Genomic DNA, 62,804 nt, shown 5'->3' with positions numbered 1-62,804 from the left:
ATACAAAATTATTAAAAATAAAAAACAACAAAAACCAGAAAACAAACCAACATATAAAGCGCCAATAGCGCTGAGTAGGGGAACTCACCCCCTGCCCAGAGGAGGCAACTACCCATCCCGAAGGTGTTTGAGATGGTTAGATGCCTATTTATAGGCATCTAACCATCTCAAACACCTTCACTTCTCCCAGCTAGAGCCAAGCACAAGCTAAAAAGAATAAACACCCCATAGAATATCAATATGAATTTAAAAAACATTCTTTTATTAAAAAAAGGGAATAAATACCCCACCCATCCTTTGGTATGTCCTAATTTAGAAATTTAAAATGTACATCTTAACCACCGCCAGACATAGTTTGAACCAAATTATTATCAATAGAGGTAAAAAAAGGGAAAAACAAAGCTCCAACTGGATTTCCTCCATTTCTTTTACAGAATGATAAACGCATACCCAAGCAACAATATTTATACATACTACAATTATTTAACTTAGATTAGTTTGTCCACAAAGTCTCTTGCCTTCTCCGATGTGTCAAAGAGATGCATGGATCCATCTAAGGTGATCCGAAGCACTGCCGGATATCTCAGGGAGTACTGAATCCCAAGCTCCTTCAATCTTCTCTTGACACCATCATACGATTTTAGTTTCTGGATCGCCGCCGCTGAAAAGTCCTGAAAAAACATGATCTTAGACCCCTCGTAAGTTAGGGCCTTTGGATCCTTCCCCTGGAGTCTGGAAGCCTCCATGACTCTCTCCTTATCCCGGTAATGATGGAACCGCACCAGGAAAGGATGAGGGCGTTGACCCAGACCCGATCTCCGTGCTGCGACCCAGTGAGCCCTCTCTATCTTCAATCCTCTCATGCCAGTCTCCAAGTCAAGGAATTTCGGAAGCCAATCTTCAATAAATTCAGCAGGCCGCTCACCTTCCTTACCCTCAGGCAGACCGATGATCCGAATGTTTTTTCTCCTGCCCCTGTTTTCAAGATCATCCACTTGGTCATGCAAATTATGAACCTGGGTCTTCAGGGCTTGGATCTCTTCCTTGAATGAACTGGCATCAGCTTCCACCGCGGTGACCCCGTACTCCACCTCATCCATCCTCTTCTCCAGGTCTCCCAGCTGCTGCTCATGCTTCTGCAGCATGAGAGAGACTGGAGCCAGCTTATCTTCAATCTGTTTCCCCAACATCTCGTGAGATTTCGAGAGCTGGTTCACCAGGTCCTGGTGAGTAATCTGCTCTGAGGCTGCTGCAGGCTGAGCTGCAGGCCTGGCCTCAGATGCTCCTCCTCCCTTTTTAGGCATTTCTGGACAGCTGAAAATACAGATGTCAATTTTTAAATGTTTCTTGGGGTTCCACAATCTTTCCAACACCCCAAAAAATCCTGATGACCTGGGTTGGGTGGGTTAAAGGACTGTCCTGCTCCTGCTGCGATGCGAAGCTCTGCAGTGTGATCTTCTCAGATCACCGCCATCTTAGATCCCCCTCAGTGTGTTTATCGATGGAGTTCTGGTTAGAATGCCATGTCTCTAAGAATTCTTCTCTGTGTCTTTGTTTTGCCTGTTCTAGGATGTGTGTGTTGTCCAAATCAAAGTCTTTGTCTATATGTATGGAAACTAGCGATAGTGGGTCATGTCTTTTGGTGGCCAGTTGGTGTTCATGTATCCTGGTGGCACGTTTCCTGTTAGTTTGTCTGATGTAGGTGTTTGCATGGTATCTTGTAAATGACGTTAGTTTTGCTGATGGTATGTATTGGATCCTTTAGGTTCATTAGTCGCTGCTTAAGTGTGTTGGTAGGTTTTTTTTAGATTAGATTACATTACAGTGTGGAAACAGGCCCTTCGGCCCAACAAGTCCACACCGACCCGCCGAAGCGAAACCCACCCATACCCCTACATTTACCCCTTACCTAACACTATGGGCAATTTAGTATGGCCAATTCACCTGACCCTGCACATCTTTGGATTGTGGGAGGAAACTGGAGCACCCAGAGGAAACCCACGCAGACACGGGGAGAACGTGCAAACTCCACACAGTCAGTCGCCTGAGGTGGGAATTGAACCCGGGTCTCTGGCGCTGCGAGGCAACAGTGCTAACCACTGTGCCACCGTGCCGCCCATGGTTTCTAGGCTACCATGATACCAGGGGGTCTGAGTAGTCTGGAAGTCATTTCTGATCTGCCTTTGTTGTAAGATCATGTGGCTATAGCTTTTGGTTGTGTTGTGTCTGCTTTTTCCAAGTTTGTTTCTGCAGAATTGGCAGATTGTTTATTAGGTACCAGTTTTTCTTGAAAACGTTGTATAGATATTTTTCTTCTGCTTTTTGTAGTTCTTGGGTGCTGCAGTGTGATGTAACTCATTGAAATGATGCAGCTGCATCAAGACATAGAGAGGTGGGACATACCACCAGCACATCACCAGAGACTCTCACTGATGATGTTACCTAGTACGGTGACAAAACATCTGAAAACAAACCTTCAAGCTCAGCAAGCTAACTTACATACCTGAACTGAGAGGATTAGCAATTAAGTTGAAAAGTAGGATTGCACAGGGAGACAAGGTAGCTCAAGTGACGATCCACAAAATTTAGAACCTGAAATTGGGGTATCACATTTAGAGTCATCTAAATACAGATAGAAATTAAAGATCTTGAGTTGGAATAGAAACAGAAAATGAGGGACAGGGAATGAAGAAAATTTGAAATGGAAAGGGAGAAAAAAAATAGAGGGAGATGGACTTTTTAAAAAAACTTGGCTCCAAAAGGCATAAGGAAATGAGGGAACATGAATTGGCCGTGGACCAGCTTACAGCAAAGGAAGAAAGAAAGAATCAGTAGCTCAGGAGGATATTTCTTTTTCTGATAAGGGATTTGATTTAATCAAAAATCTATGCTTCATGCCTAAATTTAATGAGGATGGAGTCAAATGGTATTTTATCTCCTTTGAGAATCCAATTGGATAGATGAAGAGGCCTAGAGATTGTTGAACCTTAATGGAAGAATGTTTTAATAGGTACAACTATGATTGTTATTTTATCAAACTGGGAAACACAATCTATGATTGTTATGAAACTGTCAAACCAGCAAACATCATTGCCTGTGAGCTCGTGCCTGAAGCTTATCAATAAAAATTTACAATGACAAAAAAGAAATTTAATTAATGTTGCAAGGGAAAAAAATTGATGGGATAAGTGGTTTAGATCACATAAATTAGAGGAAATCTTTTGAGTGTGTAGGAAAATTGTGACAATTGAAGAATTCAGAAATAGCACTGAACCCACTTCCCAGCAACATCAGTAATTTGCCCTCAATTCCATAGGCTTCCACCTTAGTTAACAGTCTCTTATGTGGGACTTTTATCAAATGCTTTCTGGAAGTCAATGTAAACGACATCAATAGGCTAACTTAGCCACCTCTTCAAAAACTTAAATGAGGTTTATCAGGCACGCCCAAATCTTCATGAATCCATGTTGGCTTTCCCTGATTAACTGAAAACTTTCAAGGTGTTCAGTTACCCCATGCTTGATTATAGGCTCCAATAATTTCCCATTATTAGGATAACTGGTCTGTAACTCCCTAGTTTTCTTCTTTTGTGAAGAAGAATGTTGTGAGCACATTTCTTCCAGGAGCATGCTTTACTCTCATCACCACTGAAAGAAACTCCATAGAGTCTGGTATCCCGTCACTGAGTCTCCATTTACTTACATGTGGAGAGTCCTTGACGTTGATCTAGCTTCCTCAGTGCCAACTCTGAGTGAGCAAAACCTCACCGGGACTATCTCAGACACCTCCTCGGATGCTGTCTGACCTGGAGCTTTCCCCGCACCACACTCAACTCTGATCTGCAGTCCTCGCTTTCTCCATAAGAAATAGGCCAGTCAGCCCATCGAGTCTGCTCATTCAATGAGACCACAGCTGATTTGATAATCCTCAATCCCACTTTCCTGCCTTTTCCCTATAACTCTATTCCCTTACAAATTTATCTTGAATATACTTAACAACCCAGCCTCAACAGCCATCTACAGTAAAGAATTCCACAGATTCACCAATTTCTGAGAGAAGAAATTCTTTCTCAAGTGTCTTAAATGTGTGGCCCTTTATTCTGAGATAGAATCGTAGAATCCCTAGTGTGGCAATAGGCCATTTGGCCCTAGTCTATACTGACCCGCTAAAGAGTAACTCACCCATACTCATTCCCCTATCCTACTGCTCTACATTTCCCCAGACTAATACACAAAACTACACATCCCTGAAACACTATGGGCAATTTAGCATGGCCAATTCATCTAAGCTGCACATCTTTGGAATGTGGGAGGAAACCCACACAGACACTGAGAGAACATGCAAACTTCACACAGACAGTAACTCAAGGCTGAATCAAACCCAGGTCCCTGGCGCGGAGAGACAACAGTGCCAACCACTGAGCCAAGGTGCTGCCTACAGAAAGATCATACCTTCTGGTCCTAGACTCTCTCACAAAGGGATGGGGGAGTAATTTTCCTGCATCTACCCTGTCAGGTTTCTGAACAATCCTGAATGCCTCAATTAATGTCACCTCTCATTCTAATGAATACAAACACCACCTCTCCTCATAAGACAGTCCCTCCATAATTGGTATCTGCCTAATGAACCTTCTCTGGAGTACCTCAGATACTAATCCTTCCCTCGATAAGGGGACCAAAACGGTGCACAGTATTCTAATTGGAATCCAACTAGTGCCTTGTAGTTTTAGCAAAACCTACCAACATATACATTCCATTCCGTTTGAAATTAAGGCTGACATTCCAGTTGCCTTCCCTGTTACCCACTGAACATGGATACTAGCTTTCTGAGATTCTTGCGTTCAAACACAAAAGACTAGACTGCAGGCTTTCTTTCCAAAAGAATGTCAGTGGATTTTTATATCTATGTATTAGCCTCATGCTCACCATTACTGATATTATCTTTTTATTCCAAATTATTCAATTAGCTGAAATCAATTCTCAAACCATGGCACAATATAGATTCGAGTCACAGACTGATAAACTACTTAACCACTATGCTACCAGAAGCTAGTGACTGAAGTACACTAGAGGACTGCCTTAGGACCATTTACTTTCGTGTATGCATCACAAACAAGATTTCCTAGGCAGTAGATAGTAAAATTGGAGTTGCTCAAATTCAGAAGTTGTCTCTAATGAAATTAGGCCAGTTAACAAGGTGATGCATTGAGAAATGGAACTTTGGTTTCAGTAGTTTGTGCATTACAGGATAAACACCTGGAAACTCCATAGTCTTCTGAAGGTACAGCGTACATTTTGAGGAAAGGGTTGGACTTGATAAGACAGAAGATGGCTCAAAATAAACTAAACTTGTGAAAGCAAGAGACTGATAAAGTTGGTCTAGAGAAATTCTCCACATGGAAAAAAAAATACAACCACAAAGAACATAACAAATAGAAGATTGAGGCTGCGCTAATTCAAAGAAAAACATATTAAATTGCTGCAAAAGATGGTTGAAGTAAACAGAAGATGGGTTCAAAGATGGCCAGATTGTGTTTTTCCAGAAAATGCATGAACACAGCTTTGGTGACTGTTCAACCCCAAATGTGTTCAGAAACTCAAATTACAAGCAGTAAGGCCAAAAATATTATTTTATGTATATTTTATTTTGTAATATGATTGACAAGTGTCAACTTTCTAACATCATTTTTTGAACTTGGTCATCCTAAAAGTAAAAAGTACAATATTCAAAAATGTTTTAAACAAAAATATATACTTATAAGTAAAACAAAAACAAGTATTGAATAAAGAATGTTAACAAAAAAGAACATTCCAGCAAGACTGCTTCTTGTAAATCCAACACTGGCCCACCAAGGACTGCAATTTGAATCCACTATCTCCGAGATATCTTCCTGATTTCACTGGTATAAACATCAATCTTAAAATACAGTACTTCAAAGCAGTTTCAAACAACTGCTATAATTAAGTCCACTCGAGCTTCTTTTCTTTAGGTACCAAAGAAGATTGCAGTGAGAAATGGAGGTTTGTTTGTCTTCTTATAGCAGCTTTTCAAATGCAAACACCAAGTAAATACCTGAGAAGAAAGCATGCAACAAAAATGGATTATTGTGACTCTAATGTCAACACATTTTCAGATTCAAATGAAACAGAAGGAAAATGGATGTCTATATTTTGAAAAATAGGTTACTCTATTACTGTTACACCATAATGGGACTATGAAACACGAATCCAAACATTGGAGGCAGGTTGGGATTGAGCATAAAAAGGAAAGCATTTGCATTTACATTGTACTTTTCACGTGTGGACTTCTCAAACTTTACAGCCAAGTAGGTGCTTATGAAGAAGAGTCATTGTTACAGTAGTTAAAAAGATGGCATAGTGGTAACGTCACAAAAACAGAAATTGTTGGAAAAGCTTAGCAGGTCTCGCAGCAACTGTGGACAGAAATCAGAGTTAACGTTTTGGATGAAGTGACCCTTTCTCAGAACGCCAATACCCCAGACAGACACTAGTTGGTGGAATTTAAATTCAAATTAATAAACAAATCTGGAATAATAAAGCGGTCTCAGTGTTGTCAATAAAAAAACTCCATCTCATTCACTAATAACCTTCCAGGAAGGAAATCTATCAACACATGATGCCAGAAGTAGGGCAATATAGTTAACACTTTAATATCTTCTAAAATGGCCAAGCAAGCCACTCCGTTCAACAAATGTCAGAGATGCCCACATCCTACCAAAGACTATTTAAAAAATTAAGATGTCAGATTAAGGAATAAGACATCGATGGTTATCGCTACCAAAAACATTTTATTCAACTACCTATTGATTTTCAACAAAAGAAAACCTACTGCCATTCACAGCCTCTCACTACTCAAACTTTTTTAAAGCCAATGAAGTACCCTATTAAGAATAGTCACTGTTGTGAGAAATATTTGAGCTAATTTGTACAAATCAACAAGCCACAAAAACCAACACGGTAATGATCATATGTTTTTCTTTGTGATGTTGGTAAAGGAATAAATATGGCCAGGACATCAGAGAAGTCCCATGCTCTTCTTGAAAACAAAATGTGCTATCCACCTTGGTGTAATATCTCACTCAAAAGATGACACTTCCTACACAGAAAACTCCCTCATAACAGTACTGCATCAGAATACCAAATTGATATTGGTGCTCATGTCTCTGAAGTGGGTTTTAAACACACACAGCCACAGCCAGCTGATGAACAACTTGTCACTTTCCTTAAAATACGTCAATGTAAAAATGAAAACAAAAAGTGAAGGAAACACAATTGGAATGAGCTGGTCAGTCAGATATCAAACTGGTCAAAGTGCACTTGTCAAATGTCTTCATAGAATCACAGAATAATTATGGTAGTCAAGGAGGGCATTCAGCCCATCACGTTCATTCGGGGTCTCTTTGACCTAATCACACTTCTTTCCAAAAGCCCTACAAATTTCTCTACTCTTCAGATAAATAATAAACTCCATTTCAAAAGCTAAGATATTATCTGCTTCCAATACACTCAGGCAGTGCATTCCAAATCCTAACATCCTGAGTGAGTTTCTTTCATGTCACCGTTGCTTCGCTTGCTAATTATCCTGCTGGTTTTCTGTCCTTTACCCAATAGAAACCAGTGGCTAGACACCTCAATTTTAAGCACATCTATTTTATCTCCTTTCAATTGTTTGTTCCCCAACAAGAATACCCCAGACAATCTAACCATGTACCTAAAGTCTCTCAGGCCTTGGATCATTTTAATAGATTTCCAGTTGAGGCTGACCTTTTATAAAGGTTCAGCATAGCTTCTTTGCTTTGGCACTCTGCCTCCACCTATTAAACCTAGGATTTCCTAAACCTTATTAACCACATTCTCAATCTGCCCTGCCACTTCTAACATTTATGCACACTTACCCACAAATCAAACAGCTCCTGCATTCTCGCAAGATTTGTATCCTTTACTTTATGTTGTGTTTTCACAATGTTAACAGCAAAACATCCTTCAACAGGACTGGGAGGAGAGTGCAGCAGGTCAGTATCACTGTGTAACAGACTGGGAGGGGTGTGCAGCAGGTCAGTGTCACTGTGTAACAGACTGGGAGGGGTGTGCAGCAGGTCAGTGTCACTGTGTAACAGACTGGGAGGGGTGTGCAGCAGGTCAGTGTCACTGTGTAACAGACTGGGAGGGGTGTGCAGCAGGTCAGTGTCACTGTGTAACAGACTGGGAGGGGTGTGCAGCAGGTGAGTGTCACTGTGAAGTGGTCTTCGGGAGCAGACCTGGTGAGGGGCCCAGGACATAAAGGATAAAGATTTATTTTCTTGTCTACGGACTCCTAACTTGACAAGAAGCCAGGTGGAGCAGCAGTACAGCAAATATGGGAATGAATAGCGACTGCAGTTTCCCACTAAAAGCCTGAGGGACATGGTCCAGATCGAGTTCAGTCAGGTCAGCAGCTACACCCCTAAAGTGACCCTGCCAGGATTTGGAAAGACTGACAACAGTGACATCAGCACAAAGCAGCGAACTGATTGGCAATTAGTGAGGAAGTTGTTTTCATCCACTTTAAGGAAAAGAGTTCAAGCTTCTTTCCAAAACAATTTTCTACTTGGCTTAAATTTAGGAAAGGAGTTTGTTTTAAACTGAAGGGGAGTTCAGTCCCATGTACTACACACCCTGCAGTATGTGGAAAATCTTAGATATTCCAGGTAGACTGGATGACGACATCACGCCACTGGTTTGATCGGCATGATCACTGGGTTTTGGAGCTGGAGGCACAGCAGTGCATCCATGAGGCTGAGAGTTACATGGATAGCATCTTAAGATGTAGTCACCCTTGCAGCTCAAGGGGGTGTAGTCAGGTTTGGAACAGATTCCCAATAGTCAGAATAGGCAGACAGTCAGGAAAGGCCTACACTGCAGCTCTAGTTTTACTCTGTCAGAAAATGGAGTGGGAGACAGTTCCTCTGAGTCAGAACCCAACTGCACAAAGGGTAAAGGAAGGAAAGATTGGGGCAAAGGAAGGACCGAAGTAGTAAATTGTGGGCGGTGACAGAAGATGTAGCTGATTTTAAGTAAATATTTCAATTCTGTATTCAAAATAGAGAAGAATGATGGAAGTCAGTAAAGTGTACTGTGATATTTCTAAACAAATTACAATTGACAGGGTAGTAGTAATAGTAGACTTAAAACTGGATAAGTCCCAGGCCGAGATGAGATGGATCACAGGTGCTTATGGAGGCAAAGGAGAAGATTAGTAGGATTAGACGATCTAATACCAGTGGTAGGGAAACTATTGAAAACAAAATTGATTGAGAGAATTAATCAATCTATATAGAAAGGCAAGGATTAATCAAGGATATTCAGAATTGCTCCGTCAGGGAGTTCATGTCGGATAGGTTTGAATGGCTTTTGAGAAGATGACTACAGGTGTTGATAAAAGCACAGTTGAGATAGGTCGGCTGGACTTCAGCAAGGCTTTTTGTTAGGTCTTGTATGAGAGACTGGTCAAGTAGATAAGAATGCACAGGACCCAGGGCAGTTTGGCAAACTGGATACAAAATTAGCTGACTGGCAGTGACAGAGATTGTTGTTGTTGTTGTGACTGGAAGTCGGTTTTCAGTGGTATGCCATAGGGTCTCGTGCTAAGTCCCTTGCTGTTAGTACTGTACATTATAATCTAGACATGAATCTAGGTGGATTGATCAGCAAGTTCACAAGTGACAAAAACTGGCAAAATACATAGTGAGGAGGAAAACCTTAGATTACAGGACAATGTAGAAGAGCTGGTCAGACAGGCAGAAGAAAGACAAATGGAACATAATCCTGAAAAAGTGAGAAGTGATGCATATTAGAAGGATAAACAAAGCAAGGGAGTACACATTGAACATTAGGACCTTAGGAAGTACAGGGTCAGAGGCATCTTAGTGTACATGTCTACAAATCTTTGAAGGCCATAAGGCAGCAGATGAGATATTTGCCTTTATTAGTCAAGGCATTGAATACTACAGCAAGGAGGTTATGACAGATCAGCACAAAATATCAGTGAGGTCACAGCTGGAGTACTGTGTACAACTTTTGGTCGCCACATTGTCAGGAGGATGTGATTATACTCAATAGTGTAAAGGAAATTCACCAGGATTCTGCCTGTTTTCAGCTGAGAGAGAGGGTTGTTTTCCTTAGAAATGAGAAGGCTAAGAGGGGGGAAAACTAATTGGGGTGCTCAAAAGTAATAAATTCATAAATAGAACAGACATTGAGGAACTTTTCCAGTGGAGGGATCACTAGCCAGAGGATCAAGATTTAAGGAAAAGAGCAGGAAGTGTACAAGGGATTTATGAAAGATTGTTTTCACCCAGAGGGAGTGGGTATCTGGAACTCGCTGTCTGAGAGGATGATTTCACTTCTGTAACTGGAAAACACAGCCTGTTCTGAAATAATGCTAAAAATCACAACACCAGGTTATAGCCCAGGTTTATTGGGAAGCACTAGCTTTTGGAGCTTTCCAAATAAACCTGTTGGACTATAACCTGGTGCTGTGTGACTTCTAACTTTGTACATCCCAATCCAAAACCGACGTCTCCAAATCATGACAGATATAATATTATTGTTCAATTCCAGTGCAATCCTGCATTATAAGAAAATCGCATAATAGCAGCACCATTTAAACTAATGGGTCTGGAATCACGTTATAGCCAATACTAGTAAGGAAGGTTCTCTTTCTACAAATGACGGTCTAAATTCTTCAATAATGCTATAGCCAATTCACATTGAAGAAACATGCATTATAGCAGAACTAACTATACGTGGGAAGAAAAATGGAGGAAAGACTAATTGAGTACATTTTATAAACAAAACTTTCAGAATATACTGAAAAGTCATGAGACCATATCATAGAATATAGGGAAATGCAAATGTGTTTCTTGTACAAGGCGCAGCTGTTTTCTAATTGTTTAAATGTATTATATGCACACCACCTATTGACATCAATACAATACTACAAGTGCTTTATTTCACATTCATTCACACTTGCAGATCAAATGCATGGAACTACAACAGCACACGGGGCTCCTAAAGTTAACAAATTGGTCCAGCTAGCGTTCACTTTTTTTGTGTTGCGGGTCTGGGAGGGATGCTCTTCGGATGGTCGGTGTGGACTTGATGGGCCGAATGGTCTGCTTCCACATTGAAGGGATTCTATGAAAAGTCTTCAACACAGATTAGCAACAATATTACTAGACCCTTCTCCTTGATGATTATTTGTTGGAGGAATTGATATCAATATTAATCACAGCTCATTTAACTCCATCATTCAAAGAAACACTTACAATTTGGGAATTCAAGTACCAAAATTCATAGCAGAAATTTTCTACAATAAGATGGAAGCCATGGTTTACAGGCCCCAATCCAAATTCCATTCCCTCTTTACTAATTCCATCCCTTTCCCTAGCAAATGTCCGAGACTAAACCAAACTGCTTACAACCTTAGTGTCACACTGGCCCCAAGATAAACCTCTGGCTACATATTCACATAATCACTAACACTGTCTGTTTAGATGTTTAAAAGGTGCTATTTAAATACAAGTTGCCACCTTATATTGATAACAGAAGAGGAGCATTCAACATGAGGACCCTGTAGCAGGCAAGTAGAGACAGAACTAGATTCATTACAGCAGATTGGAATTGGTTCTTGCGCTGCTCCAGAGAAAGGAGCAAGTGCTTGGTGAGTCATTTGGAAGTGATTAAAGTCATTTGTAATTTTAATAGAAGATACAAAATAGTGTTAAAGTTAATAAAATATTTCAAAGCCAATACAAGTGAATAATAATGAATTAAAACTCAAAGGCTAGTGGGATGTTATCCTTTTTTGAAGGGAATTGGACATTAAGGATTTCATTCTTCAGTTATACAGGGCATTGGAGAGACCATATCTAGAACACTGTACAGCTTTGTCTTATTTAAGGGAGGATGTTAAAGCACAGAGATAATGTACTAGATCAATACTTTGAACGAGTGGGTTGGCTTGTGAGGGTTGGTGGACAGGTTTCCATTGGTGTTTAAAAGAGTGACAGGTGACATGATTGAAGTGTACGACATCTGAAATGGTCTTGACAAGGTTGACATGGAAAGAATGATGCCTCCTGCAGGTCAGTTTAGAGCTAGTGGATACCTATTTTTTTAGAACAGAAATTGAGAGTTCTTTTTGTGAGGGTTGAGATACTTGGAACTCTGCATCTGAAGGCTGTGAAAGCAGGATTATTAAATATTGTTTCGGCAAAGCTACATAGATTTTTGTTAAACAATGGAATAGAGTGTTTCTGCGGGTAGAGGGGAATGTAGAATTCAAAACAAATGCAGCCACGATCTTACTAAACTGGCAGCACAGTCTACTTCGGCTCCTACTTACTTGTAGCCTCCCATTCAGATTTGCTTAACGTTCCCTGTAAAATAAAATGGAGATACTTTTGTCATGACCTGTGTGAAAAGATTCACAAAACAGCTTAATAAATCTTAAACCATTGTTCAACATTACAATATTCATTTGCACATTTTCAAAGAACACTACCTGTGTCCCCATGATTAAATTTCAAAGTGTCTTTCTTTGCAGATAATTTCAAAAACAATTTTCAAGACAAATTCCGATTTCTTTGGAGCAGAGAAGATTGAGACAGGAATCTGATAGTGAGGCACAAGATTTATGAGGGCCATGGACAGGGTGAACAGAAAACAGGTGTTCCCCTTAGTCAAACAGTCAAGAACAAGGGAATACACTTTTTAATGAAAAGCTGGCATTTTTGAGGGGTTTTGAGGCAAAACATGTTTTATCCAGAGGGTAGTCGAAGCTGGCAACCTCACAACCTTTAAAAAGGACAAGCACTTGTAGTGTCATAACATTCAAGGCCATGGGTCTAATGCAGGAATGTGGGAATAGTATTGGGTAGCAGTGTGTTTCTCAGCAGTGGCTGAAAGGTCTGTTCTATACTGTAAGATTCACCAATTCTAGAGCAACACACACAAAAACCACAGATGCAGCCAGATCAACATGGTTTCTCCAACAAATTTCATTTTTTGTTTCAGATTTCCACCATCTTTGCTTCATAACTAACTGGATTCATTTTGACTATTATGAACCACACAAGGCGAATAAACTTCAAAGTACTACCATCTCTCTTTAATACAGACAGCAGGCCACGTGATGTGCTGCAGAATTGGAAGCTACTGAACACCAATGTGATCCAGAGCAAACACATCTTACTAAGTGTTTTCGGCTTGAGGCACTTACAGATCCAAGTTCAGGAGCTGTTGCCAGAGCTGAAACATTGTGCCATATCATTGAACTGGCAAGTTACCTGGATATTTTGCCCCACCCCTCAAACTAGGTAATTTAAATTTGATCTATCAGGGACGGGAGGGTGTGATGACAGGTGAGGCAGATATAGGGACTCAAGGGATTTTATCTGAAAAGCTTCAATAGTTGCTCAAGAGCTCAGGGGTACTTGGATGTTGCACAGACTGGGATAGCAGTGGGATGAGAAAATTGACCATGGTACTGGAAGTCACTCAAGATGGGAGGAGGAGGCCTGGTGTAAGAAGGTTCACAAGGATGATCCCAGTATGCAGGGATTGTCTTGTGAGCAAAGAAACAGGTTAGGGCTCTACTCATTCAAGTTTAGAAGAATGAAATGTATAGGATTTTAAGGTGCATGTCAGGGTAAATGTCGAGAGGATGCTTCCTCAAATCAGAGAGTCTGGGACCAGATGGCATAGTGGCAGAATGAAGGACTGCCAATTTAAGTATTTTCTTCTCTCAGGATGTTGAAATATCTTTGGAACTCCTTGCCACAGACAGCTATGAGGGCAGACTCCTTCTGTACGCTTAAAGCCGAACAGATGATTGATCAGTCGGGGAAATCAAGGTGATCCTATTAAGGGGCAAATGGCCTACTCCTGTTCCTATTTGTGGACTTATGTCCTCGGGGCTGGAGAAGAATGATTGGAAAGGTGTTGAGTGATTTCACATAAATACTGGAATGTTCTTGCCCTAGTGCAGTCATAGATGGTCCAAGAAAGAACTGATTGGTAAGGAGTAGGTACAGTCAAGTAAATATTCACAACTTTTTTTTTGCTTATAGCTTGTAAGGAAATTTTGTGTTTTACAGATTAAGGGCTGCATTCTGCAATGACAAGGAACAGGAAAAGCAACCCTGGAGAACTGATTTTTTTCCCCAAATTAAGCATCTTCCGATCGGATTAATTTAAAAGGGCTAAGTCATGGCAAGAGAGCTCAAAGCCATGGTGTGCTCCTCGTGCTCTATGTGGGAAGCAAGGAATATTTCCAGGACCCAGGACCAGCACGTGGTGTCTCCAGCTGCAGTTCCTGGAAGCTGAGGTTTCAGAGCTGCAGTGGCAGCTGGGAACACTGTGGAGCATCCGTGAAGCTGACAGAATCATGCATAGCACCGGCAGAAATAGTCACACAACAGGCTTAGACTCCGCAGGCTGAAAGGGAATGAGTGACTACCACGGACAGGCAGAATAAGAGGACTGAGCAGGCAATGCAGGAATCCTGTGGCCAGACCCCTGCACTGCCTTAGAAACTGTTGAGGTGAATGGCCTCTCAGGGGAAAACAGCAACAGGCAAATTCATGGTGTTATACTTGGCTCTGTTGCACAGGGGAAGAGCAAGTAAGTGTAGAAATTCAACAGTCATAGGGGTTTAAATTGTAAGGCAAATTGATAGGCATTCACGTGGCCACAAATGAAACTCGAGGATGGTATGCTGTCTCCCTGGTGCGAAGGTCAAGGATGTCTCAGAGCATCTACAGGACATCCTGGAAAGGGAGGATGAACACCCAATGGTTGTAGTACAGATTGGTACCAACAACATATGTTTAAATAAAAAGGATGAGGTCCTAAAGCCAGAATATAGGGAGGTAGGAAGCAAGCTGAAAAGTAGGACTTCAAAAGATATTGATCTCAGGATTACTACTAGCAAATGTGCTATGCGGAGTAGAAGTAGTAGGATCTCTCAGAATGAGGACATGGCTAAAGAGATGGTGAGGGGGAAGGCTTTCAGATTCCTGGGGGCTCTGGAGGAGATGATACTAATACAAACTGGACAGATTATACCTGGATGTCCAGGGGGACTATTTGCAAGAATGGTTGGGGATGGTTTAAAAATAAATTGGCAGGGAAATGGAAACCTATGTAAGGAGTCAGACAAAGGGGAATCAGATCAATAACAAAAAACAAAGGGGAATAAGAGAAAAGTGACAGGCAGAGGAATCAAAGACAACAATCAACTAAGTCCACCGTAAAAAATAGTGGGAATGGGGCAAGGAATGTTAAAGACGCAAATCTCAAGCCTTTGTGTCTGAATAAACTAAGCATTTAAAATAAGGTGGATGGATTAATCACACAAATAGATAGAAACTGGTATGATATAGTTGGGATTACAAAGACATGGCTGCAGGGTCACCAGGGATGGGAGCTGAACATTCAGGGGTATTCAATATTTAGGAAGGACAGACAAGAAGATGGTGGAGTTACATTACTGTTTATGGGATATAAACACAATATGGAAGACAGGTATTAGCTCAGAAAATGTAGAAGCTGTGGGTAGAATTGAGAAACATGAAAGAGTAAAAATCATTAGTGGATGCAGCATATAAACCATAGACATGTTGGGAATGGCATGATGCAGTACAGGAACATTAGTAATTATGGATGACTTTAATTTGCACATAGGTTGGGTGAATCAAATTATTCACAATACAGGAACTCCTAGAGTACATACCGGCTGGTTTTCTGGACCAATACATTGTGGCGCCAACTAGAGAACAGGCCATCATGGACTGGGTATTATGCAACAATAAAGGAGTAATTGGTAATGTAGTGTGGGAGATCCCTTGGGGATGGTAGAATAAAATGAGAGAATTCTTTATTAAGATGGAGAGTGAGGTAGTTGATTCTGAGACTAGGGCCCTGAATCTTAATAAGGAAAATTACAATGGTAGGAGTCGCAAGCCAGCTGTGATGGACTAGAAAATGGCACTGAGAGGAATGACAGCGGATAGGCAATGGCAAACAGTCAAATTGCAAATGGGTGAAGTATAAAAAGATTTTATTTCTGTCTGATGCAACGGTGCAAAGACAGCAGTGGTCAAATCAATGGCTTACAAGTGAAGTCAAAGATAGTATTAGATGCAAGAAAAGAAGGCATTCAAATATCAAGACAAATAGTAGACTTGAGGATTGGGAACAGTTTAGAAATCAGCAAAGGAGCACCAATGATTGATTAAGAAAGGGAAAAATAGAGCATTGGGGGGGAACATAAGAACTGACTGTAAGTTTCTATAAGTATGTGAAAAGAAAGAGATCGGCAAAAATTGATGTAGATCCTTACAGTCAGAAACAGGTGAATTTATAATTGGGAACAGAGGTGGCCAACAAAATAAATTCATACTTTGCTTGCGACTTCACAAAGGAGTACATGAATAACCAGAAATGATGGGGTACACAGAGTTTAAATGAGAGCAGGAGAAACTGAAGTAAGCTCTGTACGAGTTGAGAAGTGGTATTGGAGAAATTGATGAGACAGAAGGCTGATAAATCCCCAGTGCCTGATAATCTACATCCAAGAGTACAGAGGAACCTTGATTAACCGAATTTCGGATGATCTGAACAAGATCACAAGGTCCCAATGTGTGGCTAACTATGTTATCCAGCATCGATTAACCAAACAAAATACACCCCGCCCGTGTCCTTCAGATAATCGAGATTCCTCTGTACTTACGTGGCCCTGAAAATTGGTTATCTTCCAAGATTCTTTAGACCTGCAACAGTTCCTAAAGTTTAGAGGGTAGCTAATGTGATCCATCTATTTAAAAAGTGAGTTAGAAAGAAAACAGGGAATTATAGATCAATCAGGCTGACAGCCATAATAGGAAAGATGCTGAAGTCCATTATCAAGGATTTTATAGCAGAGCACTTAGAAAACTGGGAAAATCTGACATAGTCAGTAAGGATTTACAAAAGGGAGATGATGCTTGACAAATCTACTTGGGTTCTTCAACGATGTAACTAGCTGAGTTGATCATGGAAACCAATGCATATGGTTAATTAAGACTGTCAGAAAAGTTCAACAAAGTTCCACACAAAAGATTAATGTGCAAAATTAAAATGGGATTAGGAGTAGTGTACTGAGATGAATAGAATATAGTTAGCAGACAAGGTGTTACAACACAGGATAAATCTTTTATGTAGTTGGTTTAAATTAATGGGGAGGTTTAATCCCGTGTCGTAACAATTTGGGGGCTTGTCATCAGGATTTGAACAGCTCAGGTCTCGGATTTGTGACTTGAACAAGTTTAGACAGATCCAGTCTGAGATTTGGAAAGATTTGAATAGATTTGGGGTATGAAAACACCCAGCAGAATTAAACAATTGCAGGTTAGTGTCCAAGATCTTTAAATACAATGTAAGTGATGCAATTTGGTTAATTTCAGTGATTTATGGTTAATTAAATTAAAAATAAAAGAAACGGCTCTTAAAATTGCTACAGATGTTCTGGGATTTGAAGACGTTTCTCAAATTTGCCAAGTTTGGAAGGAAAGTAAAAGGCCATACTTTTAGAATTAGCAAAGAAGTTGAATTTGTGTTTAACCAATGAAATTACTCAAACACAGAGGTGTGTCAAAGAAACAGACAAGTGTAGTAGAGGCAAAAAAGAATTTAAAATTGAGGAAAACTGAGTTAGGAGATAAAGAAAAGGAGAGGATGCAAAGAGAAAGGGAGATGGTTCTTAATTGAGCAAAAAGAGAGAATTTGAACTTGAAGCTGCGACTTAGTCAGCAAAGTCAAGTTAACTGGATAGAGATTTAAAAGAGAAGGTAGCGATATATACAAATATGTCAAAACTCTGTCACATTTTGATGAGAAAAATGCTGAAGCCTTGTTATGTCATTTGAAAATTGGCTCGGCAGATGGGGTGGTCTTAGGATTTATGGGTAATGTTAGTACAGACTAAACTGGTAGGTAGAGCTAGTGAGGTATTTGCCACGCTGTCAGATGAGGGGTCAAGAGATTATGAAGCGGTCAAACAGGCTACTTTAAGTGCTTGTGAATTGGTACTAGAAGTATATAGACAGCAGTTCAGAAACACAAAGGAACAAGGTCAGATTTACTTTATGTTGAGTTCGAAAGAATTAAATAGCCGTTTTGATCAATGGATGCGTGCTTTAAGAATAAATAGGGCCTTTAAGGCTCGAAAAGAGATTATTCTGCTGGAGGAGTTTAAAAACGCACTTCCAGAGATGGTAAGAATTCACGTGGAGGAACAGAAAGTTCAGAATGTGAGAAGGGCAGCAGAATTAGCAGATGAATACATGTTGGTGCACAAGACAAGCTTCCGGCCAGAATTTTGTTCTGTGAGGGATAGAAGTTGGGAGAAGGGGAGATCCTACACTACAAAACCAAGGGTAGAGAACACCAGTAAAAACTTACCACAGGTTAAAAAAGAAGCCCAAGTGGGTGGAAAGGAGGTGAAAGGCCTCTAATATTTTCACTGTAATCATGTGGGACACAGAAAATTACAGTGCCAGTGGTTTCAGAAGGACATTGGGGAAAAGGTGTTTTCACTGCTAGAAAGTGGGACACGTAAAGTCATAGTGCTAGTTGTTAAAGAAAGGCACTGTGGGAAAAGGCGTGGTAAAAGAAGCTAAGCCAGTGGCATTAGTGAAGGTAATAAAGGAAAACCCAAGAAGGGCCAAGGAGCTGCAGGTGAGCAGAGATCCTAGGCAGGGGCTGGGTATGGAGTTAGTACCTGATCTCTACAAAGAATTCGCCTCAGTGGGTAATGTTTACTCAAAGAACAGGGGGAGAAGGACAACAAGTTATAATTTTGAGAGATGTACGATCTAACCAGTTGCTGATAGTAAGAGATGAGCAAATATGCACTCTTTCTGATCTGTTACCAGAGAGTGTTGTAATTTGTCGGATAGATGGGCAGGTTAGTGGGAGTGATTGACAGAGTGTCAGTTCCAGGACTTCAGTTTGTTCTTGGTAATGATTTGGCAGGAACAAAGGTGAAAGTGACACCCCTTGTGGAGAAGCCCAAGGAAGACCAAGAAACAAAGTTAAAACTGAAATATCTTGGTATTTTCCCAGACTGTCCAGTAACCAAATCCCACTATTACAAGTGCAGCCAGCACAATGCAAAAACTAAGAGAGATGAAGGAGTTGAGGTTCAGTGAGGGCACACCCTGTATGATATAAGGTTGCAGTAGTCCTGAAAAGCCAAGGGACTTCCAACAGCAAGGCAAGGCAAGGGGGGGCATAGCTTTAAATTAAGGGGTGGTAGGTATAGGACAGATGTTAGGAGTAGATTCTTTACTCAGCGAGTCGTGAGTTCATGGAATGCCCTACCAGTAGCAGTGGTGGACTCTTCCTTTTTATGGGCATTTAAACGGGCATTGGATAGGCATATGGAGGATAGTGGGCTAGTGTAGGTTAGGTGGGCTTGGATCGGCGCAACATCGAGGGCCAAAAGGCCTGTACTGCGCTGTATTTTTCTATGTTCTATGTGGATGCATATTCCAAAAAGGAGGCAGAGAATATTCCTGAGGATTATTATTTGAAAGATGGAAATGGAGACCAGTGCAGAGGAGAAATGGACCAAAGTGCACCAGATTGTGTTGCCGGTAGCATACAGACAGGAAGTGTTATGGGTAACACATGAACTACCTGTAGGAAGTCACCTAGGGGTACGAAAGACTTGGGCTAAGGTACAAAAGCATTTTTACTAGCCTGGAATGCACAAAGATGTGGTTAGCTTGCCATATGTGTTATACATGTCAAATAGAAGGTAAGCCACAGGCAGTAATAAAGCCCGCACCTTTGTTGCCAATTCCCACATTTGAAGAACCTTTCACGCAGGTTATAACTGATTGTGAACTAGAAATGGGAACCAGTACTTGTTAACCATAGTGGATGTGTCTACCAGATTTCCAGAGGCAATTCCGGAATGGGTGGTAGAGGAGTTAGCAGTTTGCTTCACACAGTATGGGATACCCAGAGAGATCCAGTGAGACCAACGGTCAAATTTTACTGCAAGGCTGTTGGGGGTGGTTATGGATAGCTTAGGTATACAGCACTCATCCTGAATTCCAGGGAGCTTTAGAAAGATGGCATCAGACCTTGAAAACCATGTGGACAGCATACTATCAAGATTACCCAAGTGATCGTATTGTTTGCCATTACAGACGTCCCAAACAAATCTACACTGTTCACTCCCTTTCAGTTAATATTCAGACATGAAGTGAGAAGCCCCTTGAAATTATTTGAAGAAAAATTGACAAGACCAAAGTCGGGGATCTCACACTTAGATTATGTATCAGAGGTGAGGGAGGGATTAAATGGAGTAGGTGAGTTAGCTAAACAGCACGTAAAGAGGACACAGTATAGAATGACGCAGGTGGCAGATAAAAGCTCTGAGACTCGGACGTTTTCCTGAGGGGATGGCGTGTTAGCACTGCTACCAGTAATAGGAGACCACTTCAAATTGAGAAAAAGTTGAGTCAGGTGAACTATCTCGTGAAGATGCCAGTTAGAAAAAAGGTATCGGGTATGTCATGTGAACATGCTGAAACTGTATTATACGATAGAGAAAGAACTGGAGAAACAGGTGTTAGTTACAACTCTACAGAGTAAGGAATCAAATCCAGACAATGTGGATTTTGATGTGCCTCAAAATAGATTTAAAAAATGAAAAGTCCTTATGAGTGGGATAGGTTAAACTATCTGTCTCAGGAGCAAAGAACGCAATTGAAAGATTTGTTACTGCAGTATAAGGACATACATAAGAATCAGATGTGGAAGACTAATGCTATTGTACATGTAGTAGACATGGGGAATACAGTTCCGATAAAAGAACACCCCTATCGGCTTAATCCTTTCAAAGCCAGACAGGTCCAGAAGGAGATGGAGGTTATGCTTGAGAAGGATGTCATCAAACCAAGCCAGAGCGAGTGGAGTTCACCGATCATCTTACTTCCCAAACTGGATGGACTCAACGATTTTACGTGGATTATCGAAAGGTAAAAGCCGTTACAAAAATCAGACTTGCATCCAATTTTGAGATTGGAGGACTGAATTGAGAAAGTTGGACAAGCCAGTTACATCACCAAATTGGACTTACTGCGTGGTTGCTGGCAGGTACCTTTATCAAAGACGGCAAAAGAAATTTCTACGTTTGTAACCCCAAATGGGCTATATCAATTTAAAGTGATGCTCTTGCCACATTCCAAAGACTCATGAACAGAATTGTGGCTGGGTTAACAAACTGTGCAGTCTATTTGGATGATGTAGTGATCTTCACTAAGTCCTGGAAAGACAACATGGTAGAGTTGGCAGAGCTCTCTGAATGACTACGAGAAGCAAAACTGGAGATAAACTTCAACAAAACTGAATTCGCAAAAGCACAGGTGATATTCTTGGGACAAAACGTCGGTCATGGAAGGTTAACCCCACGGAATGCAAAGATGCAGGCCATCAAGGATTTTTGATGACCAACCTCTAAGAAAGAGGTGCTTTGATTCTTAGGACTCAGCGGATTCTATCCAAATTTGTTCCAAACTTCAGCAGTGTAATGGTACTATTTCAGTGGACAGAACAATACCAGGAGGCATTCGACCATTTCAAAGCAACATTAACCACTGCACCAGTTCGAGCTACTCAAAGCTTTTCAAATCCTTTTAAGTTGCCATCGACGGTAGTGACATAGGAGTTGGAGCTGTACTGCTACAGGACAATGATGATTGGATTTAACTGCCAGTTGGTTACTTTTTGAAGATACTCCACATCCAGCAGAGGAAATACTCCACGATCGAAATAGTAGTATTGAATTTGGTATGGGCCTTACAACATTTTAATGTGTATGTGATGAACAATGTGTCAAAGAATATTGTGCACACTGATCACAATCCCCTTCTATTGTTAGAACACAGTGGTTACCACTGCTGCCTCACAGCGCCAGAGACCCGGGTTCAATTCCCGCCTCAGGCGACTGACTGTGTGGAGTTTGCACATTCTCCCCGTGTCTGCGTGGGTTTCCTCCAGGTGCTCCGGTTTCCTCCCACAGTCCAAAGATGTGCAGGTCAGGTGAATTGGCCATGCTAAATTGCCCGTAGTGTTAGGTAAGGGGTAAATGTAGGGGTATGGGTGGGTTGTGCTTCGGCGGGGCGGTGTGGACTTGTTGGGCCGAAGGGCCTGTTTCCACACTGTAAGAAATCTAATCTAAAAGTGAAGGGTTCGAGGTTCAGAGAGGATTTAAAGATTACTTTAAAGACAAGAATATGAGATATTTCATTGGAGTCGTATGTTACAAACTTTTAATTTAAGAATATGTGCTGTAGGTTGGAAGAATGTAATCACAGATGCATTATCATGGACTTAACTGAAAGTTTATATGAGATTTGTCTTTATCCAACTTTTTTTTTACACATATATGGGAAATAGTTGAGGTGAACTTAGATTAAAAGTTATCTGTATGTTATGCCAATGTATTTAAAGAATAGAAAAAAAGCCATCTTTTCATTATGATGGTTCTTTATTTTCTTAAGGGGAAAGGTGTAATGAAGGTGTAAGGGGTACTGTACCTTTAAGAGAGTTGTGTTGCAGGTTTAAATTAGCGGAAGAGGGGGGTTTACCCCATATCGCAACACAGGAAACAAACAGTAGGCATATATGGGTGTTTTCCTGAATGCCAGGCAGTGACTAGTGGGGTGACTAGTGGGGTAATGACTAAATGAGGGAACTGTAATATCTCAAAATTTGCAGGTGACACAAAGCTGGGTAGAAAGGTGAGCTGTGAGGTGGATGCAGAGATATTGCAGTGTGATTTGGGTAGGCTGAAAGAGTGGAGAAATGCATGGCAGATGCAGTGTAATGTGGAAAAATGTAAGATTATCCACCTTGGTATCAAACAAAGAGAGGCAGATTATTTTTTGAATGACTTGAGGGAGGGGAATGTTCAAGAGCTGGGTGCCTTCATGTACTAATCGCTGAAAGTGTCGGTGCAGAAAGCAAGGAAGGCAAAATATATATTGGCCTTCATAGAAAGAGGATTAGTGTACAGGAGCACAAATGTCTTGCTGCATTGGTGAGCCACATCTGGAATACTCTGTGCAGTTTTGGTCTCTTTAATTGAGGAAGCATGTTCTTGCAATGGCTGAGTACAGCAAAGGGTTACCAAATTGATTCCGGGCAGTACTAGCATTTGAGGAGGAAGGACTGAGTCAGTTTCAGTTATATTCACTGGAGTTTAGAAGAATGAAAAGAATCTTACAGAAACTTATAAAATTCTAACAGACTTGGACAGATTAGATGTGGATGTTCCTGATGGTGGGGGAGTCCCAACCTGAGGTCATAGTTTAAAGATAAGTTTTAAGACTGAGATGAGGAGATATTTCTACACCCAGAGTGGTGAGCCTGTGGAATTCTCTGCAAGATTCCTTTTAGTGTTTCAAATTGCCAAATTATTTCCTCATTTAGAAAATAGTTTACACCTCTAGTCTTCTGCATAATCCCACATTTTCTCACAATGCATTCCATTTGATACTACTTTACCCATTCTCCTAGTCCTATTCAAAGTCCTTCTGCAGTCTCCATGCCTCAACATCACCTCTCCCTCCATCTATCTTTAACAACTGACGTAAGTTTGCAGATGAGACAATATTCATTTAGCTTCAAGATTGTTTAATATAATTAATTATCTAATTAATCTAAGGAACTATTCAAACCTACAAGTGGCAGTCTTGCTTGTGGGTTCTTCAGGTAATCTTCTGCATGCACATAATCCTGCTGGTTAAATGCTGGATTACCTTTATTCTCTGCACTAGGATATTGCTGAAAAATACAACCAAATATTGTATAAGTAATATGACAAAAAAAGTTTTAAAACACATTATCCATGTTGAAAACCTACCTTTTTTAAAAAAAAGATAATTAGAAAACCAGGCTCAAAACAGATTAATTAATAAAATGACTTTTCACTCCTCAGCACTGACGTTGGAAGAAAACCTTCTATCATAACAGAACTCAAACAAATCTTCTTCTGTTGCATTCAGTGTAGTAAGAGGTGTATATTATCATTTAAAATTTGTATTTTAGAGTCAAAAATAGACTTATGGTTTTAGTTCTGCAACGACAACTTTTTAACATTTGGAACCGTGCAACAATTTTGTAAATTTCAAGAAAACATGCAATTTAAGTTAAATGCCTCAGAAACCCAACAAGTTAATAAAGTATTTCCAAAAGTTGAACTTTTCCAATATAAAAAGAAAACAGATTAGGTGCCACTAGAAGTTTTAATTCAGTTCAGAAAGACAGCTTCATATCAACAAAGGGCAGGTTAATATGTGAAGTTTCCAAGGTGCGAGAAGTGGAAGGAAGTTTCTAGGTCATCAAAACCAGCAAGAATCAATTAAGAGAAAGTAGAGAGTTAAGAAAGAGTTGCACTTCACTGGGATTGACCATATATCAAGAATATTACTGGGAAAAAGACAAACTTTGTTTTCCTTAAGATCTTACAAAACTATTACATATGCAACTTTTTGTGTTATAGACTTGCGTTGTTTTGTTTAAAAAAAAGCACAGCCTAGTGTGATTATGTTCTGGAATTAACCATCAAGGTGATCAAATGCAATAAACAAATTTATGATTTATGGAACCAGGTTTCACTTGGAATCCGATTTGTGATTAGCATTGTGTGGATCGTAAAAGCAGGATGTAGGCATCACTAACTATGCTACAATTAACCATCCGTTCCTTAATTATCCTTGAAGTTGTTGTATAGTGAGCCTTTTTTTTTAAAACCACTGCAGTCTATTTGGGGTAGTTACACTCAAAAATGTTGCTAGGGAGAGAGGTTCCAGGATTTGACCCAATAATACTGAGTGGAAAGCAATATAACTCCAAGTCAGGATAGTGTGAATATTTTTTTTTGAGAGGTTGGGAGGGGAGACAGAGCCTGCTAGTGGTAGTCCGACACGTCTACAGCACCAACCTTTGATACAGTAAAGATCATGGCTTTGGAAGAAGCGTTCATAAGCTGCTGCAGTATATCTTGAACAAATTGCTGCCACTGAATGCCAGTGGAAGTTGGAGTGAACAGTTAAGCTAATACATGGGGTGAAAGTCAAACGGGCTGTGCGAACAACCTGACCTCTGACCTCACAATGGAAGACAGCCATTGCTGGAATGGCTAAAGATGGTTAGGCCTCTGACACTAACCTGAGGAACTTCTGCAGTGATGCCTCGAACCATCTTCCTTTAGATTAGATTAGATTAGATTAGGTTACTTACAGTGTGGAAACAGGCCCTTCGGCCCAACAAGTCCACACCGACCCTCCGAAGAGCAACCCACCCAGACCCATTCCCCTACATTTACCCCTTCACCAAACACCAAGGGCAATTTCACATGGCCAATTCACCTAACCAGCACATTTTTGGACTGTGGGAGGAAACCAGAGAACCTGGAGAAAACCCACGCAGACACGGGGAGAATGTGCAAACGCCACACAGACAGTTGCCCGAGGCGGGAATTGAACCCGGGTCTCTGGCGCTGTGAGGCAGCAGTGCTAAAACTAGTGGCGAATTTCCATCAAACTACTTCTAACTCTAACCCCAGTTTTCCGAAAGCTGTAGAACATCATATTTAAAGTAACACTGTCATGAGCAGTCATTGTCATTAGACCTCTGGAATTTAGCTCCTTTCTACATGGATGGACCAAGGCCATACTGAGGTGTGTAGCAGACTGATCATTGCAAAATCCTGAGTAGTGATAAATTGTCACCCCTGGCTCAAAGTCCTTGCAAGTATCTCAGTCCTTGTCTTTTAATAGATTTTGCCCTCATTGAAGTTGGGAATATTCATGATGCTTCCTCTTCCCGAATGTCACTTTTCAAGGCCAGGTTAGGTAGATTATTGAAAATGAGTGTGTCAAGGAATATCTGAGCACAGGAAAATGGAATTGATACCAGAGCCACATCAGACATAATCATACTGATTGACTGAACAGGGTCAAAAAGGTCCAATTGGCTCCTCATGGTCCACCAGGTAGTTATTTAAATATCCATGGCTGACAACTAAATGGCAAGATTACACATCTTTGATACAGACAGTTTCTTACAACTTCAGGGAGTGCTGTAAAGTTTCTTCGATCCAAAGTGCATGATTCCACAGTAAAGTAAGCCACTGCCCACTACTGTGATCCTTTGCGATTTCCTGCTCCCGTATGCACTGTCCACATTTAAGGCCCACACTATCTTGGGGTGGTCTAGAGCAGAACCCCTGCACCTCCTGGTTCACAACAATCTTTTAGAAATCTAAAGGATATTGACACAGGTCTCCAGCAGCTAGGATACTGTACCCTGCACCCCACCTTGCTTTTGAACTGACACAAAAGCACAATTACATTTCAGTAACCATTTGCCAAAAGAAAGCCAGTAATAAAAATATTGGGTGTTATTCAAAATACAATCAAATTTCATGACAGCTAAGTTAACAGCAAGTGAAATGCTGGCACAAATGGTTATTTCATGAATCTCTACAGTGTGGAAACAAGCCATTTGGCCCAACAAGTCCACACCGACTCTCCAAAGAGCATCCCACCCATACTCACCCGTTATACTTCCGCATTTCCCACGGCTAACCCACTTAACCTATAGAGGAACCTCGATTAGCTGAAGGGCATGGGCAGGAAATATTTTGTTCGGTTAATCGAATTCTGGATAACATTTTGTCAAGCGTTGGCACTTTGTGATCTTGCCGGATAATGAGATATTCGGATAATCGAATGCCGGATAATTGAGGTTCCTCTGTATATGGCTGGACACTGTCCATGCTAAATTGCACAATCAACCTAAACTTGCAAATCTTTGGACAGAGAGGAAACCGGAGCACCGGGAGGAAATCCATGCCAACGCAGGGAGAATATGCAAACTCCACACATAGTCGCCTGAGGCTGGAACCAAACCCTGGTCCCTGGTGCTGTGAGATAGCAGTGCAAACCACTGAGCTACCATGCCATCTGGTATCTTACGTTATCCATTTCACAAAGCAGCACAGAAAGGAACAGCACGACATTGTGACCTTCATCTCAAAAGAATTCAGGGGGTCATTTTCGGGATGATTTGGAGATGCTGGTGTTGGACTGGGGTATACAAAGTTAAAATTCACATGACACCAGCTAATAGTTCAACAGGTTTATTTGGAAGCACTAGCTTTCAGATCACTGCTCCTTCATTAGGTGATCGTGATGAAGGAGCAGCACTCTGAAAGCTAGTGCTTTCAAATAAACCTGTTGGACTATAACCTGGTGTTGTGCGATTTTTAACTCATTCTAGGGAGACCTAGTAAAGTCAGAGTCAAGCTGCAGTTAACAGAGATATCAAAACTTGAAGAAGAATCCATTGGCACAAAATCTGCAATTTAGAATTTATGCCAGAAGATGTCAGCAGTGTGCTTTATAAACTGTGCCTCGTTTATAAAGAATAATTATACTGAATTGAAGCACAAATTTAAAAAATAGATCTATGACTGGGAGGACTTGAAAGTTTTTACTTACTTTTACATGTCGCTACCCCTTCTACTAAAACCCCTAAATAAAGGTGCATCTAATGACAAAGATCTCAGATGAGAATACAACACATCAGTGTATGCCTATGTTGGTCCAGTGTTACCCGATATGTTAAGGAACAAGATTACATTACTCCCTGATCAGGGAACTTTCCCCGATAGAAAAAGGAGACACTTAGAATTCCACCACTGGGGACATGCAGGTAGACTGGGAGAATCAGGATGGTATTGGACCTCAAGCAAGAGATTTTGTGGAGTGCCTCCGAGATGGATTCTTAGAACAGCTGGTGCTGGAGCCTACCAGGGAGAAGGCAATTCTGGATCTGGTATTGTGCATCGATCAGGGACCTCGAAGTGAAGGAGCCATTGGGAAGTAGTGACTATAATACATTAAGCTTCAATCTGCAATTTGAGAGGGAGAGGGTACAATCGGAAGTGACAATATTTTTGTTGAATAAAGGGAACTATGGAGCTATGAGGGAGGAGCTGGCCAAAGTTCAATGGTGCAATACCTTAGCAGGGATGACAGTGGAGGAACAATAGCGGATATTTCTGCGTATAATGCAGAAGATGCAGGATCAGTTCATTCCAAAAAGGAAGAAAGATCCTAGGAGGAGGCATGGGATGCCGTGGCTGACGAGGGAAGTTAAGAAACATATAAAGTTAAAAGAGAAAAAGTATAACATAGCAAAGATAAGTGGGAAAACAGAGGACTGGGAGCTTTTAAAAACAACAGAGGATTACTAAGAAGGAAATACACAGAGAAAAAAATGAGGTACGAAGGTAAACTGGCCAAAAATATAAAGGAGGATAGTAAAAGCTTTTTTAGGTATGTGAAAGGCAAAAAAATGGTTAAGACTAAAATTGGGCCTTTGAAGACAGAAACAGGGGAATATATTACGGGAAACAAAGAAATGGCAGAAGAATTGAATTGTTACTTTAGACCTGTGTTCACTGGGGAAGACACAAGCAATTTCCCTGAGATAACAGTGGCTGAAGGACCTGAATTGAAGGGAATTTATATTTGCCAGGAATTGGTGTTGGAGAGACTGTTAGGTCTGAAGGTTGATAAGTCCCCGGAGCCTGATGGTCTACATCCCAGAGTACTAAAGGAGGTGGCTCAAGAAATCGTGGATGCGTTGGTGATTATTTTCCAGAGTTCGATAGATTCGGGATCAGTTCCTGAGGATTGGAGGATGGCTAATGTTGTACCACTTTTTAAGAAAGGTGGGAGAGAGAAAGCAGGAAATTATAGACCAGTTAGTCTGACCTCAGTGGTGGGAAAGATGCTGGAGTCTATTATAAAGGATGAAATTACGACACATCTGAATAGTAGTAACAGGATAGGACAGAGTCAGCATGGATTTATGAAGGGGAAATCATGCTTGACTAATCTTCTGGAATTTTTTGAGGATGTAACTCCAAAGATGGACAAGGGAGATCCAGTAGATGTAGTGTACCTGGGCTTTCAGAAAGCTTTTGATAAAGTCCCACATAGGAGGTTAGTGAGCAAAATTAGGGCACATGGTATTGGGGGCAAAGTACTAACTTGGATTGAAAGTTGGTTGGCTGACAGGAAACAAAGAGTGGTGATAAACGGTTCCATTTCGGAATGGCAGGTAGTAACCAGTGGGGTACTGCAGGGATCAGTGCTGGGACCGCAGCTTTTTACAATATATGTTAATGATATAGAAGATGGTATTAGTAATAACATTAGCAAATTTGCTGATGATACTAAGCTGGGTGGCAGGCTGAAAAGTGAGGAGGATGTTAGGAGATTACAGGGTGACCTAGACAGGTTAGTTAGGTGAGTGGTCAGATGCATGGCAGATGCAGTTTAAAGTGGATAAATATATGGTTATCCACTTTGGTGGCAAAAACAGGAAGGCAGATTACTACCTAAATGGAATCAATTTAGGTAAAGGGGCAGTATCAGAGAGATCTGGGTGTTCTTGTACACCAGTGAATGAAGGTAAGCATGCAGGTACAGCAGGTAGTGAAGAATGCTAATAGCATGCTGGCCTTCATAACAAGAGGGATTCAGTATAGAAGCGAAGAGGTTCTTCTGCAGCTGTACAGGGCCCTGGCGAGACTACACCTGGACTACTATGTGCAGTCCTGGTCTCCACGTTTGAGGAAAGTCATTCTGGCTATTGAGGGAGTGCAGCATAGGATCACGAAGTCAATTCCTGGAATGGCATGACTACCTTACATTGAAAGACTGGAGCAACTGGGCTTGTATACCCTTGAGTTTAGAAGACTGAGAGGGGATCTGATTGAGACATATAAGATTATTAAAGGATTGGACACTCTGGAAGCAGGAAACATGTTTCCGCTGATGGGTGAGTGCCGAACAAGAGGACACAGCTTAAAAATACGGGGTAGACCATTTAGGACAGAGATGAGGAGAAACATCTTCACCCAGAGAGTGGTGGCTATGTGGTATGCTCTGCCCCAGAGGGCAGTGGAGGCCCAGTCTCTGGATTCATTTAAGAAAGAGTTGGATAGAGCTCTCAAGGATAGTGGAATCAAGGGTTATGGAGAGAAGGCAGGAACAGGATACTGATTAAGGATGATCAGCCATGATCATATTGAATGGTGGTGCAGGCTTGAAGGACAGAATGGCCTACTCCTGCACCTATTGTCTATTGACATATCTGTTAGTGTACAATTCACATTGGCTGCACCTCTTCTCATCTTGAGGCACTCCTTGCATTGAGAATCTGTTTTCTTAACCTCCTTTTTAAAATATTGAGATTTTAAGTCACAAGTCAAAAACTGAGTTATTAAAAAGCTTCTGGTTGTTTGTACACTATATAGTTTAATCCATGGTGCTTGCTTAGCCTCTTTCAACAACAATGACGTCCATCAACTAAACGGTCTAGATGTTCTGCAAATCTCTCTGCAGCAGCATAGCTTCATTAAAGTTGCATTCACATACCCACAAACCACATTTCAGTTTCATAGGGCTCACTTTATAGAATTTAAATCTAGTTTTATTTGTTTGCTGTCCAAGTTCAACTTATTAGAGCCCAGCTGATGTGGTGGAATTTAAATACACATTCCCATTTCTTTTCACCCTTATAATCTCCATTTAAAATATTTAGTACAACGGAGAGGAGAATCAACCACACTGCTAAGGGTCTCGAGCTACCCGGCAGCCATTTTCATAGGGATGGCACAATTCCTTTCCCGGAAGACAACAGTGAACCAAACAGGAAGTGTAGTCATCAATATTGAAATACAACATATATAACATCATCTTTAGATTTAGAAGAGAAGTTTGTGGATTCCAAAAAGTGCTGATTTCTGCCAAATTAACACCAAAGCTTTTTATCTTCACTGTATTATGCCCTGGAAACCAGGAATGCAAAGGGAACCTTTTGGAAAAACCCTGAAATTTTAATTCTGATTTTAAACTTTGACATGCCTGGTTTGCTACGGTTTCCTCCCACTGTCCAAAGATATGCAAGTTAGGCAGATTGGCCATGCTAAATTTCCCATAGTGTTCATAGATGTGCAGGCTTGATGGGTTAGGGAAATGCAGGGGTAAGAGGATGGGTCTGGGTAAGAGAATGGGTCTGGGTGAGATGCTGTTCCGTGTGTACCCGCTGGGTCAAACAGCCTGTTTCCACACTGTAGGGGTTCTATGATTCTACGAAGCTCTCATGCCAAATCTCACACTGCAAACTTTCCATTTCAAGTATTTGACCATTAACGAAAAGAAAAAATCACCAAAAGGTCAGATTGCTTATCCAGTCCCACCCTATTGTTAGCTATTGCTTCATATTACCTCTAACGACTTCATTTTCTTCAGCAGCATTTTATGTTCCGAATTCTGGACTTTCTCTTTGAAAAACTCGGCAAAAGTTTTTTTTAAAACGAGCTTCATCTTGTGCTTTTTAGCCATCCTAGAAGGACAAAGACCAATTTAAACAGCTGCTACAACTTTACAATGAGTGCTTTACAAGGAGAAATTATACTGAAAGGAGCTCACCTCCTGGCTAAACCAGCAGACAATAATGCATTGGTGAAGACCAGTATTCTTACACTGAGTTTGACTCTTATCGTTCAATTAACACATAAGCACATTTACTAAGATGGAACTGCTTGTTTTAAACGTTTGTTGCGAGAATACAGACCATGAGACAATAAAATGTTCTTTGGAACGTCTACAATCCAGCCTGCAATTAGATTCAAATATTTAAGTCCCCTTTTATATTTCCCAAAATATATTCACTACTTCAAAAGAATAGGTACATTAAATCTGAAAATCTTAAGTCAGTCACTTGCCTAAAACTGAAAACAAAAACATGTCACAAGGCTGGTTAAGCAATTCATTTACGATAAATGATTAAGGGTAAACAGTAGAAGATTCAAGGCAAATAAAAAAGTTCATTTTCTCAAAAGTATTAACCAGTAGACCAAATAATAGAATAAATTGGAATAGACCATGAAACCTTACAATTTAGTCTTGCAGAAAGTCACCAAAATGCTCAAACATTCTTCCAAAAGCATGTGGCCCTCAACCTGGTCCTTACAGTACGAGTAACCTCAGCAGCTTACATTTCACCATGCAGTGTCTCATTGTTCCTGCCAACATACAACTACAGTGGCTAATACTCCTAATAGTCAGTTACTTTGCATCAGTGGTTCAGTTGTAGCACATCACCTACAAGTCAGAAGGTTACGTCCCACTTTGGAGACTTGGCCTCAGAAACCTCAGGTGACACTCCAAAGCAGTCCTTACAGTGCAGCGCCCTGTCAGTGGTGTCACCTTTGGACCTTAAACTAAAGTCCTGTTTAACGAGGTGTTATAAAAAATCCTAGCGCACAATTTCAGATTTGTGCGAGAATTTTCTCTGGTGTCATAGCCAATATTTATCTCTGAATTGAGATCATCTCAAAAACAGATTATCTGGTCATTATCCATGTGATTGTGGAAGCTTGAGAGAGCAAAGGCAGTTGCTTATATTTTCTTTTACAGTGACTATAACAGTTAGTCATTGGCACAAGGATGTTCAGAGTTCATGACAAGCTCCACATAAATACATGTACTACCTTTCTCTCACACTGCCAGAGAAATATCGGTTACCACTGAGTATTACAGCAATGTTTCTCAGAAATTGAATTGAAGGAATCAATGTGACTGCTGTCATTTATACTCTATGCTTTACTGGAATAGTGTAATATAACAAAACTACTTGAAACATTATAGGTGACATCTTAGTTAAAGGTTATATTTTAACAATTAAGGCAATACAATTGTTGAAATCTAATGTTTTAGCTTTTGCCTCTGTTTCTACCAAATGTACCCAAATTTCCAAATACAAAAGTGGTTAACCAACATTAGAAATCTAGGGTTGTAATACAGAATTAGAACTGCTTTCTCGACAAATAACTTACTCTTCAAACAGTGGAAAATAAACAAGGAATTCAGGGACGTTAACTACTCCTTCCAAGCTGAAGTCATACTGGCAGCCAAAGAGTGGGTATTCGCCTTTCTTTTGAAACGTTACACTGTATAGTTCATTTCCAAATGAGCTGGTTTCTGATGTTTCCAGACGTTTTCTGAAGAGGAAAGACACAAATTGAAGCAACACCAATACCATTATTAAAAAAAAAAAATTCAAATGTGGTTAAAACGGTCATATTCTCAAACTACATATAAATCTGACAATTTGCATTGTCACTGTCATAATTCACTAAATTCAGGATTGGAAAGCAACTAACTCAACTATAACGCATAAAATCTAGAAGCATCTATTGTTGGGTGAAACAAAGCCAAATGCTGAGTGGTCAAGGAGGTAAAAACATAGAAAATAAGAGGAGTGGGAAATTTGGTCATTGGAGCCTGCTCCACTATTCAAACCAATCAACTCAGTACCCTGTTCCCACTTTCTACCCATAGTCTTTGATTCCTTTAGACCCAAGAATTTAATCTAACTTCTTGTAAACATTCAATGTTTTGGACGCAACTGCCTTCTATGGGAGACAGTTCCACAGATTCACCACTCTCTGGGTGAAAACATTTCTCATCTAGGTCCTAAATGGCTTACCTCTTACCTTTAGACTTGACCCCTGGTTCTGGACTCCCAGGTCACTGGGAACACTGTTCAGTCCTGTTGAAACTTTGTAGGTTTCTATGAGATCACCCCATATTCTTCTAAATTCTAAATGAATGCAAGTCCTAATATATCCAGTTGTGTCATCCCAGGAATCAGTCTGGTAAACCTTCCTCACACTTCCTCCATAGCTAGAACACCCTTTCTCAGATAATAAGCTCAAAATTGCACACAATATTCTAGGTGTGATCTCACAAAGGCCCCGTACAATTGCAGCAAGACATCCCTATTCCTGTACTCAAATTCTCTTGCTTTGAAAGTCAACATACCAATTGCTTTCTTCATCTATTTGCTTACTTTCAGCGAATGATGTACAAGGACTCCCAGGTCTGGTTGCACCTCCATCTTTCCCAATCTATCACCATTCAACTTAATAACTTAAAAGTTCCAGCAAGGAATTAAGAATGCAAATGACTCATTCCCTATCAGGGAGGTTTGAGTACATATGGCTCATATCCCCAGAGTCTAGAATAACAAGAATCATTAAATATATAATATTCTTAAGAGGTTTGACTGGGTGGATACTGGGAGAATGTTTCGCTGGACAGAGAATCTACAGCTAGTAGCTCACATTTCCAAAGTGGGGAGGTGGAGAAGAGGACATGCATCATTTTGGTTGGGGACAAGGAGACATCTTCTGATTGAGATAACCGTGCATCTGGAATTGTCTACCCTATAAAAGGAACTAGATGCTCAAGGATTGAGTGGCTACTTCTTCAGTTCTGCTTTCTCTCCACAGAAGCTGCCAGACCAGCAATTTCTGATGTCATTTCGGTTTTCCAGCATCTTTAGTTCGTTGTTTTTGACAGGTTTTTTTCTAGTAAGGAAACCAAGGAATATTGTATCATTGAGAAAGGTGGCTTGGAGGTAGAAGGTGAAGCATAATCTTATTAAGTGATTGAATCTATTCAAAAGATCAGATGTCTACTCCTATTTATAATTTTAAACACAATTAAGCCCATAAATGCAATTAATTTAGCCTAAATAGCTATTTCTTACAGTCAGCCAGAGGGTGTGGACAACACTGGCACTAACTTATCTTTTATCTAATAGCAGTTGGGTTTGTTGAACAATTGGGTCAATAAGCTGAAGTGTAGCAAATAGAATTTAATTTGGATTAGTGAGGTATTACATTTTGGGAAAACAAAAGAAATAAAAGACGTGACTTATTCAATTAAAAGTAGAGCTGTGGGTAGTGTTATAGAACAAAGACCAGGTTCAGGTACATAATTCTTTAAAGTTTGCATCACATGTGGATAAGAAGCTTTTAGCCTCCTTGCCTTCATTGCGCAGATCTTTGAACACAGGTGTTGGGACATTACGTTGAGGTTGGGCAAGATATTGGTGAAGTCTCTTCTGGAGTAGTGTGTCTAGTTCTAGTTACCCTGTTATAGTAAGGACACCGTTAAGCTGGAGAAGGTTCAGAAGAGATTTAGCAGAATGTTGCTGGGAATGGAGGGTTTGAGTTATAAGGTAAGGCTGGACAGCCTGGGAGTTTTTTCACGAGTACAGAGGGTTGAGAGGTGACCTTGTAGACATTTATAAAATAATGAGGAGTATAGATAAGGTAAATGGCACATGCCTCTTCCCTACAATGGAGAATTCAAGACTAGAGGGCACATTAAGGTGAGAGGAATCATAGAATCCCTACAGTCTGTAAAACAGGCCCTTCAGCCCAACAAGTCCAAACCGACCATCGGAAAAGTGTCCCACCCAGACCTGTTTCCCTATTACTCTACATTTACCCCTGACCAATGCACCTAACCTACATATCCCTGAACACTACAAACAACTTAACATGGCCAATTCACCTAAGCTGCACATCTTGGGAATTGGGAGGAAACTGGAGCACCCAGGGAGAATATGTAAACTCCACACAGAATCACCCAAGGCTGGAATCGAACCCAGGTCCCTGGCACTAAGAGGCAACAGTGCTAACCACTGAGCCACCATGCCACCCCTTAGGGGGGATTTTAAAAAGACATGATGCAACTTTTGTTTTGTTTTTAAAACACAGTGTTTCGTATGTGGAGTGAACTTCCAGAGGAATTGGTGGATGTGGGTACAGTTACAACATTTAAAAAAACATTTGAATAAGCACATGAATAGGAAAAGTTTGAAGGGATATCTTTCAATTACAGGCAGATGGGACTAACTTAGTTGGGGATTATGGTCGATACAGACTGGTTAAGCTAAAGGGTCTGTTTCCGTGCTGTATGACTTCTATGCCTCTATACCAGCTCTAATCTGTAGAGAAGATGCTACTTGGTAGAGACCTCCAGAATTTTGACTCAGCCATGGCGGTCCAAGTCAGAACTGCGTACAACAAAATGGGGAGCTTGTAGGGGCATTGCTATTGCTCCTGTTCTTAGAAAACAGTGGAGGTCCTGGCAATGTATAAAGTGCACTTATTATATGCTGAAGGGAGTGGATATTTAGGAATACGCTAGAGGTACCTATCAAGTTAGCTGCTTCAACTCTGTTGAAGCTGAAGTCTAGGGGGAAGTCAATTCATCACATTCCCAAAAATGGTGAGCCATTTACTACAGAATACTGAAAACAAGCGGGGGATTCAGTCCATAAATATAAGGAAAGTTACGAGCATATGTATTGATAAATCTACAAAAAGAAAAGCTATGTTTGGATCCAACATCAGAGATCAAAAAAAGATACTGGATTATTTTTGGAAGATGAATCATGTTCAAACAAAAAAAAAAACACTCTAGAACTTGGCAGTCAACATAATTCATCTGTCTTTAAGTCTACTAGCCATAAAAAGGATAGGGAAATAAGAGGTAGGTACAAAGACAACCAAACAATTTCAAAGAACAGTGAGTTGGATGAAGAGGTTAAGTTTTCACTGTTAGGATTAGACAATTAAACTATTTAAAAACTACTGGCAACCTACAGTAAAATATTCAAATGCCAATTTACACATTAGCAAGAAGGAAACCAAAATATAACTTTTTCACCCAGAAGCTTCAGTTGTGGAACAAGATACCTCATAAACAGTTTGAAGCTGAATGTAATAATATGCCCAACTAACTTCCTGGAAGCTTAGATCTAATTTAGTAATTTTCTCATTCAATCATTCCATTATTTCTTTCCTCCCATACTCATGCTCAAATTCTTGAAAGAATAAAACAAAAATTTAGACTCACACAAGTTCAAAAGCGTTTGGCGTAGTTCCAATGAAGTATCCTCCAGGACGCAAGCGTTCACAGGCATTCTTCAGCATGGTGTCTGCCTGTTGTAATGTCTCAAAAGAATAATGGTAGACAAACTGACAACTGCAGATGTCAAAGACTATATCAGGATCGTGATATTTCTCAGTCAGTAACTCCTTTCAAAAAGAAAAACAGCAAAAACTGCATCAAAAGCAAAATACTGTCGACACTGGAAATTCCAAGTTGAAACAAAAGATGTTGGAAAAACTCAACAGCTCAAGCAGTATCTATGGAAGGAAATAGAGTTAATGTTTCAGGTCAAGTGATCAAACATATTAAGCTGCATACTTGGCATGTTCTAATTTTTAAAATTTTTTTTTAAAAAGAGGAAACGGGGTTGTGGGGGCGGGGATTGTGGTCACATCACTGTTCTCTTAATCTAGAAACCCAGGCTAATAGGTGTCTCAGTGGTTAGCACAGCAGCCTACGCACAGATAATCACCACAGGGCGGATCGAACCCGGCTCCCTGGTGCTGGAGTTTGCATGTTCTTCTCGTGTCCATGTAAGCTTCCTCCAGGTGCTCCAGTTTCGTCCCACAATCCAAAGATGTACAGTTTAGGTGGGTTGGCTATGCTAACTGTCCCATAGCATGCAGGCTAGGTGAGTTAACTCTGGTAAATGTGGATTTAGGAGATAGGATGAGATGCTCTTTGGTGGGTCAGTGCAAACTCACTGGGTAACTGACCTCTATCTATATTATAGAGATTCTGTGATTCTAATTTTCTGACAACATAGGCTCAATTCCTATCATGGTAGATGGTGTCATTTGGATTCAATAAAACTCTGGAATAAAAGGCTTACCTAGTAGCATCATTGTTGATTGCCATAAAATCCTATCTGGTTCATTATTGCCCAATAGGGAAGGAGATCTGCCATCCTTAAATTGTCTGGCCTACAAGTGACTCCAGAACCACTGCGTTGTTGATGCTGGGTAGTTAGGGATGGGCATTAAATTGGCACTGTTGCCCTAGCAAGCAACATTCACGCCCCATGAACACATTTTTAAAAACTGGTTATTTTCCTGCTAACTTTATTTCCAAGTGCCTTGCAGGTTATGTTGTGCCACACATCTGTGGGCAATCATTAAAAAGAATCAAACTGGATTTTTATTTTCCCACCTCACAGTTCTAGTCATGGGAAATCATTCCAGATTTCTCTAAGCGGACAATATCTACAAGGAATCATGGGCTTCCAGAACATGCACAGAAAATTTCCTAGACATTGTATCAGGCATGAATGGAGAAAGTGAGATTGACCTTCTTGCTGCAGAGAAGGTGAAGGGGAGATTTGGTCAAGGCTTTGAAAATACTGAAGTGTTCTGAGAAGGTGAGTCAGAGAAACCGCTTCCAGCATCAGAAGACTCAGTCACCAAAAGTTACAGGTTTAAGCAAATTTGCACAAGGATCTCAGGTAACCAGGAAAAATGCCTACACTGTTATGTTTGAAAAGGTGATGGGAGTCGGTTCAATAATAAATTTTCAAAAGGGATCTAGATGAATATTAGAAGGTAAAAATTTTGAGTTACAAGTGAGGGGGGGTCAAATTAGACTGCTCCAAAGAACCACAGACATAACTGGCCAAATAGTCTCCTTTACCGCCACTAGATTAGATTACTTACAGTGTGGAAACAGACCCTTCGGCCCAACAAGTCTACACCGACCCGCCAAAGCGCAACCCACCCAGACCCATTCCCCTACATTTATCCCTTCACCTAACACTACGGGCAATTTAGCATGGCCAATTCACCTAACCTGCACATTTTTGGACTGAGGGAGGAAACCGGAGAACCCGGAGGAAACCCACGCAGACACAGGGAGAATGTGCAAACTCCACTAAATGGAAGTTAAAAGTCTAACGATGACCACAAATCCAGGATCAATTAGAAAAACACTTCTGGTTCATTCATACCCTTTTAGGGAAGGAAATCTACACCCTTACCTGGTTTGGCATACATGTGATTCCAGGCCCACAGCAATGTGTTCAACTATCAACTGCCTTCTGAAATGGACAAGCAATGGACAGTTGTATCTAAATGCTATAAGGTCTCAAAAAGGAAAGAAACCGGATGGACTCTCTGGCATTGACCTAAGCAGCAGTAATGATAACAGCAAACTTATTCCCCCTCCCCCATCAATCCTACAAAGTCCTCTTTACTAAGACCCTGGGACTTGCGCCAAAACTGGGAGAGCTGTCTCACACATACGAGTCAAGCAATAGCTAGACATTGTCATACACGTGTATTCCTATCTTACACAAATGCCCAGATACCATCACTGGCATCCACTGTATGTCCTGTCCCATGAGCTGGACAGATCCAGTGGAGGTGAAGGCAGTCAGTCAGGAGGAATTTCCTTGGGATTCCTCAACACGGACTACAGACCCCATGAGATTTCATGGCATCAGTCAAAACATGGATAAGGAACCATCCTGCTGATTGGCAGATACAAACCCTCTCCTCTCAGCTGATGTATCAGCTCTTCTCCAAGTTCAACAAGACTTGAAAGTGACACCAAGGGCAACAAGTGCACAGAGTAAATTCTGACTGGGCGACTTCAATGCTGAAGAACCACCACTGACTGAGTTGGTTGAGTCCTAAATAATATGGCTGGTAGACAGGATGGATGGCAGGTAGTGAGGGAACCAAGGGGGAAAAATATACTTGATCTCATCCTCACCAATCTCATTGCCAGATACATCTGCTCATGACAGTATAAAGAGTGACAAGTGCACAATCCCTGCAAATGTGAAGTACCATCTTCAAATTGGGGATTCTCTCCATTTTATTATGTGGCAGCACCCACATGCTAAATAGGATCAATTTCGAACAGATCGAGCAATTCAAGACTGGACACCCAGAAAACATTGTGCCATCAGCAGCAGCAATATACTCAAAAACAGTCTGGAACCTCAGGGCCCTGCATATCCACTTCCACAGCTACCAACGTGCCTGGTTCAATGAAAAGTGCAGAGGGCACACAGAGAAGAGCACCAAGCACACCTAACAATAAAGGTATCAACCTGGTGAAGCCAAAGCACAGGATACTTTGTGTCAAAACATATAAGCAGTAAGCTATAAACAGAACTGCATGTTTTTACAATCAATGGATCAGATCTCAGCTTTGCAGTGCTGTCACATCCAATCGTGAATGGTGCTGGACAATTAAAACAACCCAAAACAGGTGGGGCTCCACAAATCTCTCCAATAATGGAAGAGCCCAGCACATCTGAGGTATCTACTACAAACCTTCAGCCAAACGTGCCAAGTGAATGACCTCTCTACCTCATTGAGGTTCAAAACATCACAGATCCTCAGCCAATTCGATTCATTCCAAGTGATATCAAAAATCAGTTGATGATACTGGATGTAGCAAAGGCATGGACCCTGGCAATATTCCACCAATAGTGTTAAAGACATTGTGTGGCGAATTCTGCACTCTTAGCCAAGCTGTTCCAATATGACTATAATACCAAAATCCACCCTATTGTGCGAAACATTGCACAGGTATGCCTTGTAGACAAAAAGCATGACAAATCCAACATAAGCAATTACCATCTCAACAGTCTACTCTTGATCATCAATGAAGTGATGGAGGAGATCATCAACAGTGGTTTCAAGCAGCAGTTGCTTCACAATAATCTGTTTACTGACATTCAGTTTGTGTTCTGCCTGAGCCAGGCAGCTTCTGACCTCTTTGCAACCTTGATTCAAATGTGGATAAATTCAAGAAGGTGAGTGCCTGCTTATGACACGTAGTCTGTAGTTGATTGAATGTTGCATCAAGCAGCCCTAGCAAAACTAGAGTCAATGGGAAATAAGGAATCAACAATTTAAGACAGAGATGAGGAAAAAAGAATGTCAACCTTCTGAGAAACACAGTCATTAAACAGATAGATTCTTGACTACTAAGACAGGTGAAAGATCACTGGGGTTTAAGCAGGAATGTAGAGTTGAGGTTAAGATCAGATCTTATTAAATGGCTGAGCAGGCCCAAAGGGCTGAGTGGCCTACTCTTGTTTCTTGTTCACGTGCTCAGTGAATGGACTGCAGCACTTCAACATGATAGTTCATCACCACTTTCTCAAGGGCAAGTAGAGATAGGCAATAAAATGCTGACGATGCCCGCATCCCATGAATAACTTTAACTAGCATGTAATTTACTAAGCATCAGGCTAGTTAGATAGATTGCACATACTTGCCTTGCACATTTTCTTCAACTCCCAGATCAGAAAGATTGCAATTTTGTAACAACTAATTCTATTTCCTTGGATGAAAGTTCAATAACAAGTTACATGCTTTCAATTCAATGACTGACAGGCAAGTAAATATGGAGAATGAATCCCACTTGTTTATTGCACAAATCTTTTGGAACCAAAGAAGTCTTAAGACAGAAGCAAACCAATGATCACTTTGATTTTATACTAACTCTTTACTAGAACAGTCCAGAGCCAGTCCCATTATCCTACACTAAAAACTTTTCCACTGTCCTTATGAACCGGCAAAAGATCCAAATTACCGAGGACTCATTTATCGCTCTTTACATTCAACTTAAAATTGCAGAATTTACATTATCTGCTAACGCAATTCCGCAGCACTAAATTCCACTATTAGAGCTTGTTAGATAGAGCACTGAATATAAATATGAAGCAGACTATATAAAGTGGAAGAATACTGGAAAAATTAAATGTATTTGTAAGAACAAAAGCTAGTGCACTATTAACAGGATTCTGAAAGTTATCTAAATAAAACATTTTTTTCTGAATTTATCAACATTACAGTTACTCCTGCTAAATTATGCTTCTAAAATGGTGCAAAAACATCTACATTTGTTAAGATTTGCAGTGAATTATGGATTTGAAGATTAGATGCAACTAAACATTTTACCTTGGTGCAGTCGGCTCTTATAAAGTCTGCAGCAAAAAGATGTTCGTTCGAATAACATCTGTTTTTCATGTCAACGTACCGCTGAGTGCATTGCTCAACAGAAATGTCAGCCATATCTGTTAGACAAGAAGGGTGAAAAGGAATTTAAGCAGCTATCATCCTCACAAATTGAACGTAAAGTTACAACTTTTAAAGACATATTTTGCACTTCATCATCTGACATCTGTTTCAGAGTTGTACAACACGGAAACAGATCCTTCAGTCCAACTCATCCATGCCGACTAGATATCCTAAATTAATCTAGTCACATTTGTCAACACTTGGCCCAGATCCCTCTAAACCCTTCCTATTCATTTACTCATCCAGATGCCTTTTAAATGTTGTATTGGTAATAACCTCCACCACTTCCTCTGGCAGCTCATTCCATACACATACCACCCTTTGCGTGAAAAAGGTGCCTCTTAGATCCCTTTTATATCTTTTCCCCTCACCCTAAACCTATGCCCTCTAGTTCTGGATTCCCCCAAAACCAGGGAAAAGACCTTAGCTATTTACCTGATCTCAATTAGATTTTCATATTATTCTAATCTTAAGATTAAGTTATATTTTAACTAAAATACACAAAATAAATCAGTGCACAATCCAAATATTTGATACATTGCTCAATTCCAAAAACAGAAAAATGTCTTATCTTGCTGTCCCTACAAATTACTCACCAACACAAACTAGCTTGCTAATTTGCCCTTTTTTCCATTTCAATAAATCTCCACCTTTTCCACAGCCGAGGTCCAAGACAGTGATGTTGTGCCTATTCCTTTGCTTTACATTATCAAGATACTCCCCTGCAAGAAAAAGGCAAAAACTTATCAATTTCATTCAAAATTCTAAAATACGTGTGACAGGCCGAGAGTTGATACTTTCTGCTGAATGTAGGAGAAAGTGAGGACTGAAGATGCTGGAGATCAGAGCTTAAAAATGTGTTGCTGGAAAAGCACAGCAGGTCAGGCAGCATCAAAGGAGAAGGAGAATCGACGTTTTGGGCATAAGCCCCCGAAACGTCGATTCTCCTTCTCCTTTGATGCTGCCTGACCTGCTGCGCTTTTCCAGCAACACATTTTTAAGTTTCTACTGAATGAGGCAATCTATTCCAATCTATCCATATTCAGCTTATGAGCATGTTATTTTATTCTACATCAGTTGAGATTTCAAACCCTTACAGTGTGCTACAAAGATTTCATTAAAAAAGTAGAGCAATTCGTTCTGCTGTCTCATCCAAAATTCATAAACTGACCTCCGAAGACAATTACCTAGTTGTCATCCCCATAGCAAGTGGTGGCACGCCAAGAACAAAATAGATGCACATTTTCTGCATTGCTATGCTACACCAGCTGTGTTTTAAAAAATTCTCAAGGTCAGGTTCGTAGGAGAGTAGTCTGACACAGAACAAACGACCAAGAGGCGAGTCTGCTAGAATATGAGCATTTTATTCCCCGCAGCGTCGCCACAACCAGGTCTCATACTTACAACGGGTCTGGCTTATACTCACTCTACATGTTACCGGAACTGGGAGCCGTCAGTTCTCGGAGAGCGGTTGCCAACAACCCACGCTCGGCGGTTAAACGCAACCCCGGAGCAGACTCCCGGGTCTGGCTTATACTCACTCTACATGTTACCGGAACTGGGAGCCGTCAGTTCTCGTAGAGCGGTTGCCAACAACCCACGCTCGGCGGTTAAACGTAACCCCGGAGCAGACTCCCCGAACTGGAGACTTTTCCAGCTGATATACTCTTTTCCAGATATAAACATTCATGTGAACAGCAGAGCAAGGCTAAAAAACACATTCCATTCTGGTTACATACAGATAAGAAGATTCACACGGGGAGGTGTGTAATAAGATTCACACGGGACTAAGCAACACCTCCATTCCGGTTAGATTCACACATGTATTGGGACATAATTTTAACCCTTTCACCACAAGCTGTAAAATGGTTTTGGATGTTCCGAGGACATGAATGGCACTACACAAATGGACGCCAAATGTTGTTCACCGTTATGGATTAGAAGTATAAATCGGAGATTACATACATACCAATAAGGACACTCTTGATCCAATTGTTGAAGTTGCGCAAGTAAAAGATACGACTCTGATTACGTGCTGCCAAACCACATTCTTGAAGCTCGTTGTAGTGTGCGGCCACTTTACTGCAGTAACCGTCATCTAATTTCTGATTCAAAGGAATAAAACTGAGCATTGAAAGACAATACAAATATGTTTTGCATCATTGCACATCTTAATTCAGAAGATTCTTGACATGGGGACAAATGAAACAAAAAATGGGCAATAAGTTAAGAAAAAATGGGCAAAGATTTACAGAATGCTCGAGCATACCTAGCCATAGCCAATGCAAGATTGCCAACTAATGAAACTTACGTCTTTAATAAAGGGTGAAATTTTAAATTTTGATTACGACCTTATGTAAGCAGAGATTTCACAACTGGTGTTCTCTCAAACACATGACGTGTACACTATTGTTCTAGGTGCCATGTTTCAAAGCTAATGAATAATTGGCAGAAGCTAAAGTCCTAATCCCAGATATCTCCTAGGCCACCATCATTGTTTTTCCCCAGTGACATTGCTGTATGGAATTCCAGTCAGCAATAATTTTAGTTAATAACGTGTTGAGTGCAGGGTATCTAGAACAAATTGAACTGAGAGCATGGATAGGAAGACGGGACTGGGATATCAGAGCAATTACAGAAACATGGCTCAGGAATGGACAGGACTGGCAGCTTAATGTTCTAGGATGCAATGCTACAGGAAGGATAGAAAGGGGGGGTGTGCGCAAGAGAGGAGGGAGAGCGGCATTTTTGATAAAGGATAGCATTACTGTTGTACTTAGGGAGTATATTCCTGTGAATACATTCAAGGAAGTTATTTGGTTGGAACTGAGAAATAAGAAAAGGATAATCACCTTATTGGGATTGTATTATAGACCTCCTAGTAGTCAGCAAGAAATTGAGAAACAAATATGTAAGGAGATTTAAGTTATCTGTAAGAATAGTAGGGTGATTATGGAAGGGGATTTTAACTTTCCAAACATAGACTGGGACTGCCATAGTATTAAGGGTTTAAATGGAGGGGAATTGGTTAAACCAGTACAAGAAAATTTTCTGATTCAATATGTGGATGTACCTACTACAGAAGGTGCAAAGCTGGACCTACTCTTGGGAAATAAGGCAGGGCAGGTGACTGAGGTGTCAGTGAGGGAGCACTTGGGGGCCAGCAACCATAATTCTATTAGTTTTAAAATAGTGATGGAAAAGGACAGACCGGATCTGAAAGTTGAAGTTCCAAATTGGAGGAAGGCTAATTTTAACGGTATGAGGCAAGAACTTCCAAAAGCTGATTGGCAGATGATCGCAGATAAAGGGACAGCTGGAAAATGTAAAGCCTTCAAAAATGAGATAACAAGAGTCCATGGCAATATTTCCTGTTAGCGTGAAAGGAAAGGCTGATTAGTGTAGGGAATGCTGGATGACTAGAGAAATTGAAGCTTTGGTTAAGAAAACAAAGAAAGCATATGTCAGGCATAGAAAGGAGGGATCGAGTGAATCCTTAGAAGAGTGTAAAGGCAGTAGGAGTATACTTAAGAGGGAAATCAGGAGGGTAAAAAGGGGACATGAGATAGCTTTGGCAAATAGGGGTAAGGAGAAGCCAAAGTATTTTTGTAAAAATATTAGATTTTGGATTACCTAGAGTGTGGAAACGCCCTTCAGCCCATCTACTCCACACCAATCCTCCGAAGAATAACCCACCCAGACCCATTCCCCCTAACTAATGTACCTAACTCTACGGGCAATTTAGCATGACCAATGCACCTAACCTGCACATCTTTGGACTGTGGGAGGAAACCAGAGCACCCAGAGGAAACCCATGCAGGGGAGAATGTGCAAACTCCACACAGATAGTCGCCCTAGGCTGGAATTGAACCCGGGTCCCTGGCGCTGCGAGACAGTAGTGCTAGCCACCGAGCCACCCCTATATGCAGGACAAAAGGATAATTAGGGAGAGAATAGAGCTCCCCAAAGATCAGCAAGGCAGCCTATGTGTGGAGCAATAGGAGATGGGGGGAGATACTAAACAAGTATTTTTCCCACAGTAAACAATGATGCAAAAGACATGGAAGATACAGAATGTGGAGAATTAGATGGTGACGTCTTGAAAAATGTCCATGTTACAGAGGAGGTGGTGCTAGATGTCTTGAAATGCATACAAGTGTACAAATCCCCAGGACCTGATCAGGTGTACCCTAGAACTCTGTGGGAAGCTAGGGAAGTGATTACTGGGCCTCTTGCTGAGACATTTGTATCATCAATAGTCACAGGTAAGGCAACTGGAAGATGCCCTATTTAAGAAAGATGGTAAGGAAAATTCAGGAACTATAGACCGGTGAGCCTGACATCGATGGTGGGCTAGTTGTTGGAGGGAATCCTGAGGGACGGGATTTACATGTATTTGGAAAGGCAAGAACTTATTAGAGATCGTCAACATGGCTTTGTGCGTGGGAAATCATGTCGCCATGAACTTGACTTGAATTTTTTGAAGAAGCAACAAAGAACTGATGAGGGCAGAGCAGTAGATGTGATCTATATGGACTTCAGTAAGGTGTTCAATAAGGTTCCCCATGGGAGACTGGTTAGCAATATTAGATCTCATAGAACACTGAGAACTAGCCATGTGGATACAGAACTTGCTCAAAGGTAGAAGACAGAGGGTGGTGGTGAAGAGTTGCTTTTTAGACTGGAGGCCTGTGACCAGAGGTGTGCCACAAGGATTGGTGCTGGGTCCACTACTTTTTGTCATTAATATAAATTATTTGGATGTGAACATAGGAGGTATAGTTAATAATTTGCAGATGACACCAAACTTACAGGATAGTGAACAGCGAAGAAAGTTAGCTCAGAGTACAACTTGATTAAATGGATCAATGGGGTAAGGTGTGGCAGATAGAGTTTAATTTAGATAAACGCAAGGTGCTGCATTTTTGGAAAAGCAAATCAGAGCAGGACTTATACACTTAATGGTAAGGTCCTGGGGAGTGTTGCTGAACAATGAGATCTTGGAGTGCAGGCTCATAGTTCTTTGAAAGCAGATTTGCAGGTTGACAGGATGGTGAAGAAGGTGTTTGGTTTTGGTCAGACCATTGAGTATTAGAGTTGGGAGGTCATGTTGCAGCTGTACAGGACATCGGTCAGGCCACTTTTGGAATATTGCGTACAATTCTGGTCTCCTTCCTATCAGAAGGATCTTGTAAAACTTGAAAGTTGAAAGGTTGGAGCATTTGAGCTGGAGGAAGAGGCTGAATAGGCTGGGCTCTTTTTCCTGGAGCGTCGGAGGCTGAGGAGGGACCTTTTGGAGGTTTATAAAATTGAGGGGCATGGATTGGATAATAGACAAGATCTTTTTCCTGGGGTGGGGGAGTCCAGAACTAGAGGACATAGGTTTAGGGTGAGACAGGAAAGATATAAAAGGGACCTAAGAGGTAATATTTTCACACAGAGGGTGTTGCGTGTACGGAGTGAGCTGCCAGAGGAAGTGGTAGAGACTGAGACAATTACAGCATTTCAAAAGGTACCTAGATGGGTATATGAATAGGAAGGGTTTAAGAGGGATATGGGCCAAATGCTGGCAAATGGGACAAAATTAGGTTAGGATACCTGGTCAGCATGGACGAGTTGGACCAAAGGGTCTGTTTCCATGCTGTTCATCTTTATGACTATAAATTCAAGCTAAATCGGGATTTTGTTTATGTTTTTGTATTTACAGCACAAGAGTCTATTATCATTAACGTCATTGAAATAAATTTGAAAAAATGAAACCCAAAGTCTTCAAGATGCCTGCACTGAATGAAATCGTTGCACTCAGAATCATCAGGTCATACATCACAGAAGAGGCCCTCTGTGTGATATTGTGTTTTAGGTTTTCTTTACGAACTCACTCACCAGCTCACTACATTCATTAATACCAGATGATTCCCGTTCACTCAGTCATAACCCTTTACTAATTCATTATTTACTATAATACTGTTTCATTCATAAAACTGCAATTTTGGTATATATTTTACTCTCACAAGGTAGACCAAATTAAAACAGCCCTTTCTGATTAAAACAACCCTTTCAATCATTACTGCTTTTTCATACCAATTCTCATCAGCCTTTGCTACAAGCAGTGTTTAGGCCTAGCTACCTCAGAATAGGTGTCAATATCATAACAATACTGTCCCCATTAAGTTTCCACGAAATAATACAATATTAATCAGCCCTTACCAACTATCTCCTGGACCTAAATAGATTACAGAACACCAAAACGTTTCCCCAATTAGTATGTACCTGTTAAATAACTTTTAACTGGACCATTGTCCTTTTAAGAAACTAACTGACAAAACAGCACTTCAAAGAAATTGCACGAATGAATGAAACTCACACCAGCAAATAGTAAACAGCAAATCTCACAACCCAGCTGCAGTAATCAGTCCAGTATCCTTTATTCTTTTAAGTACAGGTACAATTTCTAACTGATTTATAGCATCTCGGCCAAGTATTTTCACTAACATTTACTAACTTAAAGGACAAAAGGACTAACACTAATTATGTAAGCAGACCAGACAGACACTCTTAATCCAATCAAAAGTAGCAGCTCGCACTTAGTACAGGTACATGGTTTAACCTATCTCAGGACAGAAGCCCCTCAAACCTTTGTGTACTATAGATATAAAAATGTTAACACCAGAGTAATGAAATTTTAATGTATGTAAGAACAGTATTTCAGGATTCTACGGCAGCCTCGAACTTGTGCTGTGCTACTGAATAAAAGAGACTAATTTCACCACTCACCGATTCTGATCGTTATTTTAACACAATCCCACACCTCCCATCGATTGAATCTACATTGACCTATCTACACTAATCTCACTTTCCACACCTGAACCATAGGCTTTAATGTTATGACATTTCAAGTGTTCATTCAAGTTCTTCTTAGAAATCAAAAAGGTTTTCCACCTCTGCTACCTTTCCCAGGCAGTACATTTGAGATTACCACCACCATCCAGGTAATAAAGCATTTCCTCAAATCCCCTCAAAACCTCACACCCTTCACCTTAAAATGATGCACCAACTAAAGAAAACAGCTGCTTCCTGTCAACCCTGTCCATGCCCCTTAATCTTATAAATCTCTGAGGTTCCCCGTAGCCTATTCTGCTACAAGAAAAATCAACCACAACCAGCCTTTTTTCGTACACAGGCATTTTCCTGGTAAATCTCCTCTGTACTCCCTCCAGTGCAATTGCACCCCTCCTGTGGTGCAGAGCCCAGAACTACGCAATAACTCCAGTTGAAGCCTAACTAAAGTTCTGCTGAGCTCAAGTATAGCCTCCCTGTCCTTTATACTACAAACCTAGAATGATAAAGGCATATGTCCCAAGTGCCTTCTTAACTAACCTGTTCTGCTCCCTTCAGTGAACTGTAGGAAAGCACCCTAAATTCCTTTCTGTTTCTCTGAGCTTCCTGATGCTGTGCCCATTTGAGTACTCCTGTTTTGTTACTTCTTCCAAAATGGGCCATTATCCACAAGGGCTTTTGCACATTTTAATATAAACACAACAGAACCTCTACTTCAACTCTATCTCCCTGCACTATCACCAGATCTCATTTCAATTTTGCCAAAATTCCATCCACGTCCCTCTCCTAGCTCTCCAGAATATTGGATTCTTAGATTCATCATGCTCTGAGTAAAGAAGTTCCTCCTGATCTCAGGTCTAAACAGTTAACCATTTAACCCAAGGCTGTGGCCCCCATTCTCAAATCCCCAAGACAAAAATCACCCCAAGCACTATTCTATCAAGCCCCTGTATTTTGTATGTCATGAGATGCAGCTAACTAGTAAAGTGAAGATCAAGAAATAAAGAAAGAATTTTCTTCCGATCACCTTACTTTTATGCAAGCTGGGACTCCACAAAAAGCCCTATGTTTCTTAACCAGAAGGGATTTATTTCATTTTTTTGGACCAATGCCTAAAACTCTCATCTACAAACGCAGTAGATTTTTCAATAACTTTCAGAATCCCTCTGACCTTGAATTAGCAATGACATTTGTTAGACCATTTATCAGTGATAGTGTTTCATTTCTCTGTTCTAATTCTCTCAACTGTTGGTACTATATAAGGAAACAGGAACTTTCTCAACCACGTAAGTTACCACAGGCATCACAGTCAAAAACCGTGAAGCTAGAAAAGCACAGGCAGTCACAAAGCATCCAAGGGGCAGGAGAGTCGACGTTTCCAGCATAAGCTCTTCATTAGGTATGTTGGGGGGGGGTGAATGGGAGGGGCTGGGGGGGGAAGGTAGCTATGAATACAATTGGTGGATGAAGGAGGGGGGACTGATGGTGATAGGTCAGACTGGAGGGTGGAGGGATAGGTGGGAAGTAAGATAGACAGGTAGGACAGTTCAAGGCGGCGGTACTGTTGGAAAGTTAGTTCTGGGATAAGGTGGGGGAGGGGAGATAAGGAAACTGGTGAAATTGACACTGATCCTGTGTGATTGGAGGGACCCAAAGTGGAAGATGAGGTGTTCTTCCTCCAGTCGTCAGGTGGCGAGGATTTGGTGATGGAGGCGACCCAGGACTTGTGTATCCTTAAAAAGAGGTTTTACCAAGATTTCACTACCTCTGAACCAGGATCTAGGTTCAAGTCCCACCTGGTCCAGAAGTGTGTAACAGCAGAAATTAGAAAATATATTACAGCTCTGAGCAGAATTCCTTCCCAAACTAAAATCTTTAGAAGCCAAAATCATGTACTATCAAAAGCTGATTGGAGGCAGATGTTCGCAGGTAAAGGGACGGCTGGAAAATGGGACGCCTTCAGAAATGAGATAACAAGAATCCAGAGAAAGTATATTCCTGTCAGGGTGAAAGGGAAGGCTGGTAACTATAGGGAATGCTGGATGACTAAAGAAATTGAGGGTTTGGTTAAGACAAAGAAGGAAGCATATGTCAGGTACAGACAGGATAGATCGATTGAATCCTTAGAAGAGTATAAAGAAAGTAGGAGTATACTTAAGAAGGAAATCAGGAGGGCAAAACAGGGACATGAGATAGCTTTGGCAAATAGAAGTAAGGAGAATCCAAAGGGGTTTTACAAATATATTAAGGACAAAAGGGTAACTAGGAAGAAAGTAGGGCCCCTCAAAGATTAGCAAGGCGGCCTTTGTGTGGAGCCACAGAAAATGGGGGATATACTAAATGAATATTTTGCATCAGTATTTACTATGGAAAAGGATATGGAAGATATAGACTGTAGGGAAATAGATGGTGACATCTTGCAAAATATTCAGATTACAGAGGAGGAAGTGCTGGATGTCTTGAAACGGTTAAAGGTGGATAAATCCCCAGGACCTGATCATGTGTACCCAAGAACTCTGTGGGAAGCTAGAAAAGTGATTGCTGGGCCTCTTGCTGAGATATTTGTATCATCGATAGTCACAGGTGAGGTGCCGGAAGACTGGAGGTTGGCAAACGTGGTGCCACTGTTTCTGAAGGGTGGTAAAGACAAGCCAGGGAACTATAGACCAGTGAGCCTGACCTCAGTGGTGGACAAGTTGTTGGAGGGAATCCTGAGGGAAAGGATGTACATGTATTTGGAAAGGCAAGGACTGATTCGGGATAGTCAACATGGCTTTGTGCGTGGGAAATCATGTCTCACAAACTTGATTGAGTTTTTTGAAGAAGTAACAAAGAAGATTGATGAGGGCAGAGCAGTAGAGGTGATCTATATGGACTTCAGTAAGGCGTTCGACAAGGTTCCCCATGGGAGACTGATTAGCAAGGTTAGATCTCACGGAATACAGGGAGAACTAGCCATTTGGATACAGAACTGGCTCAAAGGTAGAAGACAGAAGGTGGTGGTGCAGGTTTGTTTATCAGACTGGAGGCCTGTGACCAGTGGAGTGCCACAAGGATCGGTGCTGGGCCCTCTACTTTTTGTCATTTACATAAATAATTTGGATGCGTGCATAAGAGGTACAGTTAGTAAGCTTGCAGATGACACCAACATTGGAGGTGTAGTGGACAGCGAAAAGGGTTACCTCAGATTACAACAGGATCTGAACCAGATGGGCCAATGGGCTGAGAAGTGGCAGATGGAGTTTAATTCAGATAAATGCGAGGTGCTGAATTTTGGGAAAGCAAATCTTAACAGGACTTATACACTCAGTGGTAAGGTCCTAGGGAGTGTTGCTGAACAAAGAGACCTTGGAGTGCAGGTTCATAGCTCCTGAAAGTGGAGTCGCAGGTAGATAGGATAGTGAAGGCGGCGTTTGGTATGCTTTCCTTTGTTGGTCAGAGTATTGAGTACAGGAGTTGGGAGGTCATGTTGCGGCTGTACAGGACATTAGTTAGGCCACTGTTGAAATATTGCGTGCAATTCTGGTCTCCTTCCTATCGGAAAGATGTTGTGAAACTTGAAAGGGTTCAGAAAAGATTTACAAGGATGTTGTAAGCTCCATCCAGCTATAGGGAGAGGCTGAACAGACTGGGGCTGTTTTCCCTGGAGCGTCGGAGGCTGAGGGGTGACCTTATAGAGGTTTACAAAATTATGAAGGGCATGGAAAGGATAAATAGACAAAGTCTTTTCCCTGTGGTCAGGGAGTCCAGAACGAGAGGGCATAGGTTTAGGGTGAGAGGGGAAAGATATAAAAGAGACCTAAGGGGCAACATTTTCACACAGAGGGTGGTACGTGTACGGAATGAGCTGCCGGAAGAAGTGGTGGAGGCTGGTACAATTGCAACATTTAAGAGGCATTTGGAAGGGTATATGAATAGGAAGGGTTTGGAGGGATATGGGCCGGGTGCTGGCAGGTGGGACTAGATTGGGTTGGGATATCTGGTCGGCATGGACGGGTTAGACCGAAGCGTCTGTTTCCATGCTGTACATCTCTATGACTCTATGTCTCCCACAACGCCACCTTTCAGCCTGACACAGCTACACAGAACATATCCTTCAGCCCTGAAACACCACGAGCACCACCATGTCACTCAGATGGGTACATGCACATGTATGCCACACAGAGTACGCAACTCAGGAGGTCAGACATACACATTACTCCAACTTGATTGAAAAGCAGTGGGAAGAAGCCTCTTGCAACAGAAGGGCACCCCCTCGCTCCTCTCCACACAGTCAGGATGCCCAGTCCCACCTCCCCAAACCCAACAGTGAGGGGAACACTGCAGAGGGGAACACTGCAGAGGGGAACACTGCAGAGGGGGCCCTTCCACCGCCCAAATCTCTCCCCCCCCCCCCCCCAAGAGAGGGCCCTTCCACCGCCCAAACCCCGCCCCCACAAGAGAGGGCCCTTCCACCGCCCAAACCCCGCCCCCACAAGAGAGGGCCCTTCCACCGCCCAAATCTCTCCCCCCCCCCCCCCCAAGAGAGGGCCCTTCCACCGCCCAAACCCCGCCCCCACAAGAGAGGGCCCTTCCACCGCCCAAACCCCGCCCCCACAAGAGAGGGCCCTTCCACCGCCCAAACCCCGCCCCCACAAGAGAGGGCCTTCCACCGCCCAAACCCCGCCCCCACAAGAGAGGGCCCTTCCACCGCCCAAACCCCGCCCCCACAAGAGAGGGCCCTTCCACTGCCCAAACCCCGCCCCCACAAGAGAGGGCCCTTCCACTGCCCAAACCCCGCCCCCACAAGAGAGGGCCCTTCCACCGCCCAAACCCCGCCCCCACAAGAGAGGGCCCTTCCACCGCCCAAACCCCGCCCCCACAAGAGAGGGCCCTTCCACCGCCCAAACCCCGCCCCCACAAGAGAGGGCCCTTCCACCGTCCAAACCCCGCCCCCACAAGAGAGGGCCCTTCCACCGTCCAAACCCCGCCCCCACAAGAGAGGGCCCTTCCACCGTCCAAACCCCGCCCCCACAAGAGAGGGCCCTTCCACCGTCCAAACCCCGCCCCCACAAGAGAGGGCCCTTCCACCGTCCAAACCCCGCCCCCACAAGAGAGGGCCCTTCCACCGTCCAAACCCCGCCCCCACAAGAGAGGGCCCTTCCACCGTCCAAACCCCGCCCCCACAAGAGAGGGCCCTTCCACCGTCCAAACCCCGCCCCCACAAGAGAGGGCCCTTCCACCGTCCAAACCCCGCCCCCACAAGAGAGGGCCCTTCCACCGTCCAAACCCCGCCCCCACAAGAGAGGGCCCTTCCACCGTCCAAACCCCGCCCCCACAAGAGAGGGCCCTTCCACCGTCCAAACCCCGCCCCCACAAGAGAGGGCCCTTCCACCGCCCAAACCCCGCCCCCACAAGAGAGGGCCCTTCCACCGCCCAAACCCCGCCCCCACAAGAGAGGGCCCTTCCACCGCCCAAACCCCGCCCCCACAAGAGAGGGCCCTTCCACCGCCCAAACCCCGCCCCCACAAGAGAGGGCCCTTCCACCGTCCAAACCCCGCCCCCACAAGAGAGGGCCCTTCCACCGTCCAAACCCCGCCCCCACAAGAGAGGGCCCTTCCACCGTCCAAACCCCGCCCCCACAAGAGAGGGCCCTTCCACCGTCCAAACCCCGCCCCCACAAGAGAGGGCCCTTCCACCGTCCAAACCCCGCCCCCACAAGAGAGGGCCCTTCCACCGTCCAAACCCCGCCCCCACAAGAGAGGGCCCTTCCACCGCCCAAAGGGCCCTTCCACCGCCCAAAGGCCCCCCCCCCCCCAGAGAGGGCCATCCATTGCCCAAACCCCACAGCCCCACCCCCAAGAGAGGGCCTTTCCACCACCCAACCCCCCCCCCCACAAGAGAGGGCCCTTCCACTGCCCAAACCCCCCAGCCCCACCCCCAAGAGAGGGCCCTTCCACTGCCCAAACCCCCCCCCTCCCCCCTCCACAAGAGAGGGCCCTTCCACCGCCCAAACCCCCCCTCCCTCCACAAGAGAGGGCCCTTCCACCGCCCAAATCCTCCCCCACAGTGAGGGGGACACTGCAGACCCCCTCACCCCACCCCCTCTCTCACTGTGCACTGATGTGGTGTGATTGCACTACACTGTATATTCTGTTGACGGAATAACATCCTCCCCATCCCCCCCCCAATGCCGCGCGCTACTTTCCCCCTCGGCCCCACGGTCCATACCTGGACTTTCGGCCCGTCCACCCGATCCTCATCCACATCGCCGCTGTCGTCCTCCCGCTGCAGTCTCCGTTTCTTCGCGATCCCGACGCTGCTGCTGCCGCCGGGCTGGCTGCCCGACGAGGGCCCGCGATCCTCCTCGGCCGAGTGACTCATCCTTCCTCGGGAGAGCTGGGCAAATCAATCGCTCGCTGGCTCCCGGTCACTCAAGCCTCCTCCTCCTTCCTGAACTAAATCAGAGACAACGGCAACTTCACCGCGTTCACGCGACTTCCGATTAGCGAACAACCTCTGACCTCCCCGAGCTCTCCTTCCGGTTCATGCCCATGACAACGGTTACCAAGGCGACTGCCTCCTCAATCAAGAGCATCTCCTGCCAGACTGACCTTGATGTGTGCGTTGACTTGTGCAAATCACCCAAGAGGCAGGGACGTACGCATAGAGTCATAGAGATGTACAGCACGGAAAGAGATCCTTCGGTCCAACTAGTCTATGCCGACCAGATATCCCAACCCAATCTAATCCCATTTGCCAGCACTTGGCCCATATCCCGTTAAACTCTTCCTATTCATATACCAATTGTGGGATATAGATAAAGCAGTGTTACTTCTTCAACCATAATTGCTTATGCAAGGTAAATGAACTAACACCAGTGTAGAATTGCTTCAGCCAAGAGCTGAGTTAACAAGAATGAAAACTATGTGAAGAAAATACATAATTGCTTTTGCATTAGCTAAAATGTGAAAACTATGTGCAGGAAATACATAATTGCTTTTGCATTAGCTAAAATGTGCATACAAGAATGAAATGTGCCTGCAAACAATGGAAGATGTTACAGACAAACAGATACGGTGCAAAAGAACATTGAGTTTTGCCAACTCGGCACATTGCCCTCATGTAGGCACTAAAACGAGCCAAGTTAGAAGGGTCGGCCGGCTTGGAGTGGGGGGAGAAGTAAACAAGGCCAGAGCGCAGCTAGGCAGGGGCAGAATACAATAAGGAATATTGATAGGTTTGAAGGCCAATGAGATAAACGGGGAAGTACCGAGAAAGACTCAATTAAACTATATAAATTGTGGAGTAATTTCTGGATCAGGGTGGCTACTTACTAGTTACCCCTTCTTGCAAGAACGTTAAAATAAAATTCGCTGCTTCAGAATTTGACTCGGACTGAAATTTAATGTATTGTGAGCTCTGTTTCTCACACCATCCAAATGCCTTTTAAATGTTGCAATTGTACTAGCCTCCATCACTTCATCTGGCAGCTCATTGCATACACATACCACGCTCCACGTGAGAAAGTTGCACCTTACATCCCTTTTATATCTTTCCCATCTCATCCTAAACCTATGCCCTCTAGTTCTGGACTCTCCCACCACAGAGAAAGGATTTTGTCTATTTATCCTATCACCCCTCAGCCTCCAATGCTCCAGGGAAAACAGCCCCAGCCTATTCAGCCGCTCCCCATAGCTCAAATCCTCCAACTCTGGCAACATCCCTGTAAATCGTTTTGGAACCCTTTCAAGTTTCACAACAACCTTCGGATAGGAAGGAGATCAGAACTGCACACAATATTCCAAATGTGGCCTCCCCACTCCTATACTCAATGCTCTGACCAATAAAGGAAAGCATACCAAACATCATCTTCACCATCCTACATACCTGCGACTCTACTTTCAAGGAGCTATGAACCTGCACTCCAAGATCTCTTCATTCAGCAACAGTCCCCAGGATCTTATATTTTGCAATAAATTGGAGCCCATTGTGCGGTCATTTTTTTTGTTCAGAAAGCCAGCAGCCAACCAGTGCATAGCAAGATCCCATCAGCAGCAAGGTTGACGTCCATGATGGGCCATTAGCCTCCCAGTAAATGCCATGGTACCTGTGCCAATTTCCTAAATGTATTTCAGAATCTTCCAACCCACACCCAAACCCATTTCTTCTTTTCCCCTTCTAATCAAATATAAACTGGAGAGAATGTCTCTGTGAAATCTTGTCCTGCTTCATTGGAAGCATCATGTTTCATTGCATGCAGCAGCCGCAAAGACAAAACAAAAACAGTAAGTCAGGTGGGACCTGTACATGAAGGATAGGCTGCATCTGAACTGGAGGTACACAAATGTCCTAGATGGGAAATTTGTTCATGTGGTTCGGGAGGGTTTAAACTAGTTTGGCAAGGGGGTGGGAACCAGAGCTACATATCTGAGAGAGGGGTAGTTGTAGGTGGTGCAGTGCATCGATCGATGAAACAAGCGGATCGGTTAAAGTGTGCCTGCTTTAACGCAAGGAGTGTCAGAAATGAGTGATGAACTTAGAGCATGGATCAGTGCTTGGAACTATGATGTTGTGGCCATAACGGAGACATGGGTTTCACTGGGTCAAGAATGGTTGCTAGATGTTCCAGGGTTTAGAACATTTAAAAAGAACAGGGAGGGTGGAAAAAGAGGAGGGATGTAGCATTGCTAATCAGAGAATGCATCACAACTGCAGAAAAGAAGGTTTTGAGGAATGTTTGTCTACTGAGTCAGTATGGGTAGACGTTAGAAACAGAAAGGGAGCAGCCACCCCATTGGGGGCTTTCTATAGACCCCCTAATACCAGTAGGGAGACCGAAGAACTCATAGGCTGGCAGATTTGGAAAAATGCAGGTGTAACAGGTTTGTTGTTATGGGTGACTTCAACTTTCCCAATATTAACTGGTACCTCCTTAGTGCAGATGATTTGGATGGAGCCGTTTTTGACAGGTGTATTTAGGAGGGTTTCCTTACTCCGTATGTGACAGGCCGACGAGAAGAGAGGCCATTTTGGATTTGGTGTTCAGCAATGAGCCAGGACAGGTGGGAGAACACTTTGGTGACAGTGACCACAACTGCCTCACATTTACAATAGCCTTGGAGAGGGAAAGGAGCAGCTACCAAGGTAAGATATTTAATTGGGGAAAAGGAAATTATGACGGTATCAGACAGGAGTTGCGAAGTACAGATTGGGAGCAATTGTTCCACAAATGGCACAACAGACATGTGGAGACTGTTTCAGGAGCAGTTGTTGTAAGTGATACACAAATTTGTTCCTCTGAGAGAGGCAGAAGAGGTAAGATTAAGGAGCCTTGGATGATGAGAACAGAGGAGCTTCTCATTAAAAGGAAAAAGGCAGCTTACATAAGGTGGAGGTAGCAAGGATCTATCACAGCTTTCGAGGTTTACAGGATTACTTGAAAGGAGCTCAGAAATAGACTGAGGAGAGCCAGGAGTGGGCATGGAAAAGGCTTGGCAGGAGGGATTAGGGAGAACCGAAAGGCATTTTACTCATACATAAGGAATAAGAGAATGATCAGGAGAAGGTAGGGCCGGTCAGTGACAGCGTAGGGAACTTGTGCGTGGAGCTCTAAATGAGTTTTTTGCTTTGGTTTTCCCTAAGGAAAGGGACCTTGTTGTGAATGAGAACTTTGAAGAGCTGGGAAACAGGCTTGAACAGATCAAGATTGGTGAAGTTGATGTGCTGGAAATGTTGGCAAATATTAAGATTGGTAAGTCTCCAGGGCCAGACCAGATTTATTCTAGGTTGCTCTGGGAAGCAAGAGAGGAGGTTGCTAAGCCACTGGTGAAGATCTTTGCTTCCTCACTCTCCACAGGAGTCATACCGTCCGATTGAGGCAAATGTTGTTCCTCTTTTCAAGAAGGGGAATAGGGAAATCCCTGGCAATTACACACCAGTCAGTCTTACGTCTGTGGTCAGCAAGGTTTTGGAAAGAATTCTGAGGGATAGGATTTATGACTATTTAGAAAAGCATAGTGTGATTAAAGGCAGTCAGCATGGCTTTGTGAGGGGCAGGTCATGACTCACGAAAATCTTATTGAGTTCTTTGAGGAGGTGACGAGACAGGTCGATGAAGGCCAGGCAGTGGATGTGGTGTATATGGACTTCAGCAAGGCCTTTGATAAGGTTCCCCATAGTAGGCTCATTCATAAAGTCAGGTGGTACGGGATACAGGGAGATTTGGCTATCTGGATTCACAATTGGTTAGCTGACAAAAGGCAGAGAGTGGTTGTAGATGGATAGTATTCTGCCTAGAGGTCAGTGGTGAGTGGTGCCCTGCAGGGCTCTGTTCTTGAGTTTCTGCTCTTTGTAGTTTTTATATATGACTTGAACGAGGAGGTTAAGGGGTGGGTTAGTAAATTTGCCGATGACACAAAGTTTGGAGGTGCCGTTGATAGTATCAAGGGCTATTGCAGACTGCAGCGCGACATACACAGCATGCAGAGCTGGGCTGAGAAATGGCAGATGGAGTTCAACCTGGATAAAAGTGATGTGATGCATTTTGGAAGGTTGAACTTAAATGCTGAATGTAGGATTAAAGACAGGATTCTTGGCAGTGTGGAGGAACAGAGGGATCTTGGTGTTCAAGTGCATGGATCTCTCAAAGTTGCCACTCAACTGTATAGCATTGTTAAGAAAACACATGGTTTTAGCTTTCATTAACAGGGGGATTGGGTTTAAGAGCCGTGAGGTTTTGCTACAACTCTACAAGTCCCTGGTGAGACCACACTAGGAATATTGGTCTGTCTATTATAGGAAAGATACGGAGGCTTTGGAGAGGGTGCAAAGAAGGAGTACCAGGATGCTGCCTGGACTGGAGGGCTTGTCTTACGAAGAGAGATTGACTAATCTCGGATTTTTCTCTCTGGAGAGGTGACCTGATCAAGGTATACAAGATAATGAGAGGCATGGATAGAGTCAATAGCCAGAGGCTTGTTCCCCAGGGCAGATTGACTGGCACCAGGGGTCATAGTTTTAAGATATTAGGAGGAAGGTACACAGGAGACATCAGAGGTAAGTTCTTTACTTAGAGAGTTGTGAACGCATGGAATACGTTGCCAGCGGTGGTGGTGGAAGCAGAGTCATTAGGGACATTTAAGTGACTGCATAGGTTAGGTTATTTTATTTTACATTAAGAATAATCCTCGGCACAATATCGTAGGCTGAAGGGCCTATTCTGTGCTGTACTTTTCTATGTTCTACATTCTATGTAAAACTTGGAAGTTGCTGATCATGCACTGAACTGGTCTTGTACAATTTAAGATATTTCCAGTTTGGACCAGTACACTTGCAAGTGTTTCTGTTTTTATTTTCACCCGCCACATCAACAAAACAGAAAGAAGTGTTGCCAACTCAGGCTGAATATATGCAAAAGATTTCATCTCATGATCTGCCACCTTCAACTGCTCCTCCCCCAGACTCCTGCTGTTGTTCACGCAATGTGTCAATCGTCAAAGAGCCCCACCATAGAGTCATTGAGATGTACAGCACGGAAATAGACCCTTCAGTCTAACTCGTCCATGCTGACCAGATATCCCAACCCAATCTAGTCCCTCCTACCAGCACCCGACCCATATCCGTCCAAACCCATCCTGTTCATATACCCATTCAGATGCCTTTTAAATGTTGCAGTTATACTAGCCTCCACCACTTCCTCAGGCAGCTAATTCCATACACTTACCACCTTAGATCCCTTTTATGCCCTCTAGTTCTGGACTCCCCAACCCCAGGGAAGAGACTTTGACTATTTATCCTATCCATGCCCCTCATGATTTTATAAACCTCGATAAGGTCACCCCTCAGCCTCCGACGCACCAGGAAAAAGACCCCCAACCTATTCAACCTCTCCCTACAACTCAATCCTCCAACCCTGGCAACATCCTTGTAAATCTTTTCTGAACTCTTTCAAGTTTCACAACATTCTTCTGATAAGAAGTAGACTAGAATTGCATGCAATGTTCCAAACGTGACCTAACCAATGTCCTGTACAGCCGCAACATGACCTCCCGACCCCTGTACTCAATACTCTGACCAGTAAAGGAAAGCATACCAAATACCTTCTTCACAATCCTACCTACCTGCGACTCCACTTTCAAGGAGCTATGAACCTGCACTCCAAGGTCTCTTTGTTCAGCAACACTCCCTAGGACCTTACCATTAAGTATATAAGTCCTGCTCAGATTTCCTTTCCCAAAATGCAGCACCTTGCATTTATCTAACTTAAACTCCATCTGCCACCTCTCCGCCCATTGGCCCAACTGATCAAGATAATGTTGTAATCTGAGGTAACCTTCTTTGCTGTCCACTACACCTCCAATTTTGATGTCATCTGCAAACTTACTAACTATACATCTTATTCTCACAACCAAATCATTTATATAAATGATGAAAAGTAATGGACCCAGCACCTATTCTTGTGGCACTCCACTGGTCACAGGCCTCCAGTCTGAAAAACAACCCACCAGCACCACCCTCTGCTACCTTTGAGCCAGTTCTGTATCCAAATGGCTAGTTCTCCCTGTATTCCATGAGACCTAAACTTGCTAACCAGTCTGCATGGGGAACCTTGTCAAACTAAAGTCCATATAGATCATGTCCGCCGCTCTGCCCTCATCAATCCTCTTTGTTAATTCTTCAAAACTCAATCAAGTTTGTGAGACACAATTTCCACGCACAAAGTCATATTGACTATCCCTAATCAGTCCTTGCCTTTCAAAATACATGTACGTTCTGTCCCTCAGGATTCCCTCCAACAACTTGCCCACCACCGACGACAGGCTCACTGGTCTATAGTTCCCTGGCTTGTCCTTACCATCCTTCTTAAACAGTGGCTCCATGTTAGCCAAATTCCAGTCTTCTGGCACCTCACCTGTGACTATTGATGGTACAAATATCTCAGCAAGGGGCCCAGCAATCACTTCCCGAGCTTCCCACAGAGTTCTCGGGTACACCTGATCAGGCCCTGGGGATTTACCTACTTCAAGACATCCAGTACTTCCTCCTCTCTAATATGGACATTTTTCAAGATGTCACCATCTATTTCCCTACATTCTATATCTTCCACAGTAAACATTGATGCAAAATACCCGTTTAGTATCTCCCCCATCTCTTGCGGTTCCACACAAAGGCCACCTTGCTGATCTTTGAGGGGCACTATTTTCTCCCTAGTTACTCTTTTGTCCTTAATGTATTTATAACAACCCCTTTCAATTCTCCTTAACTCTACTTGCCAAAGCTATCTCATGTCCTATTTTTGCCCTGATTTCCCTCTCAAGTGTAATCCCATTTCTGAAGGCTTCCCATTTTCCAGCCAGCTCTATACCTGCAAACATCTGCCCCCAATCAGCTTTTGAAAGATCTTGCCTAATACTGTCAAAATCAGCCTTCCTCCAATTTAGGACTTCAACTTTTAGATCTGTTCTATCCTTTTACATCACTATTTTAAAATGAATAGAATTTTGGTCACTAGCCCCAAAGTGCACCCCCACTGACACCTCAGTCACCTGCCTTATTTCCCAAAGTAGGTCAAGTTTTGCACCTTCTCCAGTAGGTACATTCACATATTGAATCAGAAAATTTTCCTGTACACACTTAACAGATTCCTCTCCATCTAGAACACTATGGCAGTGCCAGTCTATGTTTGGAAAATTAAAATCCCCTACCATGACCATCCTTTTATTCTTCCAGATAACTGACATCTCCTTACAAATTTGTTTCTCAATTTCCTTCTGACTATTAGGGGGTCTACAATACAATCTCATTTCGGGGGATTGCCTGCTCCTGTAGTAACAGTCAAAAGCTTATCTCACATGCTCCTGCAAAGTCATGCTGGTCAGCACTTTAGTAATTATGAGTCAACTATCCCAGCATGCTTCTATAAATTTAGTCAACAATCTCAGCATGCCCGGATTAATAGTGGAAGATCCACTTAAAGTGCTCACACTCTCAAGCAT

At 42.3% G+C, this 62,804-nt stretch overlaps 1 protein-coding gene across 2 annotated transcripts; it reads right to left on the bottom strand.

Moving 5' to 3' along the window:
* Positions 1 to 5,623: 5,623 nt before the first annotated feature.
* rnmt (RNA (guanine-7-) methyltransferase) lies at positions 5,624 to 55,288 on the bottom strand. 2 transcript variants are annotated; one of them, XM_043687691.2, is made up of 10 exons: positions 55,039 to 55,287; positions 43,961 to 44,096; positions 42,588 to 42,713; positions 41,872 to 41,987; positions 36,923 to 37,104; positions 33,043 to 33,207; positions 31,430 to 31,547; positions 23,802 to 23,903; positions 12,406 to 12,439; positions 5,624 to 6,072 (listed from the first exon to the last, which is right to left on the bottom strand). In XM_043687691.2, the coding sequence occupies exons 1-10, from the start codon at positions 55,189 to 55,191 to the stop codon at positions 6,035 to 6,037; spliced, it is 1,170 nt and encodes a 389-aa protein (XP_043543626.1). In that variant the 5' UTR covers positions 55,192 to 55,287; the 3' UTR covers positions 5,624 to 6,034. The 2 variants fall into 2 exon arrangements, with proteins under 2 accessions (XP_043543626.1, XP_087842839.1); XM_087986713.1 differs by lacking the exon at positions 42,588 to 42,713 and having other exon boundaries at positions 55,039 to 55,288.
* Between the last annotated feature and the right edge of the window lie 7,516 nt (positions 55,289 to 62,804).

Source organism: Chiloscyllium plagiosum, unplaced genomic scaffold (assembly GCF_037043375.1).
Source record: "Chiloscyllium plagiosum isolate Xiang-an unplaced genomic scaffold, Cpla_swu_hap1 HiC_scaffold_4, whole genome shotgun sequence".
Lineage (NCBI taxonomy): Eukaryota > Metazoa > Chordata > Chondrichthyes > Orectolobiformes > Hemiscylliidae > Chiloscyllium > Chiloscyllium plagiosum.
This window is presented reverse-complemented; position numbering and strand designations above follow the sequence as displayed.

What these genes read in the sequence shown, in the direction of transcription:
- rnmt (XM_043687691.2), bottom strand. Translation starts at nt 55,191, where the DNA reads ATGAGTCACTCGGCCGAGGAGGATCGCGGGCCCTCGTCGGGCAGCCAG. An exon ending in TAAGAGCCGACTGCACCAAG is followed by an intron (nt 37,105 to 41,871) that starts GTAAAATGTTTA and finishes TCTTTTTGAAAG; the next exon opens with GAGTTACTGACTGAGAAATA. An exon ending in CACAAGCAAGACTGCCACTT is followed by an intron (nt 12,440 to 23,801) that starts GTAGGTTTGAAT and finishes TTTATTTTACAG; the next exon opens with GGAACGTTAAGCAAATCTGA.